Source organism: Lipotes vexillifer, unplaced genomic scaffold, assembly GCF_000442215.2.
Source record: "Lipotes vexillifer unplaced genomic scaffold, Lipotes_vexillifer_v1.1 scaffold267, whole genome shotgun sequence".
NCBI lineage: Eukaryota > Metazoa > Chordata > Mammalia > Artiodactyla > Lipotidae > Lipotes > Lipotes vexillifer.
In genome coordinates, this window is record NW_006778156.1 from 458,780 (window position 1) to 530,868 (window position 72,089).

Sequence of the window (72,089 nt, forward strand, 5' to 3'; positions counted from 1 at the left end):
ACCCAACATAGGAGCGCCTCAATACATAAGGCAAATGCTATGAGCCATGAAAGAGGATTTTGACAGAAACACAATCATAGTAGGGGAATTCAACACCATACATTCACCAATGGACAGATCATCCAAAATGAAAATAAATAAGGAAATGCAGCCTTAAATGATACATTAAACAAGATGGACTTAATTGATATTTTAATGGACATCCCATTCAAAAACAACAGAATACCCTTTCTTCTCAAGTGCTCATGAAACATTCCACATGATTGATCATAACTTGGGTCAAAAATCAAGACCTGATAAATTTAAGAAAATTCACATCATATTAAGTATCTTTTCTAATCACAATGCAATGAGACTAGATATCAATTAGAGGAAAACAATCTGTAAAAAATACAAACACATGGTAGCTAAACAATACACTATTAAATAACCAAGAGATCACTGAAGAAATCAAAGAGGAAATAAAAAGATAACTAGAAACAAATGACAATGAAAACTTGATGACCCATATCTTATGGGATGTAACAAAAGCAGTTCTAAGAGAGATGTTTATAGCAATAACATCATACCTCAAGAAACAAGAAACAGGTCAAATAAACAATCTAACCTAACACCTAAAGCAATTAAAGAAGAACAATAGCAACAACAAAAAACCCAAAGTTGGCAGAAGGAAAGAAATCATAAAGATCAGATCAGAAATAAATGAAAAACAAATGAAGGAAACAATAGCAAAGATCAACAAAATTAAAAGCTGGTTCTTTGAGAAGATAAACAAAATTGATACACAATTACCTAGACTCATCAAGAAAAAAAAGGGAGAAGACTCAAATCAATAGAATTAGAAATGAAAAAGGAGAAGTAATAACTGACCCTGCAGATATACAAAAGATCATGAGAGATTGCTACAAGAAAATATATGCCAATAAAAAGGACAACCTGGAAGAAATGGATAAATTCTTAGAAAAAAACAACCTTCCATGACTGAACCAAGAAGAAATGAAATAGAAAATATAAACAGACCAAACAAAAGCCCTGAAATTGAGACTGTGATTAAAAATCTTGCAACAAACAAAAGCCCAGGACCATATGGCTTAACAGGTGAATTCCATCAAATATTTAGAGAAGAGTTAATGCGTATCATTCTCAAACTCTTCCAGAGTATAGCAAGGGGGGAACACTCCCAAACTCATTCTACGAGGGCACCATCACCCTGATACCAAAACCAGACAAAGATGTCACAAAGAAAGAAAACTACAGGCTAATATCACTGATGAACATAGATACAAATGTTCTCAAGAAAATAGTAGCAAACAGAATACAACCGCACATTAAAATGATCATACACCATAATCAAGTGGAGTTTATACCAGGAATGCAAGGATTTTTTAATATACACAAGTCAATCTATGTGATCAACCACATTAACAAATTGAAGGAGAAAAAACATATGATCATCTAAAAAGAGCAGGAAAAGCTTTCAACAAAATTCAACACCCATTTATGATAAAAACCTGCCAGAAAGTAAGCATACAGGGAACTTATGTCAGCATAATAAAGGCCATATATGACAAACCCACAGCCAACCTCGTTCTCAATGGTGAAAAACAGAAACCACTTCCTGTAAGATCAGGAACAAGACAAAGTAGTCCACTCTCACCACTATTATTAAACATAGTTTTGGAAGTTTTAACCACAGCATTAGAGAAGAAAAAGAAATAAATGGAATCCAGATCAGAAAAGAAGAAATAAAGCTGGCACTGTTTGCAGATGACATGATACTATACATAGAGAATCCTAAAGATGCTACCAGAAAAGTACTAGAGCTAATCAATAAATTTGGTAACATAGCAGGATACAAAATTAATGCACAGAAATCTCTTGCATTCATATACACTAATGATGAAAAATCTGAAAAAGAAATTAAGGTAACACTCCCATTTACCATTGCAACCAAAAGAATTAAATACCTGGGAATAAACCTACCAAAGGAGACAAAAGACCTGTATGTAGAAAACTATGACATTGATGAAAGAAAGTAAAGGTGATACATATAGATGGAGAGATACACCATGTTCTTGGATTGGAAGAATCAACATTGTGAAAATGACTCTACTACCCAAAGAAATCAACAGATTCAATGTAATCCCTATCAAACTACAAATATCATTTTTCACAAAAGTAGAACAAAACATTTCACAATTTTTATGGAAATACATAAGGCCCCTAATAGCCAAAGCCATCTTCAGAAAGAAAAAACAGAACTTGAGGAATCAGCTTCCCAGATTTTAGACTATATTACAAAGCTACAGTAATCAAGAAAGTATGGTACTTGCACAAAAAGAGAAATATAGATCAATGGAACAGGATGGAAAGTCCAGAGATAAACCCACACACATATGGTCACCTTAGTTTTGATAAAGGAGGCAAGAATATGCAATGAAGATAAGACAGTCTCTTCAATAAATGGTGCTGGGATAACTGGACAGCTACATGTAAAAGAAAAATATTAGAGTACTCCCTAACACCATACACAAAAGTAAGCTCAAAATGGATTAAAGACCTAAATGTAAGTCCAGATGCTATAAAACCCTTAAAGGGAAAAATAGGCAGAACACTGTATGACATAAATCACAGCAAGATCCTTTTTTGACAAACCTCCTAGAGAAAAGGATATAAAAACAAAATAAACAAATAGGATCTAGGGAAACTTAAAAGTTTTGCACAGCAAAGTAAAACATAAACAAGATGAAAAGACAATTCTCAGAATGGGAGAAAATATTTGCAAATGAAGCAGCTGATAAAGGATTAATCTCCATAATTTACAAGCTACTCATGCAGCTCAATATCAAAAAGACAAACAACCGAATACAAGGCAGAAGGCCTAAATAGACACTTGTCCAAAGAAGATATACAGATTGCCAACAAACACATGAAATGATGCTCAACATTGCTAATCATTAGAGAAATGCAAATCAAAAGTACAATGAGGTATCACCTCACACCAGTCAGAATGGCCATCATCAAAATGTCTAAAAACAATAAATGCTGGCAAGGGAGTGGAGAAAAGTGAACTCTCTTGCACTGTTGGTGAGAATGTAAATTGATACAGCAACTATGGAGAACAGTATGGAGGTTCCTTATAAAACTAAAAATAGAACTACCATACGGCCCAGCAATCCCACTACTGGGCATATACCGTGAGAACACCATAATTCAAAGGGTCATGTATCACAATATTCCTTGAAGCTTTATTTCCAAAAGCCAGGATATGGAAACTATTTAAATGTCCATCAAAGATGAATGGATAAATAAGATGCAGCACATATATACAATGGAATATTACTGAGCCTTAAAAAGTAATGAAATTGAGTTATTTGTAGTGAGGTGTATGGACCTACAGTCTGTCATGCAGAGTGAAGTAAGTCAGAAAGAGTACAGCAAATACTGTATGCTAACACATATATATGGAATCTAAAATAAAAGGTTCTGAGGAACCTAGGGGCAGGACAGGGATAAAGACACAAATGTAAAGAATGGACATGAGCACATGGGGAGTGGAAGGTTAAGCTGGGACATAGTGAGAGAGTGGCATGGACATATATACACTACCAAATATAAAATAGATAGCGAGTGGGAAGCAGCCGCATAGCACAGGGAGATCAGCTTCGTGCTTTGTGACCACCTAGAGGAGTGAGATAGGGAGGGTGGGAGGGAGACACAAGAGAAAGGAGGTAAGGGGATATATGTATATGTAGAGCTGACTCACTTTGTTATAAAGCAGAAACTGTCACACCATTGTAAAGAAATTACATCCGAATAAAGATGTTAAAAATAATTGAATGAAAGTACATTCCTAGGCTATGTTTCTAGAAACTAATTCCTAAAAATTAATCTCTACCAATTTTAACCAGATGTGAAAAATAATCCTTTTTTTTTTTTTTCTTGCAGTTTCTGAAGGAAACATAAGCATACTCAACCATGATAATTGTCTTAAGGAGAAAATTTTTGCCATTGTTTGACTCTCTGGCTGAACAGTCTAATTTTTTAAGAAACAATTTTTACTTCGAAGAATACATAACACAGAGTCTATGATTATTCAGCTGTGGGCATTTGGCCGATATATTCTGAAAAAAATAACAGTGAACCTTTCACTTCAAAGGGAAACAGTGATATTTTTAGCCATTGTTAAAATTTAAGTTCTCAAGATATAGTAGAATTTTGGAAAACTTGTACACGTCACCATGTACATGATAGATTTCCTGACTTACAATCTTTTCTGATGAGATCAGTAGTGATATTAATAAATGTTTTTTATATTATATAGTGATATTTATCACATTTGGGTATTCTGCCCAATTCCATGAACAATTACATTTTTCAAATGAATGATGTGTGATGTGCAATACCATGCATGTGCAAAAATTTCATCCCAAGTGCAAGATGGAGAAATGAAATTTAATAAAACATTATAAAATATGTTGAGAATTTCAAATTCTGAATTATAATCTTTAAGAAAATACTAATGTCCAATTTTCTGTAATATCAAAAAAATATATCTAGCTATCTAAAAACACTGTTCAAGCAACACTCCCTTTTCCATATATATCAGCATAAACCCAGATTTTCTTCACATTCTTTGATTAAAGAAATATCTCAAAGTACTAAATGCAGAATTTGATAGAAGAATCCAGCTGTCGTCTGGTAAGTTATTATTCTCACTTCTTTTGTTGTAGAAATAATAGTTATTTTTCATAATATACTCTATATATAAACATATAATGGGTTTAATATTGTTATGATTTTAATGAATTAATATATTAATATATTTTAAAACTTTCAATTTAATTTCTAATATGGATGTTATTGGTAGGTATAACCCATATAGTCCAAAGCTTTTTCTGGGTCCTTCTCAGATCAAGAAATATATGAACTGTTGGTTTAGATTATCTTAATTACATTTGGGAATTCATAGATTACCATTTCAAATTTTTCTGCACCATGGTATGAATTTTCTTAACTTCTAATTAGTAATGAACATTGGAACAGTCTCTTGTTTACTACTAACTTAAAACAGCACAATATGTTGTAGATTGTAACCTAAGGCATTATAAGCAAAGTATACTGATTTGCTGATTGGAAGATTGTGAAAGACAGGCTGTGGTATATCATCTTATTTGTCTGTGTTACTAAACACAGAGCTAAGAAGTAAAAATTAGAACCAAGGCCAATAAATCATAGCTACAGAGAGGTTTGTGTGTATTATGTTGTTCATTTTTCCTGCTGTAATTTTAACCAATATTATTATTGTTATTATTTAAATCAAACAGACACAAATATTCAATGTTATAAAAAGCAATGGGACAGGTAATGCATTTTAAATATTTTGCTGAAATATTGAAAATGATTGGCCCTTTGTTTCTTCTATTTTCATTTACTACAGCATATTCAAAGGAAAGTTTTATGTACCAGAAATGCTTATATTATTAAAGCAAAGATTAAAAACAAGAATGTTCCAAAGCCAGGAAAAGGATGACAATTTTTTTCATATGAAAATGTTTAACATAACTCTTCGTTTAGAGCTAAAAGGAAAAAATACAATTAACATTTCCAATAAGCAAAACGAAATCATGTCCAAAGTCATATTAATAACCACACAGCCAGTGAAACAGTATGCCATACAAAATTTAGTCAAATACAGTTTCAGTCTTTGGGATCTGCCAACTTACAACTCTCTAAGATGACAGAAAAATAAAATTGCTGAAAGCACAACATACATAAGGCAATTTTTAAAGTCAGTACATGAACTGATACCAAGCTGTAGTGTGGTGCTGAGTCAGTCATTTTCCTAAATTTAGTAAAATTCACAACACACACACACACACACACACACACACACACACACAGAGGCATAGTTAAATTCATTCTGGCTGATTATATAGATAGATGATTTTGATTCACTGGGAATATGCTCTATTTCTGCCTCACTTTTGCTGTGTAAACATAACCCAGAGGTAATTTTTTTTGTTTTTTGGTTTTTTTTTGCTAAATACAAAACTTTCTTTTTCAGCTATCCTACTAGATTAGGGTCACCTAAAAGATTTCTAAAAGAATGTTTCTGTGAATCCAGTGGAAGTCCTCAATAAAAGAGGAGTAATAGTTATGTCTGACTTGGGCATAATTATCAACAGTAGTACTATATATATTGATAATATTTCAATTAAAATGTATTTACTGAATTATATTTTTATTACTTATTAATGTGATGTATGTTTGATAGTGAGCAGAAGGGAACACATACTAATGATAATATTAATAGTAGCAAACACTTTTTTGAGCATGTATTATATGTCATGTATTATGCTATGTATCTAGGAAATAAACCTTTCAGTTGGTAATGATCCAATATTTACAGACCAAGAAATAGTGTCTTAGCCATGTTATATATTTGTTTGCTCAAAATTATACAGCTGGAAATGAAGACAGCTGTCAAATCTAGGACTATTAGACTCTAGTGTAATACTGTCTACTAAAACTACCTGTGATGATGAAACTGTTATCTATCCATATGTAATATGGTAACCACTAGTCATGTGTGGTTATTATGCACTTGAAATGTGGCTAGTGCAACTAAGGAATAAGATTTTATTTAATTTAAATTTAACATCTTTATTGGAGTATAATTGCTTTAGAATGGTGCATCAGTTTCTGCTCCACAACAAAGCGAATCAGCTACACACACACATATCCCCACATCATTGTATGCGTATACTACATTTGGTTTATCCATTCATCCATCAATATACATTTGGGTTGTTTCCACCTTTTGGTTATTATGAATAATATTGCCATGAACATTAGTGTACAAATATCTGTTCAAGTCCCTGTTTTCAATTCCTTTGTATATAAACCTAGGAGTGGAATTGCTAGGTCATATAGTAGTTCTGTTTAAACTACTGAGAAAGTGTCAAACTGTTTTCCACAATGGCTGTACCATTTTAGATTCCCACCAGCAAAACACAAGAGCTCCAATTACTGCGCAGTCATGCCAAAAATATGTTCCAATTTATCGATTATATCCATCGTAGTAGGTGTGAATTGTTATCTTATTGTGGTTTTGATTTGCACTTCCCTCATGACTAATGATATTGAGCACATTTTCATGCATTTAACAGCTATTTGTGTATCTTCTTCGGACAAATGCCTATTGAAATATTTTGCCCGTTTTGAATTATATCGTTTTGCTGTTGTTGAGTTGTAGGACTTATTTATATATTCTAGATATTAATCCCTTTCAGATATATAATTTGCATTTTTTTTCCCATTCTGTGGGTTACCTTTTCATTCTGTTGATTGTGTCCCCAGATGAACAAAAGTATAATTTCAATGAAGTCTAATTTATCTATTTTTTCTTGTTTCCTATACTTTTGATGTCATATCCAAAAAAACTTTCAAAACCAATGTTATGAAAATTTTCCCTATGTTTTCTTCTAAGAGTTTTATTGTTTTAGCTCTTAAGTTTAGGCCATTGTTCCATTCTGAGTTGATTCTTATATATGATATAAGATAAGGGTCCAATTTTATTCTTAAGCATTAGTTATTCAGTTTCCCAGCACCATGTTTTACAAAAAATTTCCTTTTCCCATTGAATGGTCTTGGTATCCTCCTTGAAAATCAATTGACCATATATGTGAAAGTTTATTTCTGGGCTCTCTATTTTAGTTATGAGTCCTGTAGGGGGATATGAGTACATTTAAAAGAGCCTTTACTCTTAAGGAACTTATAATTTCATTTGATGGTTAAAACTTATTTGCATATAAATATTTCAATATAGCATAAATGAAGGAACATAGAAAATGGGAGCCACAGTGAACTAAAGGAGGAAATTTTGACAAGGATGATAAGAAATTGGAAGAGAAGGTCTGGATTTACTGCACCTTTACAAATACAAAAAAGTAGCCAAGGCTGAGAAAAGGAAAGAAGACTGCTCAGGAACATGGAGAATGAGAATTAGAGCAAGAAGATTCATAGCACCTTTTTGTTATGGGAAATAAGGAGCTAGTCTCTGTAGTCAACTAAGAGTGAATAGCATGTTCTATTTCAGTCAAGGTATATAGAGGGTTAAAGAAAACTCATGCTTTTTGTCCCTGCAAATGAGTAACCTACATTCTTCCAATCTACAAACTGCTCCATTTTTTTGGTTTGCATAGATATACCTTTTGGTAAGGCCTCCATTAGGAATTACCAATCCTTTTCATAATGATCTCCCTAGATGCCGACTTCCTACAGGTGAAGGTATTTCAGAGCTTTTTACAGTTCTTCCTGTAGCCACTAATGGAAGAAAGACATTTCTTGGAGCTTGGTACTTTGAATAGTCTATCTTTGTCAGATTTGGTTTATAAGAGTTGTGAAGGAGAACATGTCAATGGTTTCAAGTGTTCAAAATAAATAAATCATATACATGGATAAAAGTTTCTTAATATTACAAAAAAATCTTTACTGAGAGGATATTTTGCTTCGCTAATCTGCAGATTTGATCAGACATTTTAAATTTTATTGTTGATGTTAGGTCTTGCCACAGAAACCTTTTCATTTTAATTATTTCCATAGTGTCTAATGATGGGACTTAAACAGAAAGTAAACACAGTAATGCTTACCAACATATAAACATTGGGTGATTTCTTGGAGCTCATACTAATTTTGGGAGAAATCATTACCTTTTGTTAATTCTCTGATACTCTAATTTGAAGGCAAATGACATATTGAATTACAGCATAAAGAGAAATGTAACATCTTAACCAGTAAAACTATTTGGAAATGTTTATCAATGTCTCCTATTTCCAGTCTTAACTATTTCAATAAGACATTTAGCTTTATGTTAACCTTGTGAGAAAGAGAATAGCCATATTTCCTTTGCCTTCGAAAATCAGTTAAGGGGTGATGGAATAGGTTAGAAAACTTTAACAAAAATAAACTGGAAAAACATTAGGCACATCTTATGAAAACCATAGCCAATGAACTAGCCAATTTTTAGAAAATTTTTCCTACCAAGTGGGAGCAAAAGACTACAATACTTTTAAGCTTATTTTCAATAAATAAAAAAATTAGATGTCAGAGATGGCAGTGAATCAGTTGACTATATAAACAACCCAGATAAAAAAGCATATTTTTTTTGAGTGATAATCATGAGGGTGCTAAAACTTAAAGAAACCAACTTTGAAAAAGCAAATGAGTTTTACACTGACATTGTTTATATAAAGTCCAGTTGAACCCCCACAGGAATTCACCTTTTAGTGAGTTTTTACATTTGAAGGGAATGGCAGGTGTGAAAAGTCCCTGCCCCTCTAATGTAGGCAATAAAGAACCACAGCTGCCGGAGTGGCCAGTCTCAGCCACAGAAGTCTTTATTTCTCTGTTTCTTGCTAACACACTCATTGTCTGATGGCAATGACCCAGCAATAGGGGTTAATCGACGTCAAAGCCAGGTGTTCTGTTCACAAATATACATGATGCAAGGTGAGTCTTTTTTTTTTTTTTAACTTTTTATTTTATACTGGAATATAGTTGATTAACAATGTTGTGTTAGTTTCAGGTGTACAGCAAAGTGACAGTTATACATATATATGTATCTATTATTTTTCAAATTATTTTCCCATTTAGGTTGTTACATTATATTGAGCAGAGTTCCCTGTGCTCTACAGTAGGTCCTTTTTAGTTATTCATTTTAAATAAAGCAGTGTGTATGATGTAAGGTTTTGAGTGTCTCCAACCCAATACTTGGTGAAAATATATGGAAACCTTTAATCCCCATTATATAGCAAGAGTTAAGAATATTAGAAGTGGGGTCTAAAATGGGGGCGTGTTCCATAAAAAGAATTTTATGACCAAAGGAGTAGGGATTTTATCTTCATTAATTATACAAAGAGGCACCCTTTTCCTGCAAAGCCTCAAATTCTTTTGCAGGAAAAGAACATTTAAAGGGTGGTGGTGGGCTTCCCTGGTGGCACAGTGATTGAGAGTCTGACTGCCGATGCAGGGGACACGGGTTCGTGCCCCGGTCTGGGAAGATCCCACATTCCATGGAGGGGCTAGACCCGTGAGCCATGGCTGCTGAGCCTGTGCATCCGGAGCCTGTGCTCCGCAACAGGAGATGCCACAACAGTGAGAGTTCCACGTACCACAAAAAAAGAAAAATAATAAAAAAAAATAAAGGGTGGTGGTCTGATCCATCTCTCTCACATTTTAGATCTATAATAGCAGCCTCCAAGCTTTGCCTTACTGGAACCAGCAACCACAGAGACTATTGGGTGTGTTAGAGTTGCTATATATAGCTCATGTCATTTATGTGTATTTTGTTTGTCAATTTCTTTCAAATAGTGGATGGACAGTTGCCTTTTGCCAAAATAACCAAGCATAATGTTTTCTCTGCCTATCACATGATGGGGCGACACAAAAACATTTTTTCCTTCTTTTCTTGGTGTTGTTTTCTGCTAAGGTCAATACAGAAAAATAAATAAGTAAAATGGAGAATGATAGTGTCCCATAAGGGAAGAAACCAAGTAACTTGAGTCCCTGATTTTCTTCCAGATTCCATAACCACTGTTGCTACCTAAGATTGCCCCTGGCTCCCTGGCCAGCCGGGTTAGAGACCTGAGGTGTCAAGCCAGAGGAATGTATTTATAGTCTTACTAACTGGTTCACCTGAGACTGATCTGAAGGGCTCCTTTTTAGAATAGAGCCAGGAAGACACTAGGAAAGGCCAAGTTTTATGGACTGAATGAGCGTTTCTCCTAAATAAAATTCATACATTGAAATACTAATTCCAATGTAGTGATATTAAAGGGTGAGACATTCGGGAGGTGATTAAGTCATGAAGGTGAAGCCCTCATGAATAGAATTATTGCCCTTATAAAAGAGACCAGAGAGCTCTCTTGCCACTTCTGCCACGTGAGGACACAGCAAGAAGATGGCTTTCTATGAATCAGGACAAGGACATTCACCAGACACTGACTCTGCCAGCACTTTGATCTTGGATTTCTCAGCCTCCAAAACTATAAGAAATTAATCTTTGTCGTTTAAGCCACCCAGTCTATGGTATTTTTATTACAGCAGCCTGAGGGGAACAGCATACCAAGTAAAAATCATGAAGAGGCCTTTAGCAGGCTATGAAGAGAACATCAGCAGATATCATAGCTTTGGTGGCAGGTTTCAACTATATATGTTAGAATGAGGGATGTGTAGGACAAACTTTACCCCTCTAACTCAGAAGCTGCCAGAAAATAAGTGACAATTGTATTGCAGTAACAATTGTTTATTGTTTAAACATGGTTCTCTCCTCATTTTATTATTTTCCACACCATTCCCAGGCTTCTGACCCCAGAGAGAGAGATGCTTTATTCTTTTTAGGAGAGTGAAATAAGGGAGTATAGGAAACTCAGCATTTTTTTTGTTTTGTTTTGTTTTTTTTTATCTTTAATAATGTTATAGGTCCTACTTGAAAAATGGGTTTTATCTTCCAAGGCCTCTAGTCAGGGTTAGTCTCATATAAGCAGCTACATACAAGTTCTGAATGGTGAAAGATCAGAAAGACTCTCTAGCCTCAAAATACAGGCTTAAACTGTATCAGAGATGTGTAATGCCTCTCTAGAGATTATTTATTTTACTGATTATTTCATAGGATTGTCATTTTCTTTCTGCTAAATAGACACATTGAAAACAACAACAACAAACAACGGTATACCATCACAAGTTTTATGCCAAAAAAATCAATGACAAATAGCAGGAAAGGGAAACACTCAATATAAATCAATAAATTAAATGTAAGTATAAAACAGGAAAAATCCCACTGCATGATCTTTATTTTTCTCATTTACATTTCACTTTCTTATAAGACTAGTAAAAACTTAATTACAGATCAACACTGGTCCATGGAAAAATGTATTTCTCATTTCTCTCTCTCTCATAATATATATATATGTGTTTGCATGTAGACATGTACATATATATGCTTATATTTGTACTTATGTATAAATATATATCTATATATGCATATAAAATGGAAATATTTCCCATAATTTACAAATACATATGTGAGTTAGTATAAATGATCTACACTTCTTACTGATGAATCATTTGTTTATGCAATCATGGCCTGGAATTGAAACAATGTCTTCTAATATTCTAAATATGAATGAAAGAGTAGATAGATAGTTGGAGTAAAATAGAGTGATATATATTAGAAATGAAGCAATATGCACTATAAAAACCTCTTTTCTCTGTCCCTTGTTGTTGTGCTGGGCTTGACTGGGCTGAAGCACTTGCAGAATTTAGGATATTTATATTTCGATTTTAAAACGAATCATATTTAGTATAGAAATTTTGCAAAATGTAGAAAAGCCTAAAATGGGAAAAAGGACTCAAAATTCTACCACCCTGAGATGACCACTTAACAGTTTTGGTATACTTCTATTTTATTCAAATCTATTTAGCATAGTATTATACATACTGTGCATACTATATTAGTTCTTATTTTTATCAGTTAGTTTTTATTTTTTAAATATAAACATGTATATGTTTAATTAATAAAATCATTAACATTATATTAACTTATTTATAGATTATTTATATATTAAAAATAAAAATATTTTATAATATGGATGTAGTATAATTTACTTTAGTAAATTTCCATTGCTAGAAAAATAACTTGCTTATGATCTTTTGTTATTATAAATACTGCTACATTGAATAGTTTTGTGGTTAAATTTTGATTATATTTGGTATTATTTTCTTAAGCTTGATTTCCCAAAGTGAAATTACTTCAGTTGAAAACTATAAACATTGTTTAGTCCCTTAGTAAATGTTGCCCTTTTGTCTTAAAATGGTTTTAGCTTATCTTAACTTCATACAGAGCTAAACAAGGCTGTATCTGAGCAGAAGAGCTCAGAAACATTGTAATGTATCTTGGGCACATCTCCCATTTCTATAGAAAGCCAGACTATTAGAATCTATATGTTTGTTACAGAGATGAGTAATTTCATAAGAACTTAGACTCCCTTTTTATATAAAGGATACAGTTGTAATGAAAGTTTCTTACTGTTAAGTACTTCCAAACATGCATGAAGGATAGCTTTCTACTCCATGTGGTGAACAGTTGTGTTTACTGGTGAGGTTCAGTTGCATTTCAGTAACAGTTTTCCCCTTCGTTCACCTGTACAGTTGCTTTTGATGCTGAGCAGCAGACATATGTAGTAGTTGTTCTGATCATTTGCATGCTTTGTGACTAAAGAAGAATGATAGTGATTTTTAAAATATCAGAACTGTACATCTGATGATGAGTGCTATCCTTCAAAGAATTTAAATTAGCAGATTACACATATAATCCAATCATGCTATCAATACTCTGAACATTGGTGGAAATCCTATATTTGAAAGGCTTTCAGAGCCATGTCAAAACTCCATGTTCTAATATTCATTACCTTTGTAAACACTTTTTTTTTTTTTTTTTTTGCGGTACGCTGGCCTCTCACTGTTGTGGCCTCTCCCATTGTTACGGAGCACAGGCTCCAGACGCGCAGGCCCAGCAGCCATGGCTCACGGGCCCAGCCGCTCTGCGGCATGTGGAACCTTCCTGGACTGGGACACGAACCCGTATTCCCTGCATCGGCAGGCGGACTCTAAACCACTGCACCACCAGGGAAGCCCTGTAAACTATTTTTAATTCATCTATCTAAACTTAGTTTCTATAAGCTAGGTTATGACAAACAATACCAAAATCTCAATGGCTGAAAGTAACAAAAGTATATTACAAAATCTTATGTGGTCTCAGCCATCTTTTCAGGATAACTCTCCTCCCTGTGATGGCTTAGTTATATAAGATGCTTTGGTTTTGTGGCATCACTTTCTCATTACTAAGCTTCAGGGTTTAAATCATCAGGGGAAGAGAGTTAGAAATGTATGCCTGCTTGTAAATATTTCTGCCTGCAAATAACTCATTGCCCTTATCTCATCTTTCACTAGCTGTACCTAAGTTCTAGGATGCAAAGAGACTCAATCTTCCCATGTATCCAGAAAGAAAGAACTGGAAGTATTGGTAAGCACTAGTATTTTCTACCGTAGCTTATCTCCTGCTCCTTTCCTACACATATGACATGCATAAATTTCAATGAAGACATTTTTGGTATTTACAATGTAATTTTTAATTTGGCAAGACTGTTGTATGCATTGTAGAATGTCTCCAATTCTGAGACAATCAAAATTGCTCAGATTCACTTCTAAACATCACAGCAGTACTGCCATGCTTGAGGTCCATTAATCTGGACCATTCTTAATCATTAACATATATGCCATGTTTTTATTTCTGTATGCTTTTCTCATATTTAAAATCCCTGCCCTTTTATGTCCACCTATAAAAATGCCACCAGTCTTCAATTCTTCAACTTAAATGTTACATTTTACAGCTTCTTACTTATTATCTTCAGCTAGAAATTCTCTCTTCTCCTTCAGAATTCATCTTCAAAAACTTAAAATGCCATACCTTATATTATTCTTATTAGAATCCATTTTTTAGAGTAGAAGGAACAAAAATTTTGAAGCTAGAAGGCCTGGATCTGAATCCTGGCTCTATTATTTACTGTGTGACTGCATGCAAGTTATATAACCTCTCTGGAATTTTTTTCTCCCCTCATTTATGAAAAAAAGGACAAAATAATTATCTTAGTTTGTTCAGACTGTTATGATAAAAGGCCACAGACTAGGTGACTTATAAACAATAGAAGTATATTTCTCACAGATCTGGAGACTGGAATGCCAAACTCAAGTCACCTGATGATTCAGTGTCTAGTGAGGGTCTACTTTCTGATTCACAGATGGTGCTTTCTTGCTGTGTCCTCACAAGGCAGAAGGGGCAGGGATCACTCTGGAGCTTTTTTATAAAGCACTAATTTCATTAATGAGGGTTCCAGGATCATGACTTTAGCATCTCCTAAAGGCCTCACTTGCTTGCACCATCACCTTTGAGGGTTAGGATTTCAAAACATTAATATTGAAGTGACACAAACATTCAGACCATAGAAATTATATATTTATATAATTGTTGTGAATTAAATAACATATAGAGACCCAAAAATCCTGGTTGTACCTGGTTGGTACAAAGGAAACACTCAGGAAATGGTACTTAGATTTCATCTTTTAGTCTTACTCCATAGATTGTGACCCCAAAAGAGAAGCTCATAGAATAGGGAGTTAGAAGCAATTTGACCTCAGTTATATCTTATTTCCCTTATCTCAATTTTTTACTTCATCCATTTACAACTATGGCAACACATCACAGTCACTTGAGGTTATTAAAAATTCTTATATCAATAACTTGCCTACACCTCAGACTAATAAGTCATCATTTATAGGAGTGGGACTCAGTATTTTTAAAGCTTACCAAGTAATTTTGTTGCATAGCCAGAGTTAAGAACTCTTTATATTATTATCTTTATATTATCTAGAACAGAGTTTTTCACACATATCAAATATCAGTAAATACATGTTTAATGAAACTAGTTTTAATCACACTGATAACGCTAGCCATGTCACCGTAATTTAAAACTTTGTTAGCCTAAAGTAATTTTAGCCAATTTATTCAGTACTGTAGTAACCTATTTTATTTTTCTTTCTTTACATCTTTATTGGAGTATAATTGCTTTAAAATGATATGTTAGTTTCTGCTTTATAATATAGTGAATCAGCTATATATATATATATATATATATATATATATATATATATACACACACATATATCATAATATCTCCTCCCTCTTGCATCTCCCTCACAACCTCCCTATCCCACGCCTCTAGGTGGTCACAAAGCACCGAGATGATCTCCCAGTGCAATGCTTCTGCTTTCCTTTAGATATCTATTTTACATTTGGCAGTATATATAAGTCCATGCCACTCAATCAATTCATCCCAGCTTACCGTTCAACCTTCCCGTGTCCTCAAGTCCATTCTCAACATCTATGTCTTTATTTCTGTCCTGCCCCTAGGTTTTTCAGAACCATTCTTTATTTATTTTTTTAGAATCCATATATATGTGTCAGCATACGGTATTTATTTTTTCTCTTTCTGACTTACTTCACACTGTATGACAGACTCTAGGTCCATCCACCTCACTACAAATAACTCAATTTCATCTCTTTTTATGGCTGAGTTATATTCCATTGTATATATGTGTCACATCTTCTTTATCTATTCATCTGTTGATGGACACTTAGATTGCTTCCATGTCCTGGCTATTGTAAATAGAGCTGCAATGAACATTGTGGTACATGACTCTTTTTGAATTGCGGTTTCCTCAGAGTATGTGCCCAGTAGTGGGATTGCTAGGTCATACAGTAGTTTTATTTTTAGTTTTTTGTAAGGAACCTCCATACTGTTCTCGATAGTGGCACTATCAATTTACATTCCCACCAACAGTGCAAGAGGGATTCCTTTTCTCTACACCCTCTCTGGCATTTATAGTTTGTAGAATTTTTGATGATGGCCATTCTGATGGTGTGAGGTGACACCTCATTGTACCTTTGATTAACATTTCTCTAACGATTACTGATGTTGAGCATCCTTTCATGTGATTGTTGGCAATCTATATCTTCTTTGGAGAAATGTCTCTTTAGGTTTCCTGCTCATTTTTGGATTGGGTTGTTTGCTTTTTTGATACTGAGCTTCATGTGCTGCTTGTAAATTTTGGAGATTAATACTTTGTCAGTTACTTCATTTGCAAATATTTTCTCCCATTATGACGGTTGTCTTTTCATCTTGTTTATATTTTCCTTTGCTGTGCAAAAGCTTTTAAGTTTTACTAGGTCCTATTTGTTTATTTTTGGTTTTATTTTCATTTCTCTAGGAGTGGGGTCAAAAAGGAGCTTGCTCTGATTTATGTCATAGAGTGTTTTGCCTATGTTTCACTCTAAGAGTTTTATAGTGTCTGGCATTACACATAGGTCTTTAATCAATTTTGAGTTTATTTTTGTGAATGGTGTTAGGGAGTGTTCTAATTTCATTCTTTTAAAAGTAGTTTTCCAGTTTTCCCAGCGCCACTTATTGAAGAGGCTCTCTTTTCTCCATAATATTTTCTTGCCTCCTTTATCAAAACTAAGGTGACCATATGTGCGTGGGTTTATGTCTGGGCTTTATATCTTGTTCCATTGATCTATATTTCTGTTTTTGTGCCAGTACCATACTCTCTTGATTACTGAAGCTTTGTAGGATAGTCTGCAGTCAGGGAGCCTGATTCCTCCAGCTCTGTTTTTCTTTCTCAAGATTGTTTTTGCTATTTGGGGTCTTTTTTGTGTCCATACAAATTGTGATTCTTTTTGTTCTACTGTGAAAAATGTCATTGGTAGTTTGATAGGAATTGTATTGAATCTGTAGATTGCTTTGGGTAGTATAGTCATTTTCACAATGTTGATTCTTCCAATCCAAAAACATGGTATATCTCTCTATCTGTTTGTATCATCTTTAACTCCTTTCTTCAGTGTCTTATAGTTTTCTGCATACAGGTCTTTTTTCTCCTTAGGTAGGTTTATTCCTAGGTATTTTATTCTTTTTGTTGCAGTGATAAATGGGAGAGTTTCCTTAATTTCTCTTTCAATTATTTCATCATTAGTGTATAGGAATACAAGAGAGTTCTGTGCATTAATTTTGTATCCTGCTACTTTACCAAAATCATTGATTAGCTCTGGTAGTTTTCTGGTAGCATCTATCGGATTCTCTATGTATAATCATGTCATCTGCAAACAGGGACAGATTTACTTCTTCTTTTCTGATTTGGATTACATTTATTTCTTTTCCTTCTCTAATTGCTGTGGCTAAAACTTCCAAAACTATGTTGAATGATAGTGGTGAGAGTGGGCAACATTGACTTGTTCCTGATCTTAGAGGAAATGTTTCAGTTGTTCACTACTGACAATGATGTTGGCTGTCGGAATGTCATATATGGCCTTTATTATGTTGAGGTAGGTTCGCTCTATGCCTACTTTATTGATGGTTTTTATCATAAATGGGTGTTGACTTTTCAAAAGGTTTTTCTGCATCTTTTGAGATGATCGTATGTTTTTTCTCCTTCAATTTGTTAATATGTTTTATCACATTGATTGATTTGCATATATTTAAGAATTCTTGCATTCCTGGGATAAACCCCATTTGATCATGTTGTATGATCATTTTACTGTGCTGTTGGATTCTGTTTGCTAGTAATTTTTTGAGGATTTTTGCATCTATGTTCATCAGTGATATTGGCCTGTAGTTTTATTTCTTTGTAACATCTTTGTCTAGTTTTGATATCAGGGTGATGGTGCCCTCATAGAATGAATTTGGGAGTGTTCCTCCCTCTGCTATATTTTGGAAGATTTTGAGAAAGTACGTGTTAGCTCTTCTCTAAATATTTGATAGAATTATCCTGTGAAGCCATATGGTCCTGGGCTTTTGTTTATTGCAAGATTTTTAATCACAGTCTCAATTTCAGTGTTTGTGATTTGTTTGTTTATATTTTCTATTTCATTTCTTCCTGGTTCAGTCATGGAAGGTTGTGTTTTTCTAAGAATTTATCCAGTTCTTCCAGCTTGCCCATTTTACTGGCATACAGTTGCTTGTAGTAATCTCTCATGATCCTTTGTATTTCTGCAGGGTCAGTTGTTACTTCTACTTTTTCATTTCTAATTCTACTGATTTGGTCTTTTCCCTTTTATCTTGATGAGTCTTGCTAACAGTTTATCAAATTTGTTTATTTGCACAAAGAGCCAGCTTTTAATTTTATTGATCTTTGATATTGTTTCCTTCATTTCTTTTTCATTTATTTTTGATCTGGTGTTTATGATTTTTTTCCTGGTGCTAACTTTGCGATTTTTTGTTCTTCTTTCTCTAATGCTTTATGTGTAAGTTTAGGTTGTTTATTTAAAATGTTTCTTGTTTCTTGACATAGGGTTGTATTACCATAAACTTCCCTCTTAGAAATGCTTTTGCTGAATCCCTTAGGTTTTGAGTGATCGTGTTTCTTTGACATTTGTTTCTAGGTATTTTAAAATTTCATCCTTGATTTCTTCAGTGATCTCTTGGTTATTAAGTAGTGTATTGTTTAGCCTCCATGCGTTTGTATTTTTTACATATTTTATCGTGTAATTGAAATCTAATCTCATAGCATTGTTGTCGATACTTGATACGATTTTAATTCTCTTTAATTTACCAAGGTTGGATTTGTGACCCATGACATGATCTATCCTGAAGAATATTCCATGAGCACTTGAGAAGAAAGTGTGTTCTGTTGGTTTTGGATGGAATGTCCTATAAATATCAATTAAGTCCATCTTCTGTAATGTATCTTTTTTTTTTTTTTTTTTTTTTTGCGGTATGTGAGCCTCTCTCTATTGTGGCCTCTCCCATTGCGGAGCACAGGCTCCAGACGCGCAGGCTCAGCAGCCATGGTTCATGGGCCTAGTGGCTCCATGGCATGTGGGATGCTCCCAGACTGGGGCACAAATCCATGTACTCTGCATCAGCAGGTGGACTCCTAACCACTGCACCACCAGGGAAGCCCTCTTTAATGTATCTTTTAATGCTTGTGTTTTCTTTTATTTTTCATTTTGTATGATCTGCCCATTGGTGAAAGTGGGGTGCCTTATTTATTGAGGTGTTCCGATGTTGGGTGCATAAATAGTTACAATTGTTATATCTTCTTCTGGGATTGATCCCTTGATCATTATATAGTGTCCTTCTTTGGCTCTTGTAATAGTCTTTATTTTAAAGGTTATTTTTCCTGATATGAGAATTGCTACTCCAGGTTTTTTGATTTACACTTGCATGGGATATCTTTTTCCATCCCCTCACTTTCAGTCTATAAGTATCCCTAGGTCTGACATGGGTGTCTTGTAGACAGCATATATATGGATCTTCTTTTTGTATCCATTCAGCCAGTCTATGTCTTTTGGTTGAAGCATTTAATCCATTTATATTTAAGGTAATTATCGATATGTATGTTCCTATTACCATTTTCTTAATTGTTTTGGGTTTGTTATAGTAGGTCTCTTCCTTCTCTTGTGTTTCCTGCCTAGAGAGTTCCTTTAGCATTTGTTGTAAAGCTGGTTTGGTGGTGCTTAATTCTCTTAGATTTGCTTGTCTGTAAAGGTTTTAATTTCTCTGTCAAATCTGAATGAGGTCCTTGCTGGGTAGAGTAATCATGGTTTTGGGTTTTTCCTTTCATCACTTTATACCTGTCTTGCCACTCCCTTCTGGCATGCAGATTTTCTGCTGAAAGTTCAGCTGTTAACCTTACAGGGATTCCCTTGTATGTTGTTTGTTGTACTTCCCTTGCTGCTTTTAATATTTTTCCTTTGTATTTAACTTTTGATAGTTTAATATGTGTCTTGGTGTCTTTCTCCTTAGATTTATCCTATATAGAACTCTCTGCATTTCCTGGATTTGATTGACCATTTCTTTTCCCATGATAGGGAAATTTTCAACTATAACGTCTTCAAATATTTTCCCAGTCTCATTCTTTTACTCTTCTTCTTCTGGGACGCCTATAATTCTAATGTTGGTGCCTTTAATGTTGTAACAGAGGTCTGTAAGACTGTCCCCAATTCTTTTCATTCTTTTTTCTTTATTCTGCTCTGCAGTAGTTACTTCAACTATTTTTCCTTCCAAGTCACTTATCTGTTCTGCTGTCTCAGTTATTCTGCTAATGATTCCCTTTAGAGAATTTTTAATTTCATTTATGGTGTTTTTCATCATTGTTTGTTGCTCTTTAGTTCTTCTAGGTCCTTGTTAAACGTTTCTTTTATTTTCTCCTTTCTATTTCCAAGATTTTGGATCTTCTTTACTATCATTTCTCTGAATTCTTTTTCAGGTAGACTGCCTAGTTCCTCTTCATGTGTTTGGTCTGTTGGGTTTTTACCTTGCTCGCTCATCTGCTGTGTGTTTCTGTGTCTTCTTATTTGCTTAGCTTACTGTGTTTGGGATCTCCTTTCACAGGTTGCATGTTTGTAATCCCCTTCGTTTAGTGTCTGCTCCCAGTGGCTAATCTTGGTTTATTGGGTTGTGTAGGCTTCCTAGTGGATGGGATTGGTTGCTTGTGTTCTGGTGGATGAAACTGAATCTTGTCTTTCTGTTGTGCAGGACTGTGTCTGTTGATTTGTTTGGGGGTTCCTGTGACATTTTTTATGATTTTAAGCAGTCTCTCTGCTAATGGGTGGGGTTGTCTTCCTGTCTTGCTAGTTGTTTAGTATAAGGTGTTCAGCACTGTAGATTGCTGGTAGTTGAATGGAGCTGGGTCTTAGCATTGAGATGAAGATCTCTGGGAGAGCTTTCCCCTTTGATATTATGTGGAGCTGGGAGGACTCTGGTGGAAGAAAGTCCTGAACTCTGCTCTTCTACCTCAGAGGCACTGGCCTGACACCCGGCCAGAGCATCAAAACCCTGTCAGCCACACAGCTCCAAAGAAAAAGGAGAAATAAATAAATAAATTAAATTAAATTAAATAAAAACAAGTAATGTTTTTTAAATTGAAAAAAATTAAAAAATAAACTTTTTTTACATCTTTACTGGAGTATAATTGCTTTATAATGGTGTGATAGTTTCTGATTTATAACAAAGTGAATCAGTTATACATATACATATGTTCCCATATCTCTTCCCTCTTGCATCTCCCTCCCACCCTCCCTACACCACACCTCTAGGTGGTCTCAAAGCCCTGAGGTGATCTCCCTGTGCTATGCAGCTGCTTCCCACTAGCTATCTATTTTATGTTTGGTAAGAAGGGAAGAAGAGAGCAACCAAAACAAAAAACAAATCTACCAATGATTACAAGTGCTAAAAACAATATTAAAGAAATAACAGACAGAATGAATAGTAGGATAAATGGTAAATGCAAAGCTAAAAAAACAAAATCACACAAAGAAGCATATACTTACAAACGCACAAAAAGAGAAAAAAGGTAAAAATAATGTACCTTTTGGGAAGTCTGAGGTCTTGTGTCACCGTTCCATAGGAGGTTTTTAGCAGTTGTTCCACATGTAGAGGTATTTCTGATGTATCTGTGGGGAGGAAGGTGATCTCCATGTCTTACTCCTCCTCCATCATGAAGGTCTTCTCCTGTAGTAACCTTCTTTAAGTATTGAGGGCATTTTAATTAAAAATGAAGTTCATCCTCAAATGATTATTATTTATCACCACTAAGAATATTGAAAATAATGTGACTCACTCCAAGAGCGTTTTTCAAAGGGGAGGAATGTGTAAAACATTTCTGAGCAATGGAAGCCTTGTTAGATCTCTGTGAATAGCTTCCCAAAGAAGTTAATCTGGGTGCATAGACAAGTTTTAATTTATATGTTTATATATGACATTTTGAGTAATGAAGACTTTGATGTTGATCAAGTATTTTACTCGTATTAAAACCAAGGAGTTGGGTTTCCCTGGTGGTGTGGTGGTTAAGAATCCACCTGCCAATACAGGAGACACAGGTTCAAGCCCTTGTCTGGGAAGTTACCACATGCTGAAGAAAGTCTAATACAGTGAGCCTCAACTACTGATCATGTGCTCTAGATCTGGTGAAAAACAATGACTGAGCCCATGTGCCACAACTAATGAAGCCCATGCACATAGAACCCATGCTCCACAACAAGAGAAGCCACCAAAATTAGAAGCACACACACCAAAATTAAGAGTAGCTCCAGCTTGCTGCAAATAGAGAAAAGCCCACAGGTAACAACAAAGACCAAACACAGCCAAAAATCAATCAATCAATCAATCAATATATATATATATATATATATATATATGTATATATATATATATATATATATATATTTTTTTATATCTATTTTGTGGTATAATTGCTTTAAATTGATGTGTTAGTTTCTGCTTTATAACAAAGTGAATCAGTTCTACATATACATATGTTCCCAAATCTCTAACCTCCTGCATCTTCCTCCCTCCCACCCTCCCTATCCCACCCCTCGAGGCAGTCACAAAGCACCAAGCTGATACCCCTGTGCTATGCAGCTGCTTCCCACTAGCTATCTACCTTACGTTGTGTAGTGTATATATGTCCATGCCTCTCTCTCTCTGTGTCACAGCTCACACTTCCCCCTCTACATATCCTCAAGTCCATTCTCCAGTAGGTCTGTGTCTTTATTTCTGTTTTACCCCTAGGTTCATCATAACAATTTTTTTCCTTAAATTCCATATATATGTGTTAGCATACGGTATTTGTCTTTCTCTTTCTGACTTACTTCACTCTGTATGACAGACTCTAGATCTATCCACCTCATTACAAATAGCTCAATTTCGTTTCTTTTTATGGCTGAGTAATATTCCATTGTATATATGTGCCACATCTTCTTTATTCATTCATCTGATGATTGGCACTTAGGTGGTTTCCATCTCTGGGCTATTGTAAATAGAGCTGCAATGAACATTTTGGTACATGACTCTTTTTAAGTTATGGTTTTCTCAGGGTATATGCCAAGTAGTGGGATTGCTGGGTCATATGGTAGTTCTATTTGTAGTTTTTTAAGGAACGGCCATACTGGTCTCCATAGTGGAGTACCAATTCACATTCCCACCAGCAGTGCCACAGTGTTCCCTTTTATCCACATCCAATCCAGCATCTATTGTTTCTAGATTTTTTCATGACGGCCATTGTGACTGGTGTGAGATGATATCTCATTGTAGTTTTTATTTGCATTTCCCTAATGATTAATGATGTTGAGCATTCTTTCATGTGTTTGTTGGCAGTCAGTATATCTTCTTTAGAGAAATGTCTATTTAGGTCTTCTGCCCATTTTTAGATTGGGTTGTTTGTTATTGAGCTTCATGAGCTGCTTGTAAATTTTGGTAATTAATCCTTTGTCAGTTGCTTCATTTGCAAATATTTTCTCCCATTCTGAGGGTTGTCTTTTGGTCTTGTTTATGCTTTCCTTTGCTGTGCAAAAGCTTTGCAGTTTAATTAGGTCCTGTTTGTTTATTTTTGTTTTTATTTCCATTTCTTTAAGAGGTGGGTCAAAAAGGATCTTGCTGTGATTTATATCATAGAGTGCTGTGCCTATGTTTTCCTCTAAGAGTTTGATCATTTCTGGCCTTACATTTAGGTCTTTAATCCATTTTGAGCTTATTTTTGTGTATGTTGTTAGGGAGTGATCTAATCTCATACTTTTACATGTACCTGTCCAGTTTTCCAAGTACCGCTTACTAAAGAGGCTGTCCTTTCTCCACTGTACATTCCTGCCTCCTTTATCAAAGATAAGTTGACCATATGTTTGTGAGTTTATCCCTGGGCTTTCTATCCTGTTCCACTGATCTATCTTTCTGTTTTGGTGCCAGTATCATACTGTTTTTATTACTATAGCTTTGTAGTATAGTCTGAATTCAGGGAGGCTGATTCCTCCAGCTCCATTTATCGTTCTCAAGTTTGCTTTGGCTCTTTGGGGTCTTTTGTGTTTCTTTACACACTGTAAACTTTTTCGTTCTAGTTCTGAGAAAAACACCAGTGGTAGTTTGACAAAGATTGCATTGAATCTGTAGGTTGCTTTGGGTACTAGAGTCATTTTCACAATGTTGATTCTTCCAATCCAAAAACATGGTATATCTCTCCATCTATTTGTATCATCTTTAATTTCTTTCATCAGTGTCTTATAATTTTCTGCAAATAGGTCTTTTGTCTCCTTAGGTAGGTTTATTCCTATATATTTTATTCTTTTTGTTGCAATGGTAAATGGGAGTGTTTTCTTGATTGCACTTTCAGATTTTTCATCATTAGTGTATAGGTATGCAAGAGAATTCTGTGCATTAATTTTGTATCCTGCAACTTTACCAAATTCATTGTTTAGCTCTAGTAGTTTTCTGGTAGCATCTTTAGGATCCTCTATGTACAGTATCATGTCATCTGCAAACAGAGACAACTTTACTTCTTCATTTCCGATTTGGATTCCTTTTATTTCCTTTTCTTCTCTGATTGCTGTGGCTAAAACTTCCAAAACTATATTGAATAAGAGTGGTGAGAGTGGGCCACCTTGCCTTCTTCCTGATCTTAGTGGAAATGCTTTCAGCTTTTAACCATTGAGGATGATGTTGTCTGTTGTTTTGTCATAATATGGCCTTTATTATGTTGAGGAAAGTTCCCTCTATGCCTACATTCTGCAGGGTTTTTATAATAAATGGGTGCTGAATTTTGTCAAAAGCTTTCTCTGCATCTATTGAGATGATCATATGGTTTTTCTCCTTCAGTTTGTTAATATGGTTTATCACATTGATAGATTTGCATATATTGAAGAATCCTTGCATTCCTGGAATAAACCCCACTTGATCATGTTGTATGATCCTTACAATGTGCTGTTGGATTCTGTTTCCTTGTACTTTGTTGAGGATTTTTGTAGCTATGTTCATCAGTGATATTGGCCTGTAGTTTTCTTTCTTTGTGACATCCTTGTCTGGTTTTGGTATCAAGGTGATGGTGGCTACATAGAATGAATTTGGGAGTGTTCCTCCCTCTGCTGTATCTTGAAAGACTTTGAGAAGGATAGGTGTTAGCTCTTCTCTAAATGTTTGATAGAATTCGCCTGTGAAGCCATCTGGTCCTGGGCATTTGTTTGCTGGAAGATTTTTAATCTCAGTTTCAATTTCAGGGCTTGTGATTGGTCTGTTCATATTTTCTGTTTCTTCCTTATTCAGTTTTAGCTGGCTGTGCATTTCTAAGAATTTGTCCATTTCTTCCAGGTTGTCCATTTTTTTGGCATAGAGTTATTTGTAGTAATCTCTCATGATCTTTTGTACTTCTGTAGTGTCAGTTGTTACTTCTCCTTTTTCATTTCTAATTTTATTGATTTGAGACTTCTCCCTTTTTTTCTTATGACGCTGGCTAATGGTTTATCTATTTTGTTTATCTTATCAAAGAACCAGATTTTAGTTTTATTGATCATTGCTATTGTTTCCTTCATTTCTTTTTCATTTATTTCTGATCTGATATTTTTGATTTCTTTCCTTCTGCTAACTTTGGGTTTTCTTTGTTGTTCTTCCTCTAATTGCTTTAGTTGCAAGGTTAAGTTGTTTATTCGAGATGTTTCCTGTTTCTTAAGGTGGGCTTGTATTGCTATAAACTTCCCTCTTAGAACTGCTTTTGCTGCATCCCATAGGTTTTGGGCCGTCCTGTCTCCATTGTCATTTGTTTCCAATATTTTCTTATTTCCTCTTTGATTTCTTCAGTGATCAGTTCGTTATTAAGTAGTGTATGGTTTAGCCTCCATGTGTTTGTATTTTTTGCAGATCTCTTCCTGTTATTGATACCTAGTCTTATGGAGTTGTGGTCAGAAAAGATACTTGATACAATTTAAATTTTCTTAAATTTGCTGAGGCTTGATTTGTGACCCAATATATGATCTATCATGGAGAATATTCCACGAGCACTTGAGAAAAATGTGTATTCTGTTGTTTGTGGATGGAGTGTCCTATAAATATCAATTAAGTCCATCTTGTTTAATGTATTATTTAAAGCTTGTGTTTCCTTATTTATTTTCATTTTGGATGATCTGTCCATTGGTGGAAGTGGGGTGTTGAAGTCCCCTACTATGAATGTGTTACTGTCAATTTCCACTTTTAGGGCTGCTAGTATTTGCCTTATGTATTGAGGTGCTCCAATGTTGGGTGTATAAATATTTACAATTGTTATATCTTCTTCTTGGATCGATCCCTTGATCATTATGTAGTGTCCTTCTTTGTCTCTTCTGATAGTCTTTATTTTAAAGTCTATTTTGTCTGATATGAGAATTGCTACTCCAGCGTTCTTTTGGTTTCCATTTGCAAGGAATATCTTTTTCCATCCCCTTACTTTCAGTCTGTATGTGTCTCTAGGTCCGAAGTGGGTCTCTTGTAGACAGCATATATATGTCTTTTTTTTCTTTTGTATCCATTCAGCCAGTTTGTGTATTGTGGGGGGAGCATTTAGTCCATTTACATTTAAGGTAATTTTCAATTACCACTTTCTAAATTGTTTTGAGTTCGTTATTGGAGGTCTTTTCCTTTTCTTGTGTTTCTTTCCTAGAGAAGATCCTTTAGCATTTTTTGTAATGCTGGTTTGGTGGTGCTGAACTCTCTCAGTTTTTGCTTGTCTGTAAAGGTTTTAATTACTCCAACCAATCTGGATGATATTCTTGCTGGGTAGAGTAATCTTGGCTACAGGTTTTTAGCCTAAATCACTTTCAGCATGTCCTGCCACTCCCTTCTGGCTTGCAGGGTTTCTGCTAAGAGATCAGCCGTTAACCTCATGGGAATTCCCTTGTGTGTTATTTGTTGTTTTTCCCTTGCTGCTTTTAATATGCTTTCTTTGTATTTAATTTTTGACAGTTTGATTAATATGTGTCTTGGCGTATTTCTCCTTGGATTTAACCTGAATGGGACTCTCTGTGCTTCCTACCCTTGAGTAACTATTTCCTTTCCCGTACTAGGGAAGCTTTCAACTATGATCTCTTCAAATATTTTCTCAGTCCCTTTCTTTTTCTCTTCTTCTTCTGGAACCCCTATAATTCGAATGCTGGTGCATTTAAAGTTGTCCCAGAGTTCTCTGAGACTGTCCTCAGTTCTTTTCTTTCTTTTTTCTTTATTCTGCCCTGCAGTAGTTATTTCCACTATTTTATCTTCCAGGTCACTTATCCTTTCTTTTGCCTCAGTTATTCTGCTATTGATCCCATTTAGAGTATTTTTCATTTCATTTATTGTGTTGTTCATCACTGTTTGTTTCATCTTTAGTTCTTCTAGGTCCTTGTTAAATGTTTCTTGCAGTTTGTCTATTTTATTTCCAAGATTCTGAGTCATATTTTCTATCATTATTCTGAAATCTTTTTCAGGTAGATTGCCTATGTCCTCTTCATTTGTTCGGTCTCGTGCATTTTTATCTTGCTCCTTCATCTGCTGTGTGTTTTTCTGTCTTCTCATTTTGCTTATCTTACTGTTTGGGGTCTCCTTTTTGCAGGCTGTAGGTTCGTAATTCCCGTTGTTTTTGGTGTCTGTCCCCAGTGGCTAAGGTTGGTTTAGTGTGTTGTGTAGCCTTCCTGGTGGAGGGGGCTAGAGCCTGTGTTCTCCTGGATGATGCTGGGTCTTGTCTCTCTAGTGGGCAGGTCCACATCTGGTGGTGTGTTCTGGGGTGTCTGTGGACTTATTATGATTTTAGACAGCATTTTTGTTAATGGGTGGGTTTGTGATCCTGTTTTGCTCGTTGTTTGACATAGGGCATCAAGCACTGTAGCTTGCTGGTCGTTGAATGAGGCTAGGTGCTGGTGTTGAGATGGAGATCTCTGAGAGATTTTCACCATTTGATATTATGTGGAGCTGGGAAGTCTCTTGTTCTCCAGTGTCTTGAAGTTGTCTCTCTCACCTTAGAGACACAGCACAGACTCCTGGCTGCAGCACCAAGAGTATTTCATACACACGGCTCAGATTAATAGGGAGAAAAAGTGGAGAGAATGAATTAGTAGAAGTAGGAATAAAGAAAGAAAAGAGGGAAGGAAGGAAGAAGAATGAAAGAAAGAAGAAAAGAAGGAAAGAAGGAAAAAAAGAAAGAAAGGAGGGAGGGAGGGTGGGAGGGAGTGAATGAGGGTTGGTGGGAGGAAGGAAGGAAGGAGGGAAGGAGGGCAGGAAGGAAAAAAGAAAGAAAGAAAGAAGATAAAGTAAAATATAATAAAGTTATTAAATTAAAATTATTAGGAAAAAAAATTTAAAAAAAACGGACGGATAGAACCTTAGGACAAATGGTGGAAGCAAAGCTGTACAGACAAAATCTCACACAGAAGCATACACATACACATTCACAAAAAGAGGAAAAGAGGAAAATATCATAAATCTTGCTCTCAAAACCCACCTCCTCAGTTTGGGATGAATTGTTGTCTATTCTTGTATTCCACAGATGCAGGGTACATCAAGTTAATTGTGGAACTTTAATCCGCTGCTCCTGAGGCTGCTGGTAGAGATTTCCCTTTTTATTCTTTGTTCTCACAGCTCCCAGGGGCTCAGCTTTGGATTTAGCCCCGTCTCTGCTTGTAGGTCACTGGAGGGCATATGTTTTTTGCTCAGACAGGACGGGGTTAAAGAGTGGCTGATTCGGGGGCTCTGGATCACTCAGGCCTGGGGGAGGGAGGGGCACAGAGTGAGGGGTGAGCCTGTGGCAGCAGAGGCTGCTGTGATGTTGCACCAGGCTGAGGCCCGCTGTGTGCTCTCCCGGGGAAGTTGTCCCTGGATCCTGGGAACCTGGCAGTGATGGGCTGCACAGGCTCGCTGGAAAAGGGATGTGGAACATGACCCGTGCTCGCGCATAGACCCCTTGGTGGCAGCAGCAGCAGCCTTAGCATCTCCCCGCCCCCTGTGGTCCGCGCTTTTAGCTGTGCCTCGCGGCTGTCTCTGGGGTCCGCGTTTTTAACTGAGGCTCATGCCCGTCTCTGGGGTCCGTGCTTTTAGCTGTGGCTTGCGCCCGTCTCTGGTGTTCCTTTAAGCAGCACTCTTAATCCCCTCTCCTCACGCACCAGGAAACAAAGAGGGAAGGAAAAGTCTCTTGCCTCTTTGGCAGCTCCAGACATTTTCCCCGACTCCCTCCCGGCTAGCCGTGGTGCACTAACCCCTTTAGGCTGTGTTCACGCAGCCAACCCCAGTCTTCTCCCTGCGCTCCGACCAAAGCCCAAGCCTCAGCTCACAGCCCTGCCCACCCCGACGGGTAAGCAGACAATCCTCTCAGGCTGGTGAGTGCTGGTCGGCACCGATCCTCTGTGCAGGAATCTCCCCACTTTGCCCTCCGCACCCCTGTTGCTGTGCTCTCCTCCACGGCTCTGAAGTTTCCCCCTCTGCCACCCACAGCCTCCACCCGCGAAGGGACTTCCTAGTGTGTGGAAACCTTTCCTCCTTCACAGCTCCCTCCCAATGGTGCAAGTCCAGTCCCTATTCTTTTGTCTCTGTTTTTTCCATTTTTATTTTGCCCTATCCAGGTGCTTGGGGATTTTCTTGCCTTTTGAGAGGTCTGAGGTCTTCTGCCATCATTCAGTAGGTGTTATGTAGGAGTTGTTCCACGTGTAGATGTATTTCTTGTGTATCTGTGAGGAGGAAGGTGGTCTCCACGTCTTACTCTTCCGCCATCTTCCGAACACCCCAATATTTTTTTGTAAGGAATTTATGGTGTCTTCTCTATTGCACTTACAAATAGTAATGTATATTTGTTTTCTACAGTTATTTTCTCCTGCCAAGGCTTCTCCAATATATATTTCCCAAAAACCTGAGAAATGGGTGAAAGAAACCTTGATTATAAAATATTAATTGGGATCATGAGCAAGAAATCATTTAATTTTTCATTTATATCATGTTCTGTCTCTCAGACACACTATTCAATGATGTCACTATGTATATACACTGGTTAATGCATTACAATTTTCATGAATTACTTTCAATCAATTAAAAGTATTAGCATAGCGGTAGCTGTTATTTTTTAGTGCTTTAAAAATGCATAGCAGGTAGGGAGAGTGGGGTGGGAGGGAGATGCACGAGGGAGGACATATAGGGATATATGGATATGTATAGCTGATTCACTTTGTTATAAATCAGGAACTAACACACCATTGTAAAGCAATTATACTCCAATACAGATGTTAAAAAATGCATAGCAGTAAATTCACAAGACACAATTAACCTTTTAATATCTGACAATATTGTAGAGAGAAGGTATTTGAGGCAGTGAGTATTGTACTTAAATAAAGTGTTTGTTTTAATATTATATTGAGTTATAAGAAGTATGTCTTTATTATATAATACTTGATCTGACACTAAACAAAATTGAGAATTATTTCTGTTTCTTTATCACATTTTTCATTTACTTTAGAAGAACCTTTTCTTGTGATATTGATTTTGTAAGTTTAATGTTAAGAATGGATTTTCTATCTTATCAGATCCACGTGAAAATAATATGAAATGGAAAGACTAGCTAGGGTATACAGAAGAGGAATGAATAGGATGATAAGCAGGTGTTCACTACTATTTAGGCTATAGTTAACATAGAGTTTCTTTCTACTCAGTTGTTTATGTCTATCTTACATCAGTTTTTCTTCCCTCCCTCCTAACTTTATAACTACTGGGAACATAGGCTGACAAGGTATTTAAGTCATCTCTACTGCCAATAATCTATGTAAAATAAATTGTCCTAAATAGCCTGAGGATTTTAATCCTTTCTCATATTTCTGTAAGTTTTCTTTATTTGCCCACATTTACAATAAACCCTAAGACTTGAGGTCAAAATCACATTCTCCCCTAGTTGTGTCTATCTACCTATTATGATCCACTAATTACTACTGAGGGTTTAAAAGTTATGACAATCCCAATGTCAGAATGAAATCCTTCTAGCACTTAGCACTTTAACCTTATCTTCAGTTATTACCACAAAGTAATAAATTCCTGTTTTTGGTAGCACAGTTAGAGATTAAAGATAGATATCTAATAATATGGCTGTCTAGCATTATTTGGTGCTCTCATCAAGGTTTAAATTCACTCTCAGCCTCACAGGTTTTGGCGGAAACTACCAGCTGATTAACAAACACACTTATTCTTCTTCTGGGCACACAGACTAAGTGTCTCAGCTTCTTTGGAAATTAGATGTAGCTATGTGGTGGATTTTTAGTCAATGGAATAAGAGCAGAAGTTGTGCTATTTTCTTGTAAGGCTTATAAGTAGTGATTACGCATTCCCCACAACTTTCTCTTCTTTAAACTAAATGCAGATGACAATTAAACTTTAGAAGGTGGCACATTCAAAAAATAGAAAAAAATATGGGTTCAGAAAACACCATGTGGAGGAGAGTATCCTGCCAGCAAGAAGCTCCCAAATTGAAATGTTAGAAATAGCAAGAAATAAACCTGTGTTTGGGTTTGGTATATTAAACTTTTTATTCTACTTGTTACAAAAGTTTAGTTTACCATACAAAATATACAGACTCAGATACTCCTTTTTCTTTCTATGCCCAGAGGTGATAATCTCTTAATGATTCTCACATGAACCGTTTTCAGAAGGGATAGATGTATAAGCCAGAATGCTATTTTTAAATTTGCAATGGGAGATACCTCAATCTAACAGTAAGAAAGAAAATGTATATGACATCAAAGTACTTGGTAGACTGAAGGTAGTCATGAGGCTAGTTAACAGGAAATCCAAACAGGGTAAGAATTGAGACTTATGAAATCTAGATCATAAGATAGATTTATGATTTATTATTGATCCACAATAAAAGAGACATGTCTAGTGACAGAAACCTTATGTCAGTCAGGTGCAGTGTGTCTCTTCATTGTATTTTACTGAATAAACTAGGCTATGAAGAGAGTAGATCCTAAAAGTTCTCATCACAAGGGAAAACTTTTTTGTCTTTTTTTTTTTTTTTTTGTAGTTATATGAGGTGATGGATGTTCACTAAACTTATTGTGGTAATCATTCTGCAATATGTGTCAATCAAGTCATAATGTTGAACATATTAAACATATATGGTTTTGTATGCCAATTATATCTCAATAAAACTAAAATTAAAAAGCTAATTTAAGTTCTTACTCTTTTCTTCTCTTTGTGAAGAATTTGGCAGACCACCTCCAGCTATGATGCGTTCTTTCTTCAGAGCATCAAAGCACTGATCAAGTTACAACTTTAGTTACATCTTAGTCCTGAGGAAATAAGATAATCACCATGATTATAGGAGACACGGTATCTCCTAATAACCACAACTACATATTGTCCTGTAAGATGAATGATGATAACCTTCTGCAGGTGGCTAATATTATTCATTGTATGTTTTACTACTTTTATCTCCAAGGCAGTAATCTTATCTCCAAGTTCATGAGGCAATTATATACTCTTTACCTATCTTAGAACTTTGACACAGAGCACTCTTGTCTCAGAAAATCTAGGTTATATGTCAGTAGGGTTTTCCTGAATATAGTAAGATAGTGACTTATTTACAAAATATTCATTTGTTTTTAAAAATAGAATTAAATGGTTAAAACATCACCATGAAAAGCAAAACCTAAAAGAAAATAAAATTTAAATAATCTGAACTGTATGCCTAAACTCCTGTTTAATTTTGCCTTTTCTAGCTTGCACTCAGCTTTCAGCATCTAAGTGTTTGAACATATTCATTGTTCTTACTAAATCATATAATGACTCAGCCAGCTCTTTTGTAACTTTGTTCTTTAGTTTTTTCTTCATTTTTTCAAATCATTTCTTTATTTTCAAGGTAGTCATTCTCTGCTTTTCTATCTCTTTGTCTTTCTTCATGAGCTACTCTTTCTTCTCTGCCTTATTTATGAGTTGTTTCTTCTGGAGCAGGCTCCTTTTAGAACCATTTCTGTATTTGCTGTGGAGATCTTTCCTTCTTATTGCCTTTTTCCTTAGTTGAAACCCATTCTTGTACTTTGCCTACTGTATCTATTCCCAATTTTCCTATTCTCAGCTATCTTTACAAGAAAAATTCAACAGTCAGGCCATTTAAGGGGCCTAGACTATCTTGTCACTAATCTAAAATAGTATAAGAGATGTAGACCATTAACCAAGCAGGTATACATTAAATATAAGCAGATTTCTTCACAATTTAAATTCTATATACTTCTAGGAAAATATTTGGGATAATTTACCTGGATGAATTCCAAATAGGTGAGGACTTCAAATAAACTGAGACATCAAATATAAAAGTGGAATAAAGTTACTGAGTTACCAAATGAAACCAAAGTTAAAAGCAAAAACGTTAATTGAATATGTTTGAACTTGGACCAGGCCAATATATTCTCCTACTCTATTGAACCAGGCTCAAGCATGGATGCCAAAATATTCCCCAAATTAACATGAACTGATCCAATATTTTACTTGGCTCAGATCCCTAGGAACAATAACTAGATTTCCAAATAGACACACGACTTAAATTTCTTAAGTAGCTCATTCTTGAGGCAACATTTAGAGCATAAAACTTTGGTTTCCCAAACATTAAAATGAGAATCACCTACTAAATAGAATGTATAGTTGGCTTCTTCCTCTTTATATACTTCTACTCACTAATCAGGTCTTGTTTGTTACTATGTTCATGAGATATACAGCTGCAGCTATTTTGTGATATATTTCTTTCCATTTACAGTGTCTTTTTATTTCTTCAACTATATTTGACTTTCAACTTTTTAAATTAGCCTTCCCAATTTTATTTGTTAGTCCTGTATTGTTGATTCATGAAAAATAATTAAAAATCATGCCTCAAGATTACTTATCTTTTAGAAAACAACATTTATAAAAATGACCAGCTTACTTGCACCCTGAACATTTAGGTTTTCTGTAATTATAGACATTTCTTTATCCTTTAAACTGTTTGTTAAAATTCATGTTTCAGTATGCATTTAATAACATTTATTTACAAATTCAAATGCTAGAAAAATCTCTTCCTGTTCACATTCTGATGGAAAATCTTAAGTACTACTCAGCCTGAAAGATGAATGATGTATTTCCTAGCTATTCATCATGGCCATTGGTCCAACTGGCATTTTTAACTTAGAGCTCATGAAACAGAAAAAGGAAAAAAAAGAAGCAGTATTTTAAGATAGCTCCTTCTCCTAATAACCTGAGCCTCTGTTTCTTATATGCAAAATGGGAATAATAATAACGCATGCCTCATAGTATTGTTGTGATGATTAAATGAATTAACATGTAAAAAGATTATAAGAGCAACTAGAAGGTAGAAGGTAGTATGAGCTCAAAAAATGGTAGGCCGTATCTTATATTTTTAACATTCTTTTAAATAAATGCCCAAATGTCACATTGGAAGCTAAAATTGAGGTCAGGCTTTTTGTGTCATGCTTAGGATCATACGGGTACAATCTACTTCTGTCCCTCAAAAGCCTCACAGGTTCATAAAATTCCCATTTAAAAACTAGAAATAAGATCTCATAAGTGCAGTTTCTCATTAAAATCACAAATACACTCTGACATATTTACTGATTGCATACAGTTTGAAGTCACCAAATAAATGTAATTGCAAAACAAAATAAATTTAAATTTTAACACATTTACAATGCATACAGGTATAAATTAAGGATGTTGTTAAATAATTTTAATATACAAGTACTATGCCTTAATGTTAGCAAATAAATAGTTAATTTTTGATTACTGATTTTTCTAATCAAACTTTTCAATAATGGACACAAAGCCATAACTTTTGGGAAGTAAAAATGGATTTATATTCTCAATAAAATGGCACAATACCATCCCACATCATTAGTACTCCCCTTCCCATATCCCTTATACCACATTTACACAGACAGCTAAAACCTTATTTATGGAGGCAGTAAAGCATATTGATTAAGAGCTCCTGCTCTGGAGACACACTTCCAGAGTTCAAATCCTGATTCTACCACTTATCACATATTTCACTTTCAGCAAATTAATTAGGTTTTTTCAAACTTAATTGCCTCATTTCTGAAACAAGATGACACTAGTAGTGCCTAACTAAAATGATAATGGGAATTTTGTGAGGGTTGACAAATTAATGCATATAAAGAATATAGAAAACACCTTGGAACATAGTAAGAACCCAATAACAGTTAGCAATTAATATTTATATTTCTTCAGAGACATGCACCAAAACAACAGAAGCCACAAAAACTTTCTTCTCTGATTTTGCCTAACTGGAATGAATTCTGGAGGAATAACCCTTCTCCTACTGTTTTGGCACATGTTTACATAGTATATATTCTAATACCAATCAATACTGACACAATAAAGTTTAAACAACATTGCTTATGTTCAGTTGTTTCTCTGCTGTATTATTATACATGGTGCATCCAATCAAAGCAGTATAAGTAGCCTCAAGTTCCAGAATTTCCCAATAATCTTTTAAAGTTTACATGTAAAATATTTTATATACTTATGAAGAATACTTTTTTCCAACTCCCTCATAAAGCAAAAGAAAAAAAAATCATTTTAAAATTGTACCTGAACACTGAGAAGTTCTGATGTCTTCATTGCAGAGATTTTCTCAATTACTAGAACATCCACTAGAAGTATGCAGGGGTCAAACTTCACCTCCATTCTACAGAAAAGAAACTTATGCTACAGAAGGACTGTATGACTTGCTTAGTGTCAAACACTTAAAACCCACTGGATTTTTCTTTGCCCGGAGAATGAGGAGAAATGAGTCAGTTACCACTTTTATGATGTGGCTTCAACATAACCACTTGCTAAGTTCAAATAGGTAAAGTGTTTTAAGCTCTTTAATGGAAAATTTTGGAACCCTGGAGGATGAGAGAAGACTTTAATAACAGCTACTCTTAAGATGAACCAAATAAAGAGCAGAGGCCATAAACTGTAGGTATTCCTCAAGAATTCAAACAGGCTCTCCAAAAATCTACTCTCTATAGTATTCCCAAGAAGTTGGGTTATATAAATATGCATGTTGATGACTAAGCTTTGTTAAAATTGAGATATAATTCACATACCATAAAATTTACTCTTTTAAACTATATAATTCAGTGTTTTTTTATTGTATTCAAATTCATTTACATTCTAAATTGTCCAACCATCACCAGTAACTAATTCCAGAATGTTTCCATCACCCCAGAAGAAACACCATATACTCAATAGCAGTCATTACTCACTTCACATTACCCCTTCCATACTCATCCTACGAGGCCAATATCACCCTATCAAAAGCAGACAAGGATACCACACACAAAAACTTTACAGGCCAAAAACACTCATGAATATAGGCACAAAAATTCTTAGCAAAATACTAGTAAACCAAATCCAAGAATATATTAAAAGGATTATACACCATGAACAACTGGGATGTACCTCAGGGATGCAAGGATTTTTCAATATTGGCAAATCAAACAGTGTGATAAACCAAATTTATAAATTGAAGAGAAACAATACAATCATCTCAATAGATGCAGAAAGAGCTTTCAATAAAATTCAACATCCAATTATGATAAAAAAAACTCTCCAGAAAATGTGCATAGAGGGAAACTACCTCAACAGAATAAAGCCCATATATGAAAAACCCAAAGCTAACACCATACTCAACAGTGAATGGCTGAAAGTGTTTCCCCTAAGATCAGGGAAAAGACAAGGATGTCCATTCTCACCACTTTTATTCAACACAGTTTTGGAAGTCCTAGCCACAGCAATCAGAGAAGAAAAAGAAATAAAAAGAATCCAAATTGGAAAAGAAGAAGTAAAACTGTCACTGTGTGCAGATGACATGATACTATACATAGAAAATCTTTAAAATGCTACCAGAAAACTACTAGAGCTCATCAATGAATTACATAAAGTTGCAGGATACAAAATTAATTCACAGAAATCTATTTCATTTCTATACACCAACATTGAAAGATCATAAAAAGAAACTAAGGAAACAATCCCATTTACCATTGCATCAAAAGGAATAAAATAACTAGGAATATGTTGATCTAAGGAGGCAAATGACCTGTACCCTGAAAAATATAAGATCCTGATGAAAAAATCAAAGATGACACAAACGGGTGGAAAGATATACCTTGTTCTTGGATTGGAAGAAACAATATTGTCAAAATGACTATACTACCCAAGGCAATCTACAGATTCAATGAAATCCCTACAAATTAACAGTGGTAATTTTCACAGAACTAGAAAAATAATTGTAAAATTTGTGTGGAAACACAAAAGACCCTGAATAGCCAAAGCAATCCTTTTTTTTTTTCAGGTCATTTATTTTTATTTTTATTTTTTATTTATTTATTTATTTTACATCTTTATTGGGGTATAATTGCTTTACAATGGTGTGTTAGTTTCTGCTTTATAACAAAGTGAATCAGTTATACATATACCTATGTTCCCATATCTCTTCCCTCTTGTGTCTCCCTCCCTCCCACACTCCCTATCCCACCTCTCCAGGCAGTAACAAAGCACCAAGCTGATATCCCTGTGCCATGCGGCTGCTTCCCACTAGATATCTACCTTACGTTTGTTAGTGTATATATGTCCATGTCTCTCTCTCGCCCTGTCACAGCTCACCCTTCCCCCTCCCCATATCCTTAAGTCCATTCTCCAGTAGGTCTGTGTCTTTATTCCTGTCTTACCTCTAGGTTCTTCATGACATTTTTTTTCTTAAATTCCATATGTATGTGTTAGCATATGGTATTTGTCTTTTTCTTTCTGACTTACTTCACTCTGTATGACAGACTCTAGGTCTATCCACCTCATTACAAATAGCTCAGTTTCGTTTCTTTTTATGGCTGAGTAATATTCCATTGTATATATGTGCCACATCTTCTTTATCCATTCTTCCGATGATGGGCACTTAGGTTGTTTCTATCTCCAGCTCAATAACAAAAAGACAAACAACCCAATCCAAAAATGGGCAGAAGACCTAAATAGACATTTCTCCAAAGAAGATATACAGACTGCCAACAAACACATGAAACAATGTTCAACATCATTAATCATTAGAGAAATGCAAATCAAAACTACAATGAGATATCATCTCACACCAGTCAGAATGGCCATCATCAAAAAATCTAGAAACAATAAATGCTGGAGAGGGTGTGGAGAAAAGGGAACACTCTTGCACTGCTGGTGGGAATGTGAATTGGTTCAGCCACTATGGAGAACAGTATGGAGGTTCCTTAAAAAACTACAAATAGAACTACCATATGTCCCAGCAATTCCACTACTGGGCGTATACCCTGAGAAAACCAAAATTCAAAGAGTCATGTACCGAAATGTTCATTGCAGCTCTATTTACAGCAGCCAAAGCAATCTTGAGAAAGAAAAACGGACCTGGAGGAATTAGGCTCCCTCTCTTCAGACTATACTACAAAGCTACAGTAATCAGAAGAGTATGGTACTGGGACAAAAACATAAATATAGATCAATGGAACAGGATAGAAAGCCCAGAAATAAACTCACTCACTTGTGGTCAATTAATCTATAATAATGAAGGCAAGAATATACAATGGAGAAAAGACAGTCTCTTCAATAAGTGGTTCCAGGAAAACTGGAAAGCTACATGTAAAATAATGAAATTAGAACACTTCCTAACACCATACACAAAAAATAAATTCAAAATAGATTGAAGACCTAAATCTAAGACCAGACACTATAAAACTTTTAGAGGAACCACAGACAGAACACTCTTTGATATAAATTGCAGCAAGATCTTCTTGGAACCCTCTCCTAGAGTAATGGAAATTAAAACAAAAATAAACAAATGGGACCTAATTAAACTTAAAGCCATAAACAAAACAAAAAGACAACACTCAGAATGGGAAAAAATATTTGCAAACAGTGTAACTCACAAGGGATTAATCTCCAAAATACACAAACAGCTCATACAGCTCAATATCAAAGAAACAAACAACCTGGGAATTCCCTGGTGGTGCAGTGGTTAAGAATTTGCCTGCCAATGTAGGAGACACGGGTTCAATCCCTGTCCAGGAAGATCCCACATGCTGTGGAGCAACTAAGTCCATGCACCTAAACTAATGAACCTGTGCTCTACAGCCCATGAGCCACAGCTACTGAGCCCACACACCGCAACTGCTGAAGCCTGCACACCTAGGTCCCATGCTCTGAAACAAGAGAAACCACCTCAATGAGCAATTTGCACGCTGCAATGAAGAGTAACCCCAGCTTGCCGCAACTAGAGAAAGCCCACAAAGCCCACAACAAAGAAGACCCAATGCAGCCAAACATAAAATAAATAAAATAAATAAATTTATCAAAAAAAATAAAACTAAACAACCCAATTCAAAAATGGGCAGAAGATATAAATAGACATTTCTCCAAAGAAGACATGCTATGGACAACAGGCACATGAAAACATGCTCAATATTGCTAATTATTAGAGAAATACCAATCAAAACTTCAGTGAGGTACTATCGCACCCTTGTCAGAATGGCCATCATGAAAAAGTCTACAAATAATAAATGCTGGAGAGGGTGTACAGAAAAAAGTACCCTCCTACACTTTGTGGGGGCGATTGTAAATTTGTGCAGCCACTATGGAAAACTGTATGGAGTGTCCTTAAAAAACTAAAACTAGAGCTACACATGATCCTGTAGTCCCACTCCTGGGCATATATCCTGAGAAAACCATAATTCTAAAAGATACACACACCCAAATATTCATTGCAGCACAATTTACAGTAGCCAGGACATGGAAGCAACTTAATCGTTCATCGACAGATGACTGGATAAAGGAGATGTGGTATATTTATACAATGGAATATTACTCAGCCAAAAAATGGATGAAATAATGCCTTTTGCAGCAACATGGTTAGACCTAGAGATTATTATACTAAGTGAAGTAAGCCAGACAAAGACATACATATGATATTTCTTACATGTGGAATCTAAAATAGGGTGATACAAATGAAGTTATATTCAAAACAGAAACAGATCAGCAGACATAGAAACAAACTTATGGTTACCAAAAGGGCAATGTGGGGAGGGATAAATTAGGAGCTTTGAATTAGCACATATACACTACTATATATAAAATAGATAAAAAAGGACCTACTGCATAGCACAGGGAACTATACTCAGTATTTTGTAATAATCTATAGGGAAAAGTATCTGAAAAAATAGATATATATGTATGTATAACTGAACCACTTTGCTGTACACCTGAAACTAACACAACATTGTAAATCAACTACAGTTCAATAAAAAATTATATACATATATATATGTATTTCTGAAAACAGGCCAATTATCATACATATGATTTGCAAATGATTTTTCCCATTCTGTGCATTTTCTTTTTGCTTTCTGATGTTGTCCTTTGAAGCACAAAAGTTTTCAATTTTGACAAAGTCTAATTTATGCGTATTTTCTTTGGTTGCTCTCTTAGTCACCACTGGCTACCATAATAAAATACCATGGGCTGTAGAGCTTTAACAATGTACATTTATTGCTCATAGTCCTGGAGACTAAGCAGTCCAAGATCAAGGTGCTGGGGGATTTGGTTCCTGGCGAAAACTTTCTTCCTGATTTGTAGATTGCTGCCTTATTGTCTCTTTACATGGCAGGGAGGTTAAAAACTTTGGTCTCTTCTTCTTCACATGAGGACACTAATCCCATCCCATTCTCATGATCTCATCTATAGCTAATTATCTCCCAAAGGCCCACCACCAAATACCATCACACTGGGGGTAAGGCCTTCAACACATAAATTTTGAGAAGACACAATCATCCGTTCCATATAAGTTGCTGTTGCTTATGGTGTCTTATCTAAGAAACTGCTACCCAATCCAAGGTCAAGAAGATTTGCATTTCATTTTTCTGCTAAGATTTTTATAATTTATTTTTTACATTTGAGTATTTGATCCATTTTGGGTTATTTTTGAGGTATGTGGCTAACTTCATTCTTCTCCATGTGGAGGTCTAATTGTTTCAGCACCATTTGTTGAAAAGACTATTGCTTTCCTATTAAATGTCTTGTCACCTATGTTGATAATCAATTGATGATAATGCATAGGATTATTTCTGAACTCTAAATTCCATTTCATTGGTCTTTATATCTATTATGACAGTACTACACTTTTTTGATTACTGTAGTTTTGTAGCAAGTTTTGAGATTAGGAAGTGTAAATCCTCCAGCTCTGTTGTTCTTCAAGTTTGTTTTGGTTATTCTGTATTTTTACATTTACATAAGAATTTTAATGCCAACCTGTCAGTTACTGAAAAAAAAATGCAGTTGGGATTTTGATACATATCTCATTGAATCTGTAGGTTAGATTGTGGAATATTATAATCTTAAAAATATTAGGACTTCCAATCCTAGTAAGCAGTATGCTATTTCATTTTCTAGATTTTCTTTAATGTCTTTCAATGATGTTTTGAAGTTTACAGTGTTCAAGTCTTGCACTTCTTTGTATTTATCTGTGATTTATTCTTCTTTATGCTATTTTAAATGTAACTATTTTCATTTTCAGGTTGTTTGCTGCTAGTGTATAGAAATATAATTTTTTTTCTATTGACTTTGTATCCTGAAAATGAACTGAATTTGTTATTAGCTATAATAATTTTTTGTTGATTACTTGGGATTTCCTATATACAGATTATGCCACCTGCAAAGTAGTTTTATTCCTTTATTTCTCATCTGTATGATTTTTATTTATTTTTCTTGCCTAGTTGTCATTGTTAGAACGTCCAGTAGAAGGTTAAATAGTAGTGACAAAGGAAGACAATTTTATCTTGTTTCTGATCTAAAGGTGAAAGCAATCAGTCTCTCATTGTTATGATGTAGCTGTGTGTGTTTCCAAGTGATTTAATCAGTTAGAGAATGTTTCCTGCTATTCCTAGTTTATTGAGTGTTTGTATCATAAAAGGTTGTTAAATTATGTCAAATGCTTTTTATCCATCTATTAGGATGACCATTTGGTATTTGACTTTCATTCAATTGTATGGAATATTATGTTTATTGATTTTAGCTGTATAACATATTAAGCTAATCCTGTATTCAAGACAATAAATCTCAATTGGTCATGGTTTATGATGCGTTTTATATGTCACTGGATTCAGATTGCATGTATTCTTTTAGAATTTTTATATCTATATTTATGAGGAAATGTCCGTGTAGATAATTTTCTTATTTCTTTCTTTGAGTTTGGTATCAGGGTAATGCTAGCATGCTGGAATAATTTTGTGAACTCATTCTTTTATTTTTTGGTAGAGTTTGTGAAGAATTGGTAATAATTCTACTTTAAATATTTGGCATAATTATGAAGAAGAGCCAAATGTTCCTGGGCTTTTAAGAAAATGGGAACATTTTCATTAAAATAATGGGAACATTTTCATTACTAAGTCAGTATCTTGTTATATGTATATTCATAATTTCTATTTCTTCTTAAGTCTATTTTGATAATTTGTGTCTTTCAAGTAATTTTTTTTTTAAATTTCATCTAGGTAATCTAATTTGTTTTCATACAATCATGCATATTATTGCCTTATAATACTTTTGTTTATTTCTCTAAGAATGACAGTAATATACCTTCATTCTTTTCTGATTTTAGTAATTTAATTTTTTTCTTGGTCCATCTAGCTAAAATGTTTCAGTCTCATTGTCTTTTCAAAAGAAAAAACAAGTTTTGATTTCATTAATTTTCTTATTTCTTTATTCTCTACATTAGTATTTTGCACTGCAATCTTTTTAATTGATGTATATTTGATTTGCAATATTCTTTTAGCTTCAAGTGTACAACATAGTAATTCAATATTTTTATAGATTATATTCCATTTAAAGTTATAAAATATTGGCTATATTCACTTTTCTCTATAGTACATCTTTATATCTTATTTATTTTATTACCTAGTAGTTCGTACCTCTTAATACCCTTCCCCTCTTTTGTCCTTAATCCCACCCTTCTTCCCACTGGTAACCACTGGTTTGTTTTCTGTATCTGTTAGTTTCTGTTTTGTTATATTAAAATTTTATTATTTCCTTTATTCTGATGATTATGGGTTTACTTTTTCTATTTCATAATTTTTAAGGTGGTAGGTGAGATTATTGATTTCATGACTTTTTCTTTCTCAATAAGGCATTTACAGTTAGAAATTTCTTTCTAGACACTGCCATAGCTGTGTCCCATATTTTGGTTTGTTGTGTTTTCATTTTAACTATTTTAAAAGTATTTTCTAATTTAGATTATGACTTTTTTTTGATCCATTGATTATTAAGTAAAGCATTATAAAATTTCCCTATATTTTTTAATTTTCTAAATTTCATTCAGTCATTGATTTCTAATATTGTCTCATTGTGTTTAGAGAATATACTTTGTGTGATTATAACAGAGAAGAGCTAAATTGGACTCCACGTTGGATCTGTTTCTTTGACATTAAACTTTGCTTTTAGCTGCTTTTGTTATTACAATCATACATAATGGCCTGCCTCAGGGAACTCTGGCCCTCTGCCTGAATGTTAAACTAAAGTGTCTTTGTTCAGTTCACAGAGAGAAAATCTGACCTTGCCCACCTGTGAACAGCAGCAAAAATGAAGAAATTAACACATCTCTTCCCCGAGGCTGGCCATTCTAGGAGTTGTTTTGTAAGACTGATGGCCCTTTTTACTTTACTTCCTCACTGCCTCTCCCTCTCTGATTCTATAGAAGAATCTGGCATACGGATCCCGATAAGATTTTTTTTTTTTTTTGAGATATTAGTCTGCCATCTTCTTGGTCTGCTGGCTTTTCAATGAAGTTGCATTCCTTGCCTCAACACCCTGCCTCCCAATTTATTGGCCTGTCATGTGGCATGCAGAGTGAGCTTGGACTCGGTACCATGATCTCAGTTCTTTTAAATGTATTGAGAATTCTTTAAGGCCTGATATATGGTATATCTTGTAGAATTTTTCATGTACAGTGTCTTACTCTTGCATAGTGCTCTATAATTTGATCAAGTTGCTTTATACAGATGTTCAAATCTTCTATTTTCATATGAAAGTATTTATCTTGTTGTCCTATCATTACAGAAGGCGGAATATTGTATTGTACTATTTCTGTTGTATTCTGTATTTCTCCTTTCAATTCTGTAATTTTTAAATCATTTATTTCAAGGTTTTGTTGTTTGGTGAATACATGTTTATAATTGTTATATTTTCTTGATGGAATGATACTTTTATTATTACAAAATATCCTTTGTCTTTAACAAATATTTTATAGTAAAATCTGTTTTGTCTAATATTAGTATAGCCACTCCATCTCTTTTTCAGTTACTGTCTGAATGAAATACTTTTTCCATCATTTTACTTTCAATCTATTTGTATATTTGAATCTATTTATACCTACATGTCTCTTGTGGAAGGCATACAGTAGAATCATGTTTTTTTTTTCATTCATTCTGCTAATTTCTGCCTTTTCATTGCAGTGTTTAATCAATTTAATGTATAACATCTTGTCTTTATGTATTTGTTTTTTTCCCTAGCTTTATTGTGGTGTAATTGACATACACTGTGTAAGTATAAGGTGTACAAGTCACTGATTTGACTTACATATATTTTGAAATTATTGCCACTATAAATTTAATTGATATATCATCTCACTTAGATATAAAAAAGAAAAATAATTTCTTCTGATGAGAATTCTTAGGATCTACACTCTTTACAACTTTCAAATATACCACAAAGCAGTATTAAATATAGTCATCATGTTGTGCATCACAGCTTCAGTACTTATCTTATAACTGGATGTTTGTACCTTTTGACCATTTTCATCCATTTACCACATGCCTCACCCTTGTTCTGCTAATCACAAATCTGATCTCTTTTTCTATGATTTTTTTTTTAGATTGCACATATTATATAGTATTTGCCTTTATCTTGTTGCGGTCCGGGAGCCACATGCCTGGAGTCGAGTTCCCCGGTAAATGCGACCCGTGTCCCAACCAAGGACACCCGAGAATCACCAACACCAAGCAGAAAGATTAGCAAAGGATTTATACAAGTATAGAAGCTTACACAAACTGTCTGGACAGGGTCCCACTCGGAGAGAAGTGAGTGAGACCCTGACTAACAGTCGGGAGAGGCTTTTATACCCTTCACAGGACGGCAAGTTCCCAAGACGGGAGGGAGCTGTTTAATTTTGAATCAGCCAATCAGGAACCCGGTTCTTCCCGCCCCAAGCAAGCAAGCAAGTTTCTTACAGAAGCCAAAATGTGCTGTTAGCCCTGAAGCTCTTCTTCCGTTTCTTTCGTCACATTCCCCCCTTTTTCTAGGAACTAATCAAATCCTTGATTCCTGGTCTTCCGTATTCAGGAGGTATGTTTCGTTTTGGGCTAAAGTTTGCCCAGTCAATCCGTCTGTTAGTGTCCACGTCCTCTGTGGTGTAGTCTCTCTTCATTCTTCTATGATGAATCCAAGTCCGGACACCGTCGACTTTAACAGCAGTCGGGGTACTCAACACAATCAGATGAGGTCCAGTCCACCTAGTCTCCAATGTCTGGGGGTTATGCTTCTTTACCCAGACTAAGTCTCCAGGTGGCAATGTGGGTTCCGGAAATTTTATTTTCAGTTTTTGTACAAAAGGTTTCCAGTGCCGAGGTTCAGCAGGGCAGTGGCTGCAATTTGTCTGACGCATGAGGGCCACCCGGAGGCTACTGGGTCCAGTTGTTTAGAGAGATAGGCTATCGGCCTTCTCCAGGGCCCAAAGGCTATCGGCCTTTGCCAGGGCCCAAGCCTCTGAGTTAGTACTCCCCTTGTGGCAGGGGCTGGCAAGGCCAGGATGGCCTGAGTGCTCTGTCCTCCTTCTAGGATATACCCCAAATAGTCCACTTGTTCTTGACAAATCCAAGCCCCTTCAATTGAGAGTTTATAGCCAAAGTCCTGTAGTAACCTTACTAGACCCTTTCTTCCTGTTAGACAATCCCGCACAGTTTTTCCAGCCACAAGTAAATCATCCACATATTGTAATAAGGTTACTTCGGGAAACTGGTTATGGAATTCGAAAATGAGTTTTTAACAGTTCATGTAACCCTGTAGATCCCAGATGCGTTCCCTCATGCAAGCGTTGAATCAACATCAGGCCTAGGTTCTCAGGAATAAAAACTCGGTGATCCCCGTCCTGCCCCCACAGGGGCAGTCAGGCATGACCAGGAAGGAGTGGGTGACTGCCTGCTTGCCCAAGTCGACCTTCCTGTCCGTGGTCCAAAAACAGTGTTGAGTCCCAGTGGCCCCCTGTAATCCATATCTTTCCTTCCTTCTTGTTATCTAATACCCCCCCTTTTTCTTTTGTATCCAGTCCAAATCCTTGGAATCAATAAAGAAACTTGGTTACAATAACCAGAATTATGAATGATTACGTTAAACATACCAAGTAATCTTAGTTAAATATTTTTCTTTAAGATACCTCAGGGGACCTCTAAAGTATCATAAAGTAAACTGGAAATCAAAAGAAACAATTAAAATTTGATATTTGGGAAGTTTGTCAAAAAGTTTTAAAACAGTTGGTCAAATAAGGTTATAGGTCACTATGAGACAACACTTATTTCTTAACCAAAGCTACAAAAGATCTCAAAAGCAAATACAGATCACTTAAATGTAAAGAAACTCACACAGTCTGTTGTCAAAAGCAGCATTTTAAGAATACTTTGGGGGAAGAAACCAAATCCAGTCTTGTTCTAGCCCATTCCTAATAAAATCCATTTAGCCAACTAAATTCAGTCCAATCTTAGAAAATCCTGATCACGTATTACTGTTTTCAGTATTTTTTAAATTTTCATTTGTCCCACCTTCTTTTACTGAAAACATACATCTTACCTTCCTTAAAAGTTTTTTTTTTTTTTTTTACATTGAGCTACTTTTCTTGTTGACAGATTTATAACAGATGGAATAAGGTTTTATTTGACCGTTAGTAAACCTAGGTACAACAGAAGTATTATACTCAACATTGATGACTCTAAAGACATGTCTATATTAAACTAACAAGTTTAAGCCACATTTAATACCAGATATCAGTTTAGTACTGAATATTTTTCAGATGACATGAACCCGAAATTCATTCTGGCCAGATTATTTTTTACTTCTGAGTATTTATGTGTTTGATTTTTTTAAAAGACAATTAAGTAGAGCTCTTCTATGAATTAATTTTTGGCAATACCATACATCTACAACACACATATAGATACGTATGAAAATACAAACACAGAGGTCTCATTGTTCCCATTCCAAAATTTCAGTCCTGAGTCAGGTACAACATAAAATCTATCAGTTACAAGGGGTTGGATTCAAATTGGGCTTCTGGCAGATGGAACAAATCAAGGTCACCAATCTAGATGGCTAAATCCTTTTTACTAGTGCTTATAGAAAAGACACTTGGGATCTCTATTTATTTTTGACAAGTCAAGTGTTAAGTTACTTTACCCTCTTTTTTTAAAATTTGCATTTAAAAGGATGGCAGAGATAAGGGTTTCTTAGAAGACCAGATAGGACATTTGTATCTCAAAGGTTTCCCCTTTGTTTAATACTTAGCTTAGGGGAGAAGGCCTCTTTTAAAATTCCTATCAGGCTAAAGTCCATTTCCCAAAAGCGGCCTGCCTCGTTGCCTCGATACCGATGCAGTTCCTGGTGTTGTGAGTTGGCCCCTTGGTTTACTCGTGCACAAGTCACACATTGCCTAGTGACTGAGAATATTTTTTCTTTTAATACCTGCCTTAACTGTCTCTTCTCAGTTTATAAGTTCTTCCCTTCAAAACCATCTAATTTTTGTAATTTCCTTCGGATATCTGGGGCCGACTGTGTCACAAAGGCCAATTTAATTGCCCGCCTGCTTGTTTTTTGGTGCCTCAGGGTCTATGGGGGTCCATAGCCTATAAGTCTCCATCAGCCTTTCCAGGAAGGCGGCTGGAGACTCTGTGGCTCCCTGGGTCACCTCTGTAACCTTGGACATATTAGTTGGCCTTCGTGCTGCCGCCCGAAGTCCTGTTAACAGAGCCTGACGAAAACGGGCCAAAGCCCCTCGTCCCTCCTCCGTGTTAGGATTCCATTCCGGTCGGGTACTAGGGAGCACAGTTTCAATTAGGTTGGGGTTATCAGTGGGCTGTCCATCTGGACCAAGTACCTGTTTACGGGCCCCCCACATGATTTTTTCTCTTTCTTCCGTGGTAAACAAAACCTGTAACAATTGCTGACAATCATCCCAGGTCGGCTGATGAGTTACAAATATAGTTTCTAACAGTAATAATATAAATCAGTCGTGGAGAATGGGGCATAAGTAAGAAAAGGCTATGCCTCCCCTGGACTAGGTGCTTGCTGCCGCAGAGGCAGAGCAGTGGGTCGCGGTTCAGTCAAGTGATCTCTAGACCGGGTATGCTGTCTCCTGGGCCGACCTGGGAGGATGTCGTCTTCGGGGCCGGGTATCCACCGAGGGAGGGACATAGGGAGGGGGAGGTGCAGACGCCTCAGGAGGAGGGGTTTCTTCTTCTTCCTCTCCCTCCCCTACAAGAGGAGGGGGAGGGGACTTAGAGCTTTTAACATTAGGTTTTTTCCCGTCCGCCATCTTGGCGGCACATATGTTATCTTTAGATTTTGTTTCCTTTCTGTTGGTAGCTCCCGGAGGGGGCGACCAGGGCTTCAGCCAGTCAGGTGGTGTCTCCATGAGACCCCGCCAACACTCAATATAAAGAATCTGATCATCATGTACCTTAAAGACAATATCTTCCACCGCAGCTATAACTGGAATAAAGAACGTACCTTCGGATGGCCATCCCAACTCAAATGTCGGCCATTCTAATTCACAAAAGGTGCGGAGGGTTTCCGGGGATACAGAGGCCCCAAATCCCCTGGCGATCTGGCAGAAGTCTCTGAAGTGGTCCAGAACTAGGCTCAGGGGGTGTCTGCATCTGGAACATACCTTGTCCCATCGCTAAATTTCTGTTGAGCTAAAGGTTTTAGTACAAGCACAAAGCCAAAGTGTCCAAGCAAATGCAAGAGCACACACACGAGTGACAAAAGACAGAAGGGGAGAACAACAAGTTTTGACACAATCCCAGTTCAAAGTCCGGACCAAAGAATACCGAAACCGACTTTGAATTCCCAAGGAGGAATCGCGGCAACCCGTGACTCCTCCTGACTCCAGGCTTAACGTCGCGTCCGACAAGCCTTAATGGAGTCTCCTAGTTTCTTGCCGGCAAGCCAAGGGTCGCAAACTTACCCGAAGAAGGAGCAGGCGGTGGCTTCGGAGAAGGGACCCTGTTTCAGGTCTTTAACCTCCACTTCGGGTATTTCAAAGACAGGGAGGGACCCTGTTTCAGGTCTTTAACCTCCATTATCCGATCCCAGACGAGCCCCCAAATGTTGTGGTCCGGGAGCCACAAGCCTGGAGTCAAGTTCCCTGGTAAATGCGACCCGTGTCCCAACCAAGGACACCCGAGAATCACCAACACCAAGCAGAAAGATTAGCAAAGGATTTATACAAGTACAAGTATAGAAGCTTACACAAACTGTCCGGACAGGGTCCCACTCGGAGAGAAGTGAGTGAGACCCCGACTAACAGTCGGGAGAGGTTTTATACCCTTCACAGGACGGGAAGTTCCCAAGACGGGAGGGAGCTGTTTAATTTTGAATCAGCCAATCAGGAACCCGGTTCTTCCCGCCCCAAGCAAGCAAGCAAGTTTCTTACAGAAGCCAAAATGTGCTGTTAGCCCTGAAGATCTTCTTCCGTTTTTTTCGTCACAATCTGACTTATTTAATTTATCATAATGCTCTCAATGTCCATACATGTTGTCATAAATTACAGGATTTTCTTCTTTCCCATGACTAAGTAATACTTCATATATATATATATATATATATATATATATATATATATATATATATATATATATATATATATATATTTTGTGTATGTGCGCGTACATGTTTTGGCTAAGAATGCCTGCAGAATGTTGAATAGGAGTAGTGAGATTGAGCACCCTTGTATTGTTCTTGATCTTAGAGGAAAGTTTTCAAACTATCACCATTGAGTATGATGTTAGTTGTGGGCTTGCCATATATGAACTTTAATATGTTGAGATTTGTTCTTTTTATACCTCTTTTGTTAAGAGTTTTTCATGAATAGATGTTGAATTTTTTCAAGTGCTTTCCCTGCATCAATTTAGATGATCATATGCTTCTTATCTTTCATGCAATTAATGTGATGTATCACATTTTCTTTTCTGATTGTTAGACTATTCCTGCTTCTCACTAACGAATTCTGACTGATCATTGTGAAAGATCTTTTAATGTGTTGCTGATTTTGCTTTTCTAGTATTTTATTGAGAATTTTTGCATCTATATGCATTATGTGCATTGAGGATAGTGATCTGTACTTTTTTTTTTTTTTTTTATCTTTCAGTGTTCTTTTCTGGCTTTGAGGTTAGGATAATGTTGGACTTGTAAAATGAGATTGGGAGTGTTCTCTTCTCTTTGATTTTTTGGAAGATTTTGAGGATTGGTTTTACTTCTTTAAATGTTTGATAAAATTTATCAGTGAACCCATCTAGTCCTTGGCTTTGTTCCCCTGGGATACGTTTGATTACTGATTCAATATACTTATTATTAATTTGTCTGCTCAGATTTTCTATTTCTTCCTGAGTCAGTCTAGGTAGGTTCTATGTTTCTAAGAATTTTTCTATTTCTTCTAGGTTGTCCAGTGTATTGGTTACACTTGTTAATAGTAGCTTCTTATAATGCTTTGTATTTCTGTGTTATCAGTTGTAATGTCTCCTCTTTCATTTATAGTTTTGTTGATTTGGTCTTCTAATTTTTCTTTGCTTATCCTAGTTAAAGTTTGTAAATTTTATTTATTTTTTTCAAATAACCAAATATTTTGTTAATCTTTTTATTGTTTCTCATGTATTACTGTTCTAATCTTTATTATTTCCTTCCTTCTGCTAACTTTGAGCTTACTTTGTTCTTCTTTTTCCTAGTTCCTTGAGGCATAGAGTTAGATTATTTAAGATTTTCCTTGTTTCTTAATGTAGGTATTTATGGCTTTGAACTTGCCTCTTAGAACTGTTTTTGCTGCATTGTATAAGTTTTGGTATGTTATATTTCCATTTTTATTTGTCTCAGGATACTTTTTATATTCTCCTTTAATTTCTTCTTTGATCCATTGGCTGTTCAGGAGAGTGTAATTTAACTTCTATGTATTTATGAGTTTTCCAGTTTTCTTTATCTTGATTTCTAGTTTCATACCATAGTAGTCAGAGAAAATATTTGGTATGACTTAAATCTTCTAGAAATTCTAAGACTTGTTTTGTGGCCTAACATATGATAATTCCTAGGAAAATGTTCCATGTGCACTCAAGGACAATGTGTTCTGCTGTTCTCAGATAGAATGGTGGGTATATGTGAGGTCTGTTTGGTCCACAGTGTTGTTCATATCTCTTGTTTCCTTGTTGATTCTCTGGATAATCTATTCAGTGTTGAGAATGGGATATTAATGTCCTCCAACTATTATTGTATTGCTTTAGCTCTGTTAATTATTTTGTAATGTATTTAGGTACTCTAATGTTGGGTTCCTAAAAATCTATGATTGATATATCTTCTTGATACATTGACTCTGTCATTATATAATGACTGTTTTTGTCTCTTGTTATGATTTTTAATTCAAAGTCTCTTTTGTCTGTTATAGGTATAGCTACTCCTGCTTTCTGGGGGTTACTGTTTGCTTGAAATATTTTTCTATCCCTTCACACTTAGTCTATGTATGTCATTAAGGCTAAAGTGACTCTCTTATAAGCAGAATAACACAGGATCTTGCTTTATTACCCATTCAGCCATTCAGTGTCTTTTAACTGTAGTTTTAGGCTACTTTCTTATGTTTTTATGATGTTAATTAACATACATTTACTTCCACCCAAAGAACTTCCTTTATTATTTCTTGTATGGCAGATCTAAGACAGTGTTATCCTCAGTACTTTTTTGAGAAAGTCTTTATCTAGCCTTCATTTCTGAAGAATAGATTTTTCAGGTATAGAATTCTTGGTAGACAGTTTATTTTTTATCAATATTTTGAATATGTTATTTATTCTCTTCTGACCTGAAAAGTTTTTGTTGACAAATTCATCTGTAGTCTTTTGGGGGTTCCCTTATATGTAACTTCTCTCTTTTCTCTTGCTGCTTTCAAAATTATTTCTTTGTCTTTGACTTTTGACAGTTATAATCTGTTTCATTGTAGCCCTATTTGAGTTCAATCTATTTGGGATACTTTGGGCTTCAGGATCTGTATGTCCAATTCTCTCCCTTGGTTTGGGTAGTTTTCAGCCATTATTGCTTTAAATACACCTTCTGTCCCTTTCTATTCTGCTTCAGGAATTCTCATAATGAGGATATTGTTTATTTGGATTATATTCCATAAATACTGTAGGCGCTCTTCACTCTTTTTTAATTCTTTTTTTTTCTTTTTTTCCTCTGACTCGATGATTTGAAATGTCTCACTTTGTAAATCAATTATTTTTTCTTCTGCATGTTTGAGTCTGCTTTTGAAGCTCTATATTAAATTTTTCAATTCAGTCATTATATTTTTCAGCTCTAGCATTACTGTTTTGCTTTAATGTTTTTTATTTCTTTGTTCAACTTCTAATCTGTATGTGTTGTAGTTCACTAAACTTCTTTAAAATGGTTATTTTGAATTCTTTGTCGGACAGTTCACAGAACTCCATTTCTTTAAGGTAGATTATTGGAGCTTTATTAGTTTCCTTTGGTAGAGTTATGCTTATCTGATTTTTCAATATTCTGGATTTATTACATTCATAGCTGGCATTTGTGTAAGCAGTCTCCTCTTCCAGACTTTACAGATTTGACTTGACATAGACAGTACTTCACTAGTCAGCTCAGTTTGGGTTTCTGGATGTGTCATCTGGTAATGTCCTTGGGCAGGTGTGGTTTGCTATTAAGTTCTATTTTTGGTCAAGGCCACTGCCCAGGCTCTAGTTTAGGGAAGGTTATCACTGGCTGAGAACAGTTGGATAGAATGGCTGGCTTGGTTCCCTGTTCATTCAAGGCTGTAGAATAGACTTCAGTTTGCCTGTGTTCTCTGGCCAGGCTTTCTAGAGTGTCATCACTGGGCACTATACTCAAAGGTAGGCATGGATATGAATTATCCTTCTTTGCTTGGAAGGACATCAGAATGAGCCCCAAGGTCTGCATAGCTCATTGTTTGGGGGCCCAAATTAGGCAAGACTTGGCACGAAATTCTCTGGCCAGGGAAAGCCACCTGATTTACTCAGCAGATAGGGCAAGCCATGAACTATGTTCTCTGTTCAACTGCCACTATAAGCAAGGGTGGGCTATGCAACTTCCTATGTGCCCTGGTTAGGTTCCCTGGTCACTGACTGAAGGCTATACTCAGCAATTGATTGGGCTATGGATAAGTTTCTCTGCCCAGATGGAGAGGAAATATTACTTCCAAGGATGAAAAGTCTCTCTGATTGTGGTCTTGTCTCAAGCCAATCCACACCCCAAGTTTTCTGACTGAACAGGGCCACTAGTTTTTCTCTATAGACAATCAGCCCTGCCTACTTAACTCTCCACTCAAGTGTTGCTGAATTATGCAGATTTTCAAGTGTTCTGGCAAAGATTTCTGGGGGACAGGGCCAAAATCTACACTCAGCAGTGGGTGGGGCTATGTATTAACTCCACTGCCTGGGTCAAACAGTAAAGCCAGAACCAAGCAGTTCCCCAAGTGTTCCCAGTCAGGCTTTCTGGTTGAAAAGGATCAGGACCTGCACTAAGCAATGGGTATGACTATAAATTTGCTCCCTTCTCTGGGCAAAGAAGAAAATCTACCTCTATGAAAACTTCCAGGTATTCCAAGTCAGGCTTTCTAGTTGGGAGGTGCTGAGAACTACATTCAGCAGTTGATAAGGTTATGAATCAGCTCCCTTGCCTGTGTGTAGTGGTAGTGGCAGAAACGAGTTCCAACCTCAGAAAGGCTCTTTGTCTGTGGTCTTGACTCAAACTGACTCACACTGTATGTTCCTGGCTGAAAGATGACATGGGCTTTTCCCTGTGGAAGACCAGATTTGCTTGCTGTACTCTCTGATCAAGTGTTACTGAGCTGCATAGCCTCTGGGTGTTCCAACCAGGATTTCTGTTCAGACAGCAACAAGATTTACACTCAGCAATGGACTACGCTCAGTTTCTCTGCCTGAACAGGAGGAAGGGTGATGAGAAACCAGGCTCAGTGGTGGCAAGCTCTTCATTTAAAGACACAAATCAGGAAGACCTGCAACCTGCTGAAATCCCTGGTCAGACTGCATCACTGTCTTGGCTCTACAGGTAAGCAAAGTTATGGGTTGAAACTATTACTTTGCTGCTGCAAGTAGGATTGGTATGCAAAGATCTCAGAATTGCTTGTCACAAGCCCCTCCCCTTCTCCATCACAATCAGATTCTTAGTGATCAAGATTCACAGATTCCCCTACCTTCCTTGTGAGGTGAGACCAGAGTGGGGACTCGTAAGAAGAAATATACAGTGCTTGGGGAGCTGAATGTTTATCCTGAGCTCTCTTTTCTCACTGGAGAAATCATACACTCAAGGAAGAACTCTGGGTGTCCTCCTATATTGTCTTTGTGGAGGAGCAAGTCAGTAACCACTTCTCTTAACCTTTTAATGCAGTCTATCTTGGTCTCTGTGGTGCAGTGGGCTTCCTCATCCACATCCCTGTGTTCTAGGATTTTCTCAGTGAAGTCTTGTACATGAATAGTTGTTAATTGTTCTTGTGAAGTGGAACAAGTCTGGAATAACCTGTCATTAACTTGATGATGTCACTCTCTAATCCATTTTTAATGTAATTCCTGTTGAAGTAGAATGTATGTGTGCATTTTGCTTATGTTTTCTATAGGTCTTATGTCTTTTTTTGTTTCTTAATTACTTCAGTTCTGTCTTTGTATAAAATAGATACTTTCTCTCATACCATTTTAATATCTTTGTCATTTCTTTTAGTATATTTTTGGAGTTGTTTTCTTAGTTTCACAGTATATTGGAATTAACATCTTAATTTATAACAATTTAGGTTAGTACAAGTTTAAATTGAATAGTTTACAAAAAACATTTCTTCTCTATAGCTCAGTTCCCTCCCCTGCTGCATTGTGCTGTTATTGACATATGAATTATATATTTATATGTTTTATACCCATCATACTTATATAATTATAAGTTTTTTTAATTAAGTAGAAAGAAAAAAGTTTTACAAACAAAGCACATGAATACTCTTAAAAGATATCTATGTATTTATATTTACCTCTGCTTTTATTGAGGATCCAGTGTAGTTATCTCTCTTGTTACTTTCAAGATTTTTTCTTTGTCTCTTGCTTTCAAAGGCATATTAGTCAGAGTTATACATAGAAGTAGCACCAATAGTATATATAAAAATATATACAAAGATATTTAACATGGGAAATTGGCTTAAGGGATTGTGGAGACAGAGAAGTCCCATGATCTGCTGTCTGCAAGCTGTGGACTCAAGAAATCTCGTGGTGTAGTTTCAGTTCAAACCCAAAGGTCTAAGAAGCAAAGAAGTCCAAGGTGTTAGTTTCAGACTAAGTCTAAAGACTTGAGAACAAAGAGCATTAATGTCCATGGACAGGAATAGATGGATGTCCAGAGTAAGCAGAGAGCAAATTCACTCTTCTGTCTTTTTATTTTGTACAGCCCCTCAACAGATTAGATTATGCTGCCTTGCATTGGTGAGGGTGATAATTTTGCCTCAGTCTACCAAGTAAAATATTAACCTCTTCCAGAAACAATCTCACAGACATACTCAGAAAAAATGTTTTACCAGCTATCTGAGCATTTCTTACCAAAGCCAAGTTGACCCATAAAATTAAACATCACAAATAATTTTATTAAAATCTGTCTAGTTTTGGATTTCTGAGATTGTACTACTTTTGTTCACTGAGTTTCTTGGATGGCTAGATCAATGGTTTTCATAAAGTTTAACTTTACAGTTATTATTTTTTCACATATTATTTCTGCACCATTTACTTTCTCCTATCCTTTGGAATTTATTTTATTGTATGTTGGTAAGCAAGATGATGTCTCAGAGTTTTCTGACTTTATTTTCTATATTTTCCCATTATTTCTTCAGACTCGACATGCACAATTGCCCTATCATCAAATTCACTGATTTTTTTTTTCTTTAGCCTACTAAAATCTGCATTTGAGTCTCTCTAGAGTGTTTTTTATTTCAGTTATTTTACTTTTCAACTGCAGAGTTTCTATTCAATTGTTTGAACATCTTTATTGGGGTATAATTGCTTTACAGTGGTGTGTTAGTTTCTGCTCTATAACAAAGTGAATCAGTTATACATACATACGTATATATATAATCCCACCCCTCAAGGTGGTCACAAAGCACCGAGCTGATATCCCTGTGCTATGTGGCTGCTTTCCACTAGCTATCTATCTTACGTTTGTTAGTGTATATATGTCCATGTCTCTCTCTCGCCCTGTCACAGCTCACCCTTCCCACTCGCCATATCCTCAAGTCCATTCTCCAGTAGGTCTGTGTCTTTATTCCTGTCTTACCGCTAGGTTCTTCATGACATTTTTTTTCTTAAATTCCATATATATGGGTTACCATACGTATTTGTCTTTCTCTTTCCGACTAACTTCACTCTGTATGACATACTCTAGGTCTATCCACTTCATTACAAATAGCTTAATTTCGTTTCTTTTTATGGCTGAGTAATATTCCATTGTATATATGTGCCACATCTTCTTTATCCATTCATCCAATGATGGGCACTCAGATTGTTTCAATCTCCAGGCTGTTGTAAATAGAGCTGCAATGAACATTTTGGTACATGACTCATTTTGAATTATGGTTTTCTCAGGGTATATGCCCAGTAGTGGGATTGCTGGGTCATATGCTATTCCTATTTGTAGTTTTTTAAGGAACCTCCATACTGTTCTCCATAGTGGCTGTACCAATTCACATTCTCACCAGCAGTACAGAAGTGTTCCCTTTACTCCACACCCTCTCCAGGATTTATTGTTTCTAGATTTTTTGATGATGGCCATTCTGACTGGTGTGAGATGATACCTCACTGTAGATTTGATTTGCATTTCCCTAATGATTAATGATGTTGAGCATTCTTTCATGTGTTTGTTAGCAGTCTGTATATCTTCTTTGGAGGAATGTCTATTTAGGTCTTCTGCCTATTTTTGGATTTTTTTTTCTTTTTTTATTGAGCTGCATGAGCTGCTTGTAAATTTTGGAAATTAATCCTCTGTCAGTTTCTTCATTTGCAAATCTTTTCTCCCATTCTGAGGGCTGTCTTTAGGTTTTGTTTATGGTTTCCTTTGCTGTGCAAAAGCTTTGAAGTTTCATTAGGTCTCATTTGTTTATTTTTGTTTTTATTTCCATTTCTCTAGGAGGTGGGTCAAAAAGGATCTCGCTGTGATTTATGTCATAGAGTGTTCTGTCTATGTTTTCCTCTAAGAGTTTGATAGTTCCTGTCCTTACATTTACTTGCTTAATCTATTTTGAGCTTATTTTTGTGTATGGTGTTAGAGAGTGATCTAATCTCATAGTTTTACATGTACCTGACCAGTTTTCCCAGCACCCCATATTGAAGAGGATGTCCTTTCTCCACTGTACATTCCTGCTTCCTGCCACCTTTATCAAAGATAAGGTGACCATATGTGCATGGGTTTATCTCTGGGCTTTCTATCCTATTCCTATCTATCTTTCTGTTTTTGTGCCAGTACCATACTGTCTTGATTACTGTAGATTTGTAATATAGTCTGAAGTCAGGGAGCCTGATTCCTTCAGCTCCGTTTTTTTTGTTCTCAAGATTGTTTTTGCTGTTCAGAGTGTTTTGTGTTTCCAAATAAATTGTGAAATTTTTTTGTTCTAGTTGTGTGAAAAATGCCAGTGGTTGTTTGATAGGGATTGCATTGAATCTGTAGATTGCTTTGGGTAGTAGAGTCATTTTCACAATGTTGATTCTTCCTATCCAAGAACATGGTATATCTCTCCATCTGTTTGTATCATCTTTAATTTCTTTCTTCAGTGTCTTATAATTTTCTGCATACAGGTCTTTTGTCTCCTTAGGTAGGTTTATTCCTAGATATTTTATTCTTTTTGTTGCAATGGTAAATGGGAGTGATTTCTTGATTTCACTTTCATATTTTTCATCATTAGTGTATAGGAATGCCAGAGACTTCTGTGCATTAATTTTGTATCCTACAACTTTACCTAATTCATTGATTAGCTCTAGTAGTTTTCTGGTAGCAACTTGAGGATTCTCTATGTATAGTATCATGTTACTTGCAAACATTGACAGCTTTACTTCTTTTCTGATTTGGATTCCTTTTATTTCCTTTTCTTCTCTGACTGCTGTGGCTAAAACTTCCAAAACTATATGGAATAAGAGTGGTGAGGGTGGGCAACCTTATCTTGTTCCTGATCTTAGTGGAAATGCTTTCAGTTTTTCACAATTGAAGATGATGTTGGCTCTGGGTTTGTCAAATATGGTGCTTATTATGTTGAGGAAAGTTCCCTCTATGCATACATTCTGCTGGGTTTTTATCATAACTTGGTTTTGAATTGTGTCAAAAGCTTTCTCTGCATCTATTGAGATGATCATATGGTTTTTCTCCTTCAGTTTGTTAATACGGTTTATCACATTGATTGATTTGCGTATATTGGAGAATCCTTGCATTCCTGGAATAAACCCCACTTGATTATGGTGTATGATCCTTTTAATGTGTTGTTGGATTCTTTTTGCTAATATTTTGTTCAGGAATTTTGCATCTATGTTCATCAGTGATATTGGCATGTAGTGTTCTTTCTTTGCGACATTCTTGTCTGGTTTTGGTATCAAGGTGATGTTGGCCTCATAGAATGAATTTGTGAGTGTTCCTCCCTCTGCTATATTTTGGAAGGGTTTGAGAAGGAGAGGCACTAGCTCTTCTCTAAATGTTTGATAGAATTCGCCTGTGAAGCCATCTGGTCCTGGACTTTTGTTTGTTGGAAGATTTTTAATCACATTTTCAATTTCAGGGCTTGTGATTGGTCTGTTCATATTTTCTGTTTCTTCCTGCTTCAGTCTTAGCTGGCTGTGCATTTCTAAGAATTTCTCCATTTCTTCCAGGTTGTCCATTTTATTGGCATAGAGTTGCTTGCAGTAGTCAGTAGTCTCTCATGATCTTTTGTATTTCTGTAGTGTCAGTTGTTACTTCTCCTTTTTCATTTCTAATTCTATTGATTTGAGTCTTCTCCCTTTTTTCCTCGATGAGTCTGCCTGATGGTTTATCTATTTTGTTTATCTTCTCAAAGAATCAGCTTTTAGTTTTATTTATCTATGCTATTGCTTCCTTCATTTCTTTTTCATTTATTTCTGATCTGATTTTTATGATTTCTTTCCTTCTTCTAACTTTGGGGTTTTTTTTGTTCTTCTTCCTCTACTTGCTTTAGGTGCAAGGTTAGCTTGTTTATTCGAGATGTTTCCTGTTTTTAAGGTGGGCTTGTATTGCTATAAACTTCCCTCTTAGAACTGCTTTTGCTGCATCCCATAGGATTTGGGTCATTGTGTCTCCATTGTCATTTGTTTCTAGGTACTTTTTTATTTCCTCTTTGATTTCTTCAGTGGTCATTTCGTTATTAAGTAGTGTGTTGTTTAGCCTCCATGTGTTTGTATTTTTTGCAGATCTCTTCCTGTAATTGATATCTAGTCTTATGGCATTGTGGTCGGAAAAGATACTTGATACAATTTCACTTTTCTTAAATTTACAAAGGCTTGATTTGTGACCCAGGATATGATCCATCCTGGAGAATGTTCCATGACCACTTGAGAAAAATGTCTATTCTGTTGTTTTTGGATGGAGTGTCCTATAAATATCAATTAAGTCCATCTTGTTTAATGTATTATTTAAAGCTTGTGTTTCCTTATTTATTTTCATTTTGGATGATCTGTCCATTGGTGAAAGTGGGGTGTTAAAGTCCCCTACTATGAATGTGTTACTGTCCATTTCCCATTTTATGGCTGTTAGTATTTGCCTTATGTGTTGAGGTGCTCCAATGTTGGGTGCATAAATATTTACAATTGTTATATCTTCTTCTTGGATCGATCCCTTGATCATTATGTAGTTTCCTTCTTTGTCTCTTTTAATAGTCTTTATTTTAAAGTCTATTTTGTCTGATATGAGAATTGTTACCCCAGCTTTCTTTTGGTTTCCATTTGCATGGAATATCTTTTTCCATCCCCTTACTTTCAGTCTGTATGTGACTCTTGGTCTGAAGTGGGTCTCTTGTAGACAACATATATATGGGTCTTGTTTTTGTATCCTTTCAGCCAATCTTTGTCTTTTGGTGGGAGCATTTAGTAAATTTACATTTAAGGTAATTATCAATATATATGTTCCTATTCCCATTTTCTAAATTGTTTTGGGTTCATTATTGTAGGTCTTTTCTTTCTTTTGTGTTTCTTGCCTAGAGAATTTCTTTTAGCATTTGTTGTAAAGCTGGTTTGGTGGTGCTGAACTCTCTGAGGTTTTGCTTGTCTGTAAAGGTTTTCATTTCTCTATCCAATCTGAATGAGATCATTGTTGGGTAGAGTAATCTTGCTTCCAGATTTTTCTGCTACATGACTTTCACTATGTCCTGCCAATCCTTTCTGGCTTGCAGAGTTTCTGCTGAGAGATCAGCTGTTAACCTTATGGGTATTCCCTTGTCTGTTATTTGTTGTTTTTCCCTTGCTGCTTTTCATATGATTTCTTTGTATTTAATTTTTGACAGTTTGATTAATATGTGTCTTGGCGTATTTCTCCTTGGATTTAACCTGAATGGGACTCTCTGTGCTTCCTACCCTTGAGTAACTATTTCCTTTCCCATATTAGGGAAGTTTTCAACTATAATCTCTTCAAATATTTTCTCAGTCCCTTTCTTTTTCTCTTCTTCTTCTGGAACCCCTGTAATTTGAATGTTGGTGTGTTTAAAGTTGTCCCAGAAGTCTCTAAGACAGTCCTCAGTTCTTTTCATTCTTTTTTCTTTATTCTGCTCTGCAGTAGTTATTTCCACTATTTTATCTTCCTGGTCACTTATACATTCTTCTGCCTCAGTTATTCTGCTATTGATCCAATCTAGGGTATTTTTCATTTTCATTTATTGTGTTGTTCATCATTGTTTGTTTCATCTTTAGTTCTTCTAGGTCCTTGTTAAATGTTTCTTGCATTTTGTCTGTTTTATTTCCAAGATTCTGAATCATCTTTCCTATCATTATTCTGAATTCTTTTTCAGGTAGATTGCCTATTTCCTCTTCATTTGTTTGGTCTGGTGCATTTTTATCTTGCTCCTTCATCTGCTGTGTATTTTTCTGTCTTCTCATTTTGCTTACCTTACTGTGTTTGGGGGCTCCTTTTTGCAGGCTGCAGGTTTGTAGTTCCCATTGTTTTTGATGTCTGTCCCCAGAGGCCGGTGTGACGTTGCACCAGCCTGAGGCCCACCATGTATTCTCCTGGGGAAGTTGTCCTTGGATCCCTGGAACCTGACAGTGATGGGCTGCACAGGCTCCCCGGAAGAGGGTGTGGATAGTGACCTGTGCTCACACACTGGCTCCTTGGTGGTGGCAGCAGCTGCCTTAGCATCTCCCGCCCGGCTCTGGGGTATGTGCTGTTCACCACGGCTTGTGTCCTTCTCTGGGGTATGTGCATTTAACCGCCACTTGCGCCTGTTTCTTGGGTCCGCACTTTTAGTTGCAGCTCGAGCCCTTCTCTGGTGTCCGAGCTTTAACAACATCTCGCCCCCGTCTCTGGACTTCCTGTAAGCAGTGCTTTTAATCCCCTCTCCTAGCGCAACAGGAAACAAAGAGGGCAGAAAAAGTCTCTTGCCTCTTGGGCAGCTCCAGACCTTTTCCCGGACTCCCTCCCGGCTAGCCGTGGTGCACTAACCCCTTCAGGCTGTGTTCACGCAGCCAACAGCAGTCCTCTCCCTCTGCTCCCACCAAAGTCCAAGCCTCAACTCACAGCCCCGCCCACCCCAGCAAGTGAGCAGACAAGCCTCTTGGGCTGGTGACTGCCGGTGACACCAATCCCCTGTGCGGGAATCTCCCTACTTTGCCCTCTGCACCTGTGTTGCTGTGCTCTCCTCTGTGGCTCTGAAGCTCCCCCCCTCTGCCACCCGCAGTCTCTGCCCGTGAAGGTGCTTCCTAGTGTGTGGAAACCTTTCCTCCTTCACAGCTCCCTCCCACTGGTGCATGTCCTGTCCCTATTCTTTTGTTTCTGTTTTTTTTTTTCTTTTGCCCTACCCAGGTACGTGGGGAGTTTCTTGCCTTTTGGGAGGTCTGAGGTCTTCTGCCAGCATTCAGTAGGTGTTCTGTAGGAGTTGTTCCACGTGTAGATGTATTTCTGGTGTATCTGTGGGGAGGAAGGTGATGTCCGTGTCTTACTCTTCCGCCATCTTCCCCTCCGACCTCTATTCAATTTTTTACCATGTTATCTCTATATTGATATTCTATTTGGTAACATGTTCTTGTACTTCCTTTAATTCTATCAAATGATTTTTTAATAGTTCCTTGAAAATACATTCTGTAGCCAATTTAAAACCAATTTAAAGATTTTGGGTGCTCTCTCAGGGAAAGTTTTTATTGATTGCCTTTTTATTCATGTTTGAGCCAATCTTTCACACTTCCTTGAATGACATGATTGATTTTTTTTGTTGAAAACTGGATATTTTAAATTAAAAATGTGTTAGCCCTAAATATCAGGTTGTCCCTGTACAGTGTTTGTTTTCATTGTTTGTTGTTTGCGGCATTGTTTGCTTGCTTAGTGACATTTCTCATCTTATTTTGTAAAGTCTTTATTCTTTGGCTTGTTTAGCCAATGAAATATCTTCTCAATTATGTCAGCAGTCAGCTAGTAATTGCACATAACATTCTTCAAATTTCTTGAACCAAAAAGTCTCACAGTCACTTCCTAGGTTCGCTGTGTGTTAGGACACATCTTCAACACTCATTAAAGTAGTTTATAACAAGTTTAGTCTTCCTTTCCTGCTTGTACAGAGACTTGAATTCAGCCACAGCAAGAGCATAGAGGCTTCTTAGTTTTAATATGCACATAGTCCTATGAATGCAACTCCTTCTACATTAGCAAGAATGTGCTAAAAATTTTCAAGGCCCCAATGGGGGTTAATTCTTCATATTTTTCTTGTTAAGCTTTTTGGTCAGTCTATTGTTGGCCCAGCTTGTATCCACTATCACAGACAATCTTAAACAATTGCCTGTAAATATTTTCAAAATATGCCCACATTGAAAAGCCTTCATAGTTGACAAACTCCAAGTCATGTAAAAAAAATCCTTTCAAGTTGTGTCTTTCAGGGAGCGATGAGGCAGGCCATATAATTGACAAATCCCTGAAAATGAGGTTTTGAAGGAGCTCTAACCCTGTTTTGATGCAAACTGTTGATGCCAGTTTGCTATATTTAATTGTGAACCATGGGATGTAGAACTTTAACACTATCATAGAGCTGTAGAGGAAGATATAGGAATAGGCCAAGTTAAAATGTGTAAAAGCTCACTGATATTACCAAAAGGTAACCTTTTTTTTTTCTAAAATAAAAGCTTTGGATTGCTGCAAGCCTTAGGTTAATTTCTAGAATTCTGAAAATGTTGATTTTTACAGTTGTAGCCTATTTTCACATTTCTTGGTCAAGATTTATACTGTACCATTTCATAGGCATCACCTCCAAATTAAGTTTAAAGGATCTGTCAGTGATTGACTTTAGAACTCACTTTATTCATTCTTCTTAATATTTTCCCAATTAAAATAAATTCCATTTGATAAGAACCCCACTCAAATAAAGAACTCTACTTTGTTATCTATGTGTTTCTTATAGAAGAAACATAACACACGTATATAAATATATGTAAGGTAGGATATGAGAAAATGCATAAGAAAAATGTTGAGAAAGTGTTGTGGGAAACTCTCAGGGAATAAGATCACTTTTGGGAATGAGCAAAGGCTTCCTGTATAAAATGCAAGCTCTTATCTTCCCAAATTCCCATTCAATTTTGCACCATTTTTATGTTACTTGCAGAATTTTTCCTTTTGCATAGATATTTATAATTCTTATAGCCCTTCTACCCCTCAACTGCAGCCCACTAGGCTGCAAGTTCCTTAGAGGCAAAGACTATATCTTAGTATACCTCAAACATAACATCACTTAGAGTCAAGCAGAACAGTGGGTATTAAATTTATATTAAACAATATTTGAATAAATCAATGAAATACTTAAAGGAAAATTCCAAGCAAAAATTATGTGAGTTTTTGGTTTAGAAACAAGTACACCAATTTTGGGGCCTTATCTGGCTTCCTTCACTTGAGAATTAAAAAAATAATAAAGAATTACACATAACTGAGAACTATAAAAATAATTAAATAAAATGGAACCATTTCACACGCCTTAGGCAAAATTATTGGCAAGAAATCACCTTCAAAGTACTGAAGTGAATCCACACACAATCTGTGTGGACTCATATAATACCTTGAATATGGTAAATATCCTCTACTGGTAATGCTAGCTTTTTCAGCGTCATAGATAAGAATTCGAATTTCTGTCTGCATTAAGCCTATAAATGTGATAAAATTAGGATATCAAGTGATAACTTTTGTAGGAGTTAGCCTAGAGCCAACATACACCAGCACAGACCACCACTCCACACTCCACCCTAGGTGACTGAGGAGCCTGAGATGGGATTAGGAAATCAGGCTACATGCTGTACTCAGGAAACTATCATCCAAAGTAGATTTTTTCATATGCTATGCAGGCTGACTCTATTACCTAGATTTTACACTATTTACCAACTAACTCTAATTTACATTGCTCTACATATATATGAAAGACCTCTTAAAACTATGACTGTTTAAACTATGGATTCTACTACAAATTCTCCATCAACCTAAGCCTGTAACTTTGGTTTAGTCACTTTATTTATTTGTTATAATTTTCCTTTCTTTAAAATTAGGAAATTAAACCAAATGATTTTTAATATTGATGTTTATCTGAACACAGATATTCTCACTGGAAGGAATAATTTTGTCCAGTAATTTATCTATTTCTCACAGAATGGACACATTAAACATATAAGGAAATACAATTTTCTTAAGAAACTATTAAAATTGATTATTACCTTTTTAGAACCATTTTAAATCCTACAGAGACACCTGGGGAAGCTGAAATTGTAATCTGGTTTAGAAAAGGATATTTTGAAAACAAAGAATTATTTTAGTTAAAAAATCAATTTCTACATCTTTTTCTCTAGATGTATTTTAACAAAATATTTTCCACAATGAAGTAAATTATATTTACTTCCTACATTAAAAGTGCATAAACCCCAATTTACTAAACACTCATTTTTTTCGAATTCTGACTTCATGTAAAGTGCTGTTGTAGAGGAAGAGAAAAAAACAAAGAACAAAGACACATAGTCTGCCCTGGAGGACTTTGCAATCTATTAGAGTGATATATCTGTACCCAGAGTAGAAGGCATAGAGAAATTGAACCGTAATAGAAGTATAAGAATTTTGTTATTAAATGATAAAATAAAAAAATATATATTTAATTCTAAATTTGGTATACCTGAAAACATAGTGGAAATGCCTTCTGTTTTTACATGTAATAGATTCATTTTAAATGTATGTTAGGAGAAATTATAGATGGCGGAAGAGTAAGACGTGGAGATCACCTCCCTCCCCACAAACACATCAGAAATACATCTACATGTGGAACAACTCTGACAGAAGACCTACTGACTGCTGGCAGAAGACCTCAGACTTCCCAAAAGGCAAGAAACTCCCCATGTGTCTGGGTAGAGCAAAACAAAAAAGAAAAGAACAGAGACAAAAGAATAGGGACTGGACTTGCACCAGTGGGAGGGAGCTGTGAAGGAGGAAAAGTTTCCACACACTAGGAATCCCCTTCACTGGAAGAGACAGGGTGTGGGCAGGGGTAAACTTCAGAGCCATGGAGGAGAGCACAGCAACAGGGGTGCAGAGGGCAAAGTGGAGAAATTCCTGCACAGAGGATTGGTGCTGGCCAGCACTCACCAGCCAGAGAAGCCTTTTCTGCTCACCTCCCGTGGTGCATGGGGGCTGGGAGTTGAGGCTCCAGTTTTGGAAATCAGATCTAATGGAGAGAACTGGGGTTGTCTGCATGAACACAGCCTGAAGTGGGCTAGTGTGCCACAGCTAGCTGGGAAGGAGTCCAGGAAAAAGTCTGGAAATGCCAAAGAGGCAAGAGACATTTTCTTGCCTCTTTGTTTCAAGGTGCGTGAGGACAGTGGATTAAGAGCACCACCTAAATGACCTCCAGAGATGGGCACGAGACCCGGCTATCAGTGTGGACCAGAGACAGGCATGAGACACTAAGGTTGTTACTGAAGCCACCAAGAAGCCTGTGTGCAAGCAAAGGTGACTATCCATACCTCCCCTCTTGGGAGACTGTGAAGCCAGCCACTGCCACGGTCCCGTGAATCAGGGACAAATTCCCTGGAAGAACACATGGCACACCTCAGGCTATTGCAATGTCACGATATTCTGAGCCATGTGGATGACTGTATCTTGGTGTTCCAGCTGACTGTCAGGCATGCGCCTCTTAGGTGGGAGACATGAGTTCAGGACATTGGTCCAAAAGAGATCTCCCCGCTCCAGAAAATATCAAAGAGCATAAATCTTTGACAGATCTCCATCTCAATACCAAGACCCAGCTACACTCAATGACCAGCAAGCTACAGTGTTGGACACCCAATGTAAAACAACTAGCAAGAAAGGAAAACACTTCCACCCACTAGCAGAAAGGCTGCCTAAAATCATAATAAGTCCACAGATACCCAAAAACACACCACCAAATTAGGACCTGCCAACAAGAAAGACAAGATCCAGACTCATCCACCAGAACACTAGCACTACTCCCCTCCAACAGGAAGCCTACACAACCCATTGAAACAACTTTAGCCACTGGGGGCAGACACCAAAATCAAAGGGAACTACGAACATGCAGCCTGCAAAAAGCAGCCCCAAACACAGTAAGTTAAGCAAAATGAGAAGACAGAGAAACAAAGAGCAGATGAAAGAGCAAGGTAAAAACCCAAAAGACCAAAAAAAAAAAAAAAATGAAGAGGAAATAGCCAGTCTAACTGAAAATGAATTTGGAGTAATGATAGTAAAGAGGATCCAAAATCTTGGAAATAGAATGCAGAAAATACAAGAAATGTTTAACAAGGACATAGAAGAACTAAAGAGCAAACAAACAATGAAGAACACCACAGTAAAAGACATTAAAAATTCTCTGGAAGGAATCATTAGCAGAATAACTGAAGCAGAAGAACAGAGAAGTGACCTATAAGATAAAATAGTGGAAAAAACTACTGCAGAGCAGAATAAAGGAAAAAGAAAGAAAAGAACCGAGGACTGTCTCAGAGACATCAGGGACAACATTAATCACACAAAAAACATTCAAATTGTAGGTGTCCCAGAAGAAGAAGAGAAAAAAAATAAAAGGGACTGAGAAAATACTTGAGGAGATTATAGTTGAAAATTTTCCTAGGATGTGAAAAGAAAAAGTTATTCAAGTCCAGGAAGTACAGAGAGTCCCATATAGGATAAATCCAAGGAGAAACATACCAAAATACATATTAATCAAATGATCAAAAATTAAATATAAAGAAAAAATATTAAAAGCCTCAAGGGAAAATAACAAATAACAAAAGGGAATCCTCATAAGGTTAACAGATGAACTTCAGCAGAAACTGCAAGTCAGAAGGGAGTGGCAGGACATATTTAAAGTGATGAAAGGAATAAACAAAGATTACTCTAACCAGCAAGGATCTCGTTTAGATTCTATGGAAAATTAAAAACTTCACAGACAAGCAAAATCTTAGAGAATTCAGCACCACCAAACCAGCATTACTACAAATGCTAAAGGAAGTTCTCTTGGCTGGAAACACAAGAGAAGGGAAAGAATTACAATAACAAACCCAAATCAATTAAGAAAATGGTAATAGGAACATACATATCGATAATTTCCTTAAATGTAAATGGATTAAATGCTCCAACCAGAAAGCCTAGACTGGCTAAATGGATACAAAAACAAGATCCGAACATATGCTGTCTATAGGAGACCCACTTCAGACATAGGGACACATATAGACTGAAAGTGAGGGGAAGGAAAAGTTATTCCATGCAAATTGAAATCAAAAGAAACCTGGAGTGGCAATTCTCATATCAGAAAAAAGTAGAATTAAAATAAAGATTATTACAAGAGACAAAGACACACAACATAATGATCAAGGGACAATCCAAGAAGAAGATATAACAATTGTAAATATTCATACACACAACATAGGAATCCAGCAGCACATTAAAGTGTCATACACCATGATCAGGTGGGGTTTATCACAGGAATGCAAATATTCTTCAATATACACAAATCAATTAAGGTGAGACACCATAACAAATTGAAGGAGAAAAACTATATGATCTTCTCAATAGATGCAGAAAAACCTTTTGACAAAATTCAACATGGAATTATGACAAAAACACTCCAGAATGTAGGCATAGAGGGAACTTATCTGAACATAATAAAGTCCAAATATAACAAACCCACAGCCAACATTGTCCTCAATGATGGAAAACTGAAACCATTTCCACTAAGATCAGGAACAAGACAAGCTTGCCCACTCTTACCACTATAATTCAACATACTTTTGGAAGTGCTAGCCATACCAATCAGAGAAGAAAAAGAAAGAAAAGGAATCCAAATCGGAAAAGAAGAAATAAAGATTTCACTGTTTGCAGATGACATGATACTGTACATAGAGGAACCTAAAGATACTACAAGAAAACTACTAGGGCTAATCAATTAATCTGGTAAAGTAGCAGGATACAAAATTAATGTACAGATATTTCTTGCATTCCTATACACTAATGATTAAAACTCTAAAAGATAAATTAAGGTAACACTCCCATTTCCAATTGCAACAAAAAGAATCAAATATCTAGGAATAAACCTACCTAAGGAGACAAAAGACCTGTATGCAGAAAACTATAAGACACTGAGGAAAGAAGTTAAAGATGATACAAACAGATGGAGAGATATACCATGTTCTTGGATTGGAAGAATCAACATTGTGAAAATGACTATAATAAGCAAAGCAATCTACAGATTGAATGCAATCCCTATCAAACAACCAATGGCATTTTTCACAGAAGTAGAACAAAAAATTCCACAATTTGTATGGAAACACAGAAGACCCCGAATAGCCCAAGCAGTCTTGAGAAAGAAATATGGAACTGGAGGAATCAGGGTTCATGATTTCAGAGTATATTACAAAGCTACAATAATCAATACATTATGGTACTGGTACAAAACTGAAATATAGATCAATGGAATAGGACAGAATGCCCAAAGATAAACCCATGCACATATGGTCACCTTATTTTTGATAAAGAAGGGAGGAATATTCAATGGAGAAAAGACAACCTCTTCAATAAGTGGTGCTGTGAAAACCTGACAGCTTCATGTAACAGCATGAAATTAGAGCACCCCCTCCCACCATACACAGGAATAAACTCAAAATTGATTAAAGACCTAAATGTAAGGCCAGACACTATAAAACTCTTAGAGGAAGACATAGGCAGAACACTCTGACATAATTCACAGCAAGATTATTTTTAACCCACCTACTAGAGAAATGGAAATAAAACCAAAAATAAACAAATGGGACCTAGTGAAACTTAAAAGCTTTTGCACAGCAAAGGGAACCATAAACAAAATGAGAAGACAACCCTCAGAATGGGAGAACATATTTTCAAATGAAGCAACTGAAAAAGGATTCATCTGCAAAATACACAAGCAGTTCATGTAGCTCAATATCAGAAAAAGAAAGAACACAATCCCAAAATGGGCACAAAACCTAAGTAGACATTTCTCCAAAGAAGTTATACTAATTGCCCACAAACACATGAAAGGATGTTCAACATCACTAATTGTTATAGAAATGCAAATCAAAGCTACAATGAGTTATCACCTCACACCTGTCAGAATGGCCATCATTAAAAATCTATGAACAAAGACCCCGAATAGCCAAAGCAATCTTGAGAACAAAAAATGGAGCTGGAGGAATCAGGCTGCCTGACTTCAGACTATACTACAAAGCTACAGTAATCAAGACAGTATGGTACTGGCACAAAAACAGAAAGATAGATCAATGGAATAGGATAGAAAGCCCAGAGATAAACCCATGCACATATGGTCACCTTATCTTTGATAAAGGTGGCAGGAATATACAGTGGAGAAAGGACAGCCTCTTCAATAAGTGGTGCTGGGAAAATTGGACAGGTACATGTAAAAGTATGAGATTAGATCACTCCCTAACACCATACACAAAAATAAGCTCAAAATGGATTAAAGACCTAAATGTAAGGCCAGAAACTATCAAACTCTTAGAGGAAAACATAGGCAGAACACTCTATGACATAAATCACAGCAAGATCCTTCTTGACCCATCTCCTAGAGTAATGGAGATAAAAACAAAAATAAACAAATGGGACCTAATGAAACTTCAAAGCTTTTGCACAGCAAAGGAAACCATAAACAAGACCAAAAGACAACCCTCAGAATGGGAGAAAATATTTGCAAATGAATCAACTGACAAAGGATTAATCTCTAAAATTTACAGGCAGCTCATGCAGCTCAATAACAAAAAAATAAACAACCCAATCCAAAAATGGGCAGAAGACCTAAATAGACATTTCTCCAAAGAAGATATACAGACTGCCAACAAACACATGAAAGAATGCTCAACATCATTAATCATTAGAGAAATGCAAATCAAAACTACAATGAGATATCATCTCACACCAGTCAGAATGGCCATCATCAAAAAATCTAGAAACAATAAATGCTGGAGAGGGTGTGGAGAAAAGGGAACACTCTTGCACTGCTGGTGGGAATGTGAATTGGTTCAGCCACTATGGAGAACAGTATGGAGGTTCCTTAAAAAACTACAAATAGAACTACCATATGACCCAGCAATCCCACTACTAGGTATATACCCTGAGGAAACCAGAATTCAGAAAGAGTCATGTACCAAAATGTTCATTGCAGCTCTATTTACAATAGCCCGGAGATGGAAACAACCTAAGTGCCCGTCGTCGGATGAATGGATAAAGAAGATGTGGCACATATATACAATGGAATATTACTCAGCCATAAAAAGAAACGAAATTGAGCTATTTGTAATGAGGTGGATAGATCTAGAGTCTGTCATACAGAGTGAAGTAAGTCAGAAAGAGAAGGACAAATACCGTATGCTAACACATATATATGGAATTTAAGAAAAAAAAATGTTATGAAGAACCTAGGGGTAAAACAGGAATAAAGACAGAGACCTACTGGAGAACAGACTTGAGGATATGGGGAGGGGGAAGGGTGAGGTGTGTTAGGGCGAGAGAGAGACATGGACATATATATACTAACAAACGTAAGGTAGATAGCCAGTGGGAAGCAGCCGCATGGCACAGGGAAACCGGCTCGGTTCTTTGTGGCTGTCTGGAGGGGTGGGA